General features: G+C 36.4%; 1 protein-coding gene across 5 annotated transcripts; it reads left to right on the top strand.

The window, feature by feature from the left end:
* The first annotated feature begins 2,704 nt into the window (after positions 1-2,704).
* Positions 2,705-53,981, top strand: hfp (Poly(U)-binding-splicing factor hfp). 5 transcript variants are annotated; one of them, XM_083135106.1, is made up of 16 exons: positions 2,821-2,846; positions 14,501-14,570; positions 20,593-20,690; positions 21,299-21,373; positions 22,239-22,402; positions 26,165-26,223; positions 35,798-36,011; positions 37,059-37,186; positions 37,969-38,167; positions 39,263-39,374; positions 39,809-40,069; positions 41,762-41,880; positions 42,739-42,876; positions 44,974-45,059; positions 48,762-48,871; positions 53,088-53,981. In XM_083135106.1, the coding sequence occupies exons 4-16, from the start codon at positions 21,301-21,303 to the stop codon at positions 53,195-53,197; spliced, it is 1,773 nt and encodes a 590-aa protein (XP_082991232.1). In that variant the 5' UTR covers positions 2,821-2,846; positions 14,501-14,570; positions 20,593-20,690; positions 21,299-21,300; the 3' UTR covers positions 53,198-53,981. The 5 variants fall into 5 exon arrangements, with proteins under 5 accessions (XP_082991209.1, XP_082991218.1, XP_082991232.1 ...); XM_083135083.1 differs by lacking the exon at positions 20,593-20,690 and having other exon boundaries at positions 2,705-2,846; XM_083135092.1 differs by lacking the exons at positions 20,593-20,690; positions 26,165-26,223 and adding an exon at positions 25,895-25,941 and having other exon boundaries at positions 2,705-2,846.
* The last annotated feature ends 9,266 nt before the right edge of the window (positions 53,982-63,247 follow it).

Raw genomic sequence — 63,247 nt, 5'->3', positions numbered from 1 at the left:
AAAGAAGAATGAAGTTGTTCAATCTTGCCGAAAACTGAAATTAACATTTTCAGGATAATATGAAATCTGAATTGATGTAGGTTTGAAAAATATCCACTAGCCTTCCCACCGACTTCACTTTTTTCTTCTGACAGATCTTCCAAAAATTTCAAGAGAACGTCATAATTACTTTCCAACGATTGTAGTGATTTTACCCTCACACACCACCTTGTGGGACAGAATGGTCGCAAAGTCAGTCTGGGAATGTTTTTTACAACACCATCTTCGTTGTTTTCTTGTAGCAATTGAAACACTGCTACCCTCTTTGGCGAATGTCTTACAAATGATATTAATTCACGAAGAATCACCAGAAAGTCTCACACATAACTGATACCTTGCATCGCATCTTGCACTACCAAATTCAAATTATGCACCGAACAATGAACAAATATAGCTCTCGGCTCCAACTGAGTAATCCTACTTTGTAATCCTGTTGAATGTCCACTGACATTACTCACGCCATCATAACATTGACCACGACAGTATTTTATGTCGAGAGATAAACGTCTTATGACATCCTGGACGACTTCAAACAATGTGCAAGAACTTGTAGAAGCCCATAAACACTTCTTGAACTTGCAGATTTTCATCGACAAATCTGAAGCATATGAATATTTGTTCCAAATATCTGCAATCAAATCTGCAGCCAAGATTTCAACTCAGGAGCATCTTCTGCTCTAAGCAGCAGCAACTGATGAATATTTGATGCTTCATCAGTGTAACCCCGAATTGCTATTCCTTGCTGACTTAAAAATTGGAGGGACGTTATTATCTTTAAAATCGCCTTCCGTGCATTTTTCATATCTCCTAATTTGTGTTGAGATAAGAGATGACACATTGGTTCCTTGTTTCGTAGTTGCCAGAGCAGTCATGGACGAACGATGAAGTGTACATTTCTCGTGAACCCTGAAACGTTCAATTGCCTTTTGCCACTGGGAAAATCCATTTCGAACAAATGCATTACACGAATCCCTGTCTGCAGAAGTAGCAGTTGCCGACGGAAGCACTATACTGGAATCAAAAGCGTTTTTACACACACTACAGAACACTTTGTCGAATTCTTTGTCGTAATAAATCCAAGGAAATGTATTTTTCCATCCTTCATGGTATGACCTGCCTTTCGATTTCTTGACACTTGTTGCTAATGTACTACAAGAACTGGGATAAGACACATTCTCGGGTGCCTTATTTCTTTTGACTGAACATGCTTATCACTATGTTCAGTGTTAGTAATATCCACCTGTGATGACGACGACAAACGTATGACGAATTTATCTATAGCGACTAGCAAACCTACTGTTCGAATTCGAAAGTATGTAAAGAAGCAATACTCAATATTGTGTTTCAGCTGTCCACACGCGTCCCGTGCCACGTTTGAAAATTGCAAAAATTTTTGCCCGGCGAAGAGCTTTTGCTCCACGCATCCGGTCAGTAGACCCTCTTCTTTACACTAACTATTAACACGGTAACACCCCTTTTTTTCTGAAAATGAGAACTGCCCAGTTTACAATCTAAGCTCCCGCGTTCTTCCAAGCCAATGTCTCTCGGAGAACAAACAAAACGATAACAATCCAGATTACATGAAAACAACTTCACTGAAATCGTAAACCACACCGCTCTTATCTGATTAAAACAAACAAAAGAAGAAAAAATCAACAATTGAGGTAGTCGGTCACAATCGGCTTCCTTGTGTTTCGGTTTATTCTTTATTAGTGCTCAATAGCGGCAAGTAGTTATTTTAAAACAATTGTTGACGAATGGAGTGGGCGTATTGTAGTGCGTCACTTGTAAGGAAACATCAAAGAAAGCCGAAAAGACAGGATTCTATTCACAATACAATATACTTCCATCGTTATTGTGGGGACTCCCTTTGACTTGGCCAGAGACAGGCAAGGAAGGGGGGAATGTGTTGCTTGGTTGCCTTTGCACGAAAACATTTGAAACAATTATGTTTTAGAGGTTAGAAATTTTAACTTCCATCTCAATGTTTTAATTGCTTATTATTTTTTGATAATGGCAAGTGAGAAATATTTATTTTATTTTGTTTTTATCAAACTAAAAATCTTGTGGGTGCGGCGCACCCACAAGATTATTTATGTGGGTGCTCGAGCCCCGGAGCACCCACGTAGTCGGCGCGCAAGTATCAGGTAGAGTATTTAAAAAATATCCAACACAAAAATCCATAAACTTTTAAACGCCAAGTACATAAATCCACGCACAGTCATTTATTTAAGAATATTTCTGAGAGATGAACAGAAAATCGAGGTCGGATTTTTCCAGTAATGTCACCGCCTTTTTGCTATGTGTAGAGGCAGTGCCGGCGATTAGGGGGGGGATCCTTGCAACCCCCGCCAGTTTGGCACACGATCGTTGCCACTGGTTGGGGGAAACTGTACCTTTATCTTAGGGTGGGGTTATCGTACCCCTTGAAGTGCAAATTCATAATAACATTTGTATTAACATAACAGTAATAAATTTATCTTTGCCACTTAAAACTAATAATTAATGTTCAATAATGATAGTGGAAAGCTTTTCCCATACTACCCCCCCCATAACGTTGACGATCCGCTATTATTAGTTCTTCTGATTTTTTAAGCAGATCTCCTGATTTTTCAGGGGACGATCTCCCGATTTTTAAAAATCTGACCTGGCAACGCTGCACGCAGAGCAGCCATATTGTGTTGGAACTTGCAGCGTTGAGATATTTGCTGTGAATTGAATTTTATTACTTAGTTTCAAACATTGCAGTAATCATTGAAATGGCCACTGCAGCAAGCTTTAATATAATGAATGGATCAATAAGTGTGGTAAGTAGACATGCCTGTTATTATGTAGAACGAGTAGGTTCGTGAAAATTGATCCGAATATGGCGAATTCCGTCTAGGTGTACCTGTTAAACTGCTTCTATCTTTAAAAGGAAATGTCCATTTCCTTCTGTAGAACGCCATTTTATAAATAGCTGCCCTGTGCTACTTCAGAGAAGATACATTGCCCAGATATTACTCAACATTCGGTTCCACCTTTACTTGCGACTGATCACGATGAGATTTATTTGTTTTTCGTAATATACCCTAATATGACTTTTGATTGAGAAATTAGGTATACTATTTCCAAAAAATGAGCCTTATAAGCATCATATATGATTCTAGTAGTTCATATAATTACAATTTTTCTAGGAAGTAAAAAGTGCCTGTGGTGCTGGGATTCGCGGTGGGTGGCCAACCATCACTCCGGCAGAACGTCATCAAATGAGGGGAAAGTATGACAAGATATATGACTGGATGCGTGGTGAAATTGCACTGCGTTGAAGATCCAGTAGAATTTGTAATTCACCATGGAATTGTGAAGGAATTGGAATGTACCAAAAAATAAATTATCTTTAATTTTTCTAGGCTTGGGTACCCTTTTCTACACCCTCGATTTTTCGCACATTTCAAATATTCTCGTTACGAAAATTAGTTCTTCATAAGAAACGATGTTTCTAAATAGCGCGGAAAGTAATTTTTTTAGATCTACGTGCTAGGAAACTTACGTTTTTCAATATTTAGATTCCTTATGTAACGTCGAAACGGTTTTGCAGGGATTTGATCATGGCGCATCTTGGATTCATGTCACAGGCGCACGTCTGAAAATTTTCTTTTTTTTCTTATCTTTGACTTGTGCAATGGGATAATTTGCGATTTCAATATATTATTTATGTAATTTATTGCCGGATTGGATATTTGAGACATTGCAATTGTTTTGTGCGACTTTAGACATTGCTAGCCCCACGAACCATTGACGCCAGCCCCACGAACCATTGACGCTAGCCCCACGAAACATTGACGCTAGCCCCACGAAACATTGACGCTAGCCCCACGAAACATTGACGCTAGCCCCACGAAACATTGACGCTAGCCCCACGAAACATTGACGCTAGCCCCACGAACCATTGGCGCTAGCCCCACGAACCATTGCCCTAGCCCCACGAACCATTGGCACGTGGATAGGTTAGTTCAGTTAGGTTGAGATCGATAGTTAAAATTTGGTGTCGTGTTAGTATCACGATCTAGAAATTGGAAATAATTGCGAACCATTTCAAACGACAAAATTTCAACTTTAAACGGCTGTACAGCCGTAAATACTTCTTTCCGCGCTCCAATTTTTTTTATTTACAAATAGGATCAAATAATGTTCATAATGAAAAAAAAAAAATTCAAAATTCGAGGGTGTAGAATAGGGTACCCGACCCTTTTTCTAATTTTAAAAATCAAATTTAACTATGTTTGCCTAACTTAACCTTGCCGTGCATTATTCGTGGTGCTATTTATGAATGGTTCGTGGGGCTATCCGTGCATGGTTTGTGGGGTTTTCGAACCCGAAAAAAAAATATTTTTCTAATTTTAAAAAAAACAATTTTAACTGCTTAACCTAACAGAACCTAACGTAACCTTGCCGTGCATGGTTCGTGGGGTTTTCGAACCCGAAAAAATATTTTTCTAAGCGACAAATTTTAACTACACAATCGTGGTCAAGTGTCCTAAATTATTGACTATGCAAAATATGAATGAATGCCCTGTATTATTAATATGTACCCAACTAAAAGTTACTAAAAAAATCTTCTGAAAGAAAGGACTTTGTTTCCTACCTTCAAAGTTGCCATCTTCCTCACACCACGCAGATTACTAAACAAGTGAACGCTACGTTGAACAAATATGGTTTCCATGCTTGTATACGGAGAACGATTGCGGTAATTGAAAAGCTTGTTTTACAACTTCTACACATCAATTAACAATTTCAACACGTCGCTCCCACATGTTAACCTCAGATACTTCATCGGGACTAGGTATTTTGTGAGTATAAGAACTAGGATAGGAAATTACGGAAGGGTCCGGTATTGTAAATTCTTACCAAGACATTTTCCAGCTGTTCCCAAATAACAGGCATGCTCTCATACTATGTCTTTTTAGAATTTCCACCACTCTGTGCTTTGTGTGTGTACGTGCGCACACTCTTGACTTACTTGACTTAATTCCTTCAGTTCCTATTGGAACATAGGGCATGCACGAAGTGTCTCCATCTCACTCTGTTGCATGCGATCTTCTTCATTTCTTTCCAACTTTCCCCCTGTTTTTTCCTTCTTCTTCAACAGTACGTCTCCATGAACTTTTGGGTCTTCCCCTTTTTCTAGCACCTTGAGGGTTCCAGTAAAGTGCTTGTTTTTCAATTGTGTTGTCTGCTTTCCTTAGTGTGTGTCCTATCCAGTTCCATTTTCTTCTTTTAATTTGGTTTTTAATCTGGTCTTCTGATGCTCTTATCCAAAGTTCTTGATTTGTGATTACTTCTGGCCAATGTACATTTAATATTCTCCTGAGACATCTGTTAATAAAAACTTGTAGTCTATTTGTGATTTCAGTTGTGACTTTCCAGGATTCTGCTCTATACAGCAATACTGATTTAACATTACTTCTAAAAATCTTTAACTTTGTTTCTGTAGTTATAATCCTACTTTTCCATATTTTGTAAAGTTGTACAAAGGCCCCATTTGCTTTCTTGATGCGTTGTTTTACATCATGTTCTGCTCCTCCATTTGTTGCAACTACACTTCCTAAGTAGGTAAAATTATCTACATCTTCTAATATTTCATTTTCTAATTGAATATAATCTTGAATTCTTGCATTTATTCGCATTGTTTTAGTCTTTGATTTATTTAATGTCAGTCCGAATTTTTTAGCTTTTACAACCAGCTCTTCCAATTTAGTTTTTGCATCTCTATAAGATTCTGACAACAGACACACATCATCGGCAAAATCTAAATCTTCTAATCTATCCATAAGGCCCCATTGCATTCCTCTTCTTTTTTCCTTTACGGTTTCCCTCATTACTGTATTGTATCTATTATGAGAAGAAAAAAAAGAGGCGACAGAATACATCCCTGTTTCACTCCAGATTCTGTTTCAAAGGGTTCTGTAACATCTCCTTCATGAATAACTTGACTCTTGTATTGTCGTTATGACTCCTGGATTATCCTTATTATCTTAAGTGGTATTCCAAACTTCTGTAATATTTGCCACATTTTTTCCCTTGTTATAGAATCAAAGGCTTTCTCAAAATCTACAAAGATGGTATACAATCTAGTATTCCATTCTATACATTGCTCAGTGATAATCCTTAATGTACAGATTTGATCTGTGCAGGATCTACTAGAACAAAATCCTGCTTGCTCTCTCCTAATCTTGGCTTCTACTTTATCTTGAATGCGATTTAATATAACCCTAGTTAGTATTTTACTTGGGACCGATAACAGCGTGATTCCTCTCCAGTTATTACAATTTGTCATATCGCTTTTTTTTGGAATTTTTATTATAAGACCCTTTTTCCAATCTTCTGGCATTTTCTCTTTTTCCCAAACTGCCGCGAACACTTCATATAATATTTCTGCCATCAAGTTTACATTTACCTTCAAAATCTCTGGTGGAATTTGGTCTATTCCAGCTGCTTTCCCATTCTTTTGTTGCTTAAGTGCTAGTTTGATTTCCTGAATTGAAGGAGGAAGGTCTGAAATTCTCATCTCTGTAAGCTCTTCATTTTCTTCAGTTTCTTCAGCCTCACTCTCTATTACTCTCGTTCTGTCATTTTCTCTGATGTTCCTATTTAATACCTCTTCAAAGTGCTCTTTCCATCTCTTCATTTGTTCTTGTTTATCCGTTAACAGCCTGCCATTCTTATCCTTGACTGGTATATTTTTCTTAAATTGTCGCTTTGATAGTAAACGTGTTGTTTGATAAAGTTGTTTTAAATCACCCTTACTTGCTGCTTCCTCTGCTACTCTTGCTTGTTGTTCTATCCAATTGCGTTTATCATTTCGAGCACTCTTCTTCACTTTTCTATCAAGACCTTTATATTGTCTTTGTAGCGAACTCTTTTGGGTTCTTGTTTTTGCAGTGTTTAATTCTTCCTTCTTCATTTTTCTAGCTTTAATTTTATCCCATGTGTTCGTTGACATCCAGTCTTTCTGATTACTTTCCCTATATCCTAAAATGTTTTCACTTATTTCTATCAAATTAGTTTTGGTCTTCTTCCATTTTCTCTCTATTGTATCCTCTTCTCTTTCTTCTATATCTTCATCTTGCTCCATTTGTAAACCTTCAAACCTGTTCCTAAGTTCCAATACAAATCTATTTCTTGTATCTTTATCATTTAACTTTTTCAAATCAAATTTCTTTCCCATTTTTGAAAACTTTTTACATGCTGCCATTATACTAAGTTTAAAGACTGCAATTACCAAGTGGTGATCACTACCAATATCGGCTCCTCTTTTATTTCTTACATCTAGAAGGGATCTTCTCCATTTACGGGTAATGCAAACATGGTCAATTTGATTTTCTGTCACATGATCAGGTGATACCCATGTCACTTTATGGATATCTTTGTGGGGAAAAACAGTTCCACCTATGATCAGGTCATTTTCTGCACAAAGGTCAACAAATAACTGGCCATTTTCATTCATTTCCCCCAGTCCATGTCTACCCATAATATGCTCTATTCCTTCATTATCTGATCCAATTTTTGCATTTATATCTCCCATCAAGATGCATATGTCTTTCTTATTATGAACTAGTACTTGGTGCAATTTTGATTAAAATTCCTTTTTTTCTGTTATGTCTGAAACTTCTGTTGGGGCATAGCATTGTACTATTTTAATGCTTCTCACCTTTGCTTTGAACTTCGCATTTATAATTCTTTCAGAAACAGGGTTCCATTCCAATAAGCTTTTCTTTGCTATCTTACTCAAGAGAATACCTACACCATCCCGATGTTGCTCCTCCTCTTCTCTTCCTGAATATAGGAATGTAAATCCGTCTTTAGTTCTCATCTCTCCAAATCCTTTCCATCTTGTCTCACTGATCCCCAATATGTCCAACCTGTAGGCCTGCATTTGGGCTACTGCTTGCTGAAGTCTACCACTCTCTCTTAAAGTTCTCACATTCCAACACCCAATTCTCATTTTCCCTTTCATGCCAAAAGTCGTCATCTTAGAGTCAGTCCGGCTATTCTTCGTGGATGTTTCTTTAATAGTGATCGTGGATGTTTCTTTAATAGTGAAGTTTAAGGTGTGCGGGTTATTAACCCACAGCACCCGATCTTGGTGATAGGGCTGCTACCTAGACCTCCAAGCAGGCCGATTTTCTGTAGGGGTTTTCTCCCTTAACCTTTGAAGATCGCTCTTCACCACAAGGCAGTGGTTTTCTCTTCATTACTCCCAAGAGAATGGGTTGCCTCTTCCGCTGTTTGCGCCGTACCGAAGGATTCCTTCTCCGCCGCATCTGCCGTTGAGCACTTCGCCGTAACCATGGCAAGGGGCCCTTACATGGTACTATCAGCCGGAGCCAGCTGAACCATGGTTTTTTAAAGAGGTGTTACTCCTCTTGGTTCATCCGCCTCCTCCGCCGTTGAGATGATCGTCCATCTTCTTCCGCCTTTGGAGCCGTTGACCGATAGGTTGCTTCTTAGTCTGGCTCCTCTTCACTAGCCTGCCCGGCCTGGGAGACCCTGCCAGTAGCTATGCTACCGCCGGTATAGCCTAGTGAATCATCAGAGCACGCAAGCCCCACCACCAACTACAAGGTCCTGCAACCACTAGGTGGGGTGCGCACACTCTGGTTGATGATAATGAATGACCCATGCCTCATCACCAGTTGAAATTATTCTCCAAAACACTACAAACACCTGTGTAATGTCTCGGAACATCCTAGTTTTCCTTGTGCAGATCAGTTAGCTGTTGGGAATTGTCTTGCACCAACTTTACGGTATGGCAAAATGCATATCCACTTGTTCTTCCCACTTTGAATGTTTTTACCCAACCATGAACTTGTCAGTGATTAATGGTGCTTCCAAATGCAGTCTAAGTTAGAATTTAATTATGAACTTCCACAGGTTTCACTTCCTCTGCCTAAAGAAGATCATTTTAGTTTATTTCTTCGTCTGAGGAAGACCCTGATACAGGGTCGAAACGTTACCTGTTAAGTGTTTTTATCTTAATAAACTGCCTTGGTCAGCAACTTGGTGTTTCTAAAGAAAGAATTGTATGACAACACGTTCTTTGATGATGCAGTTTCACAATGGAGCATCATTGTTTTTTGTCCTTGAGGCAGCCATATTTGTTTTCAAAGATCTGCCATTTGGTGGTGTCGTAAGGGGTTACCGAATCTGAAATATCTCAGCCCCTAATTATCCTATCGATGTGGAACAAAAATCAAAATGATGAGCAAACTGTAAGCTACAAGACTGTGTATTAGCCATTGTTATATATGAATTATGAAAGGGTGAAATTTACGTTTGAAAAAGTAGGTCATTGACGCTAAAAGTCCCGATTTTAGCAGATAATATTTGCAAGAAAGTAAATGGTCAGGATGTTGAGCTTTCCTGGATAAAGAGCTCTGATATAGATGTGCTCATTCACCAAGTTTCAACCCTTAAGACATGCCCCCCCTTTTTTTTTCTAGAAATAATTAAAAAGTTAGAAAAGGAAAAAAGTGCACCTTTCACAGGTAGATATCTCTGGTGGGGGACCTGATAAAAATATACAATCCCTCCCCATAACAGTTCAGTATGAATATATTATGTACCAAAAATTAGGATTTTCAGATTTCATTATAAGTACCGTTAATATTAACACAAAGTTATACCTACAAATAAGCATATGCAGAAGTACGGATAAATGAGAGTTTATTGTATATACATCATACATTAATTGACAGTGGACGAATAACTCACAAAGGGGTTTATCAAAGCATACAAGAGAAAGTTATATGAGGTAAATAGAATAGATATACATGAAAGCAGTAAGCAGGTTGCTCGTTCCAACATGCACAATTGTGTTCAGACATGCATCTCATGGGAATTCACTACTGGTGCCTCATTCAGATGCTTGCAGCTTAAGAGGAAGGTTGTGTTTCTGCAGTTCTGTCAGTGGCGTATGCTCTGGGTCATCTAGGTAATCGCAGATGACCTGGCTGCATTTTTTTTAAAAAAAAAAATATATATATATATACACACATTTCTTCGCAATATTCTTCCAAACCAATTTCGATGCATACATTTCCTTGCTTCCAGCACGCGAATACTTCCAATCGTTTGCCGCCGAATGTCCGGGAACCTTTCTCCAACTGGTGGAATGACTTCAGGGAATCTCACCCTGACGTCATTCCTCCCGCTTTCCTTACAACCCTTGGCGAGGAGGGAGGAGAAAGGAAAGAGGGGGAGGAAACACTGCTTCTCAGGCATGTGATTCCGTGCCCAGGGTAAGCTCCTTCTTGTGAGAGTCCACCGGTCGCACTCTCAACCTTCAGAGCCTTTCCCGTTCCCTCCGCTGAACTAGGGAAATCATACCCGGTAGAGTGCGAAGAACAGGAAAACTGAATAACATGGGCAAACCAATTCTACGCTAATTTTCACTTTACATTTGCTTCTGTCTTGCTGATTTCTGTTACTTGAACATAAATTTATCAAAAGGGAAAATCTTAAATATTGAAGATGAAGCAAACTAAATTAAAATTCAAAGCTCAAGCAATTAAAGCACCTATATGCTACTCGTATATGCTGACTCCCCCCATCCTTGTATTTAAAAAAATAGTGATTGTTTCTCCTCTCTAATCTTTAAAAGCAGCGAGAATACTTCTTTCACGGAACTGAATATTTTTTAAAGGGAAATATATAAAAAATAAATTATATTATATTATATATATATATATATATATATATATATATATATATATATATAAAAAACACAGGAATAGGGTTAGAAATGGTGCCAGAAGGGCGGATAAATACAAATAATGAAGGAGACAGTAAACACTTACCACACGAATAGAAATAATTCAATATTTCGCGATCTGAGTCGCATTTTCAAGAAGGTAGATAAAAGATCGACGACACTTTGAGTAGAGGCACAGAATACTGACCGTAGCGTCTCTACGGTCAGTGTTGCCAGAAACAGTTGAAAGGAAACACGAAATACTATAGCCAGTGTTTACTGTAAGGTGGGTGGGTAGTTTGGGGGAGGAGAGGAAAGAGTTACTGGTTGGCTAGGTTGAGTCCGAGGGGTATAGTGGCGTGCATGTCTGCTATATAGGCCCTTTCCCATCGCCTTCGGAAAGATGTGTCAGAGCGGGGGGGGGGGGGGGGTAAAAGGTGGATGATGGCAACACGGAAGCAGTTATTGAAGGTGGTGTTATGGCTGTTGGTGTGGATGGCAACTGTGATATCTGAGTTTTGGGTGGAGGACCGGTGATTATTTATCCTTAGATTCAAGGGGGTGGAGGTTTCGCCTAGGTAGAAGTTGCCGCAGATTTGACAGATGAGAGTGTAAATTAGGTTGGATGAGTGGCAGGTGCCCTTAGGGTGAAGGGTGAACTCACCTGCGGCTGTAGGGATCAGGAGGGTGGGGGAGGTGATGAGTATATATATATATATATATTAGTCAATTTAAGTTGCTATATTCCGCCTCTTTAGATTAATAGTGATGAAGATGAACGAATTAAACATAAAACGAAAAAAACACATCAGGCACGTAACCAGGTGGAGGACTCGGGAGAGCTGAAACCCCCCTCCCCGAAATCCTACAAATATCTAATTTAAAAAGTATATAGTGGTAATTAATTTTTCTTCACTAGCAGGATTAAACACTGTGCATAATACGTTGTAATAATCTGAGATTCATCTTCAGGACTTCTAACCCCACTGTTTCAACTTTATGTGGCGGCTGCTAATAAGCGATGATCCCCATCCCGAAATAAAGTTCTGGCTCTGACCTGCAATGATTCGAACTTTTAAAAACCTGTCATTTCGAGCTCGGAAAGGGATTTTTTTTTATCATTCATAGGGAATTTCATTCTGAGCCAGGAACACAACAACAGAAGTTTGGCACGTGAAACTGAATGTGTGTAGTCGTTGGCTTCGTGCTGTGCTTCGTGTTTATTATTTATTTAGGTGTTAGTGTTTGTCGTGATAGTGCTGCGTTAAAGGGTAATGGATGTGATACAAGATTTGCTGGTGAAACCTTTTGGAACAAGATCTTTTCAGGAGAAGTTGCAAATTGTTAATACAGGTAGGCCAGTGTCATAGCTTGAACTTATTTCTACACACAAAGACAAAAATCTGGAATATGTGAGGCATTTTCGCAAGCAAATTATGACAAAACACCATGATTGACAGGAAGTATAAGTGTTAATAAGCTTTGCATTTTTGTTGGCCGTGCTTACTTTTCGGGGCTGAAAAGAATGTATGGATGCGTGGCTGATACTGTAATCTTTGCAACGCTTGTGCTAAACATGAAAAATCCAAAAGTCACATAACTTCATTTGTTAAGCTGCAATCTTTCGCACAGACACGTATTGACGTGCAACTGGACAAGCAGCATGCTTTGGATGTGGTACGGCACAAGTAATCGGGTTCCTGGAGTAAGTTGAATTTTGCACTTAAATTAATATTGCGGGTTTTTATTTCACTAGTGCACGTCTTTCATTTTATATTTCACAGGCTGTTCTTTTATAGCTTTATAATACTGTCTTGTTTTATTATTTAAAATGCTACACGTATAGTAAACTGCAATAACGAGAATTAATTGATTGTGATCGTAGCAATAAGACAAACATTCCGACACAATATTCCTAAATCCAATATGGAGTTTGACATAAATTGCACGGAAACTTTTGGAGTCTGAGAATCAAAAGGTCGGAGATTACCCACTCGTTAGAACCAGCATACGCCACTGAGTTCTGTGTATCGTTACATCCAGTTAATGACAAAATGGAATGTGATGTAGGTAAATTAAGTGGTGAAGAATGTCATAAGGATGTGTATGGGCCAGTATCAAGAAGCATTAAGGCACTTGGTGACTTCAATGAAGAAAAGAGGAATCATCTGGTATTGAGAACAAGCAGTGGCATTGGAAACATATGCAACTACCATGAAGTGAAGTTTTCTCGAAAGTATCATCATCTTTTTAGTCAATCGTGTTGCGACTGTCTAAAAATCCATAAAAAATTCATAACTAAAGGACTTTCAGAAACTACGAGTGCACACCTACTAAAGGAAAAGAATTATGTTGTAGATCTGATTCCTGGAAAATCATTATGTGCTACATGCTACACAAGACTATTTGTTGTGAAGGTAATATCAAAAACAATTATGTCACCTCCAAACAGGTGACATAGTGGCGTGTATTTATGATGCAAAGTGGTATATTGGAATTGTTGAAGAAGTCAAAGTAAATTTTTACGAGCCACAAGGACCACGAACTTCATTACAAATTTCAAGAGACAAGACATGGGTGCCTTTCAAGAACATTTTAAGGAAGCTTACACCCATTGAGCTTACAACTGCAACTGGTCGGTGTCACACTATCACTGTTCAGTTGTGTGATGAAATCTCGTTACTTTTTTGTGGAAAACACTGTTTAAGTGGTAATAAGTAACCCAGTGTTGTTCTTGTATGCTTTGATAAACCCCTTTGTGAGTTATTTGTCCACTGTCAATTGATTTATGATGTATATACAGTAAACTCTCATTTATCTGTACTTCTGCATATGCTTATTTGTAGGTATAACTTTGTGTTAATATTAAAGGTACTTATAATGAAATCTGAAAATCCTAATTTTTGGTACATAATATATTCATACTGAACTGTTATGGGGAGGGATTGTATATTTTTATCAGGTCCCCACCAGAGATATCTACCCGTGAAAGCTGCACTTTTTTCACGTTTCTAACTTTTTAATTATTTCTAGAAAAAAAGGGGGGGCATGTCTAAGGGTTGAAACTTGGTGAATGAGCACATCTATATCAGAGCTCTTTATCCAGGAAAGCTCAACTTCCTGACCATTTCCCTTTTTGCAAATATTATCTGCTAAAATCGAGACTTTTAGCGTCAATGACCTACTTTTTCAAATGTAAATTCCACCCTTTCATAATTCATATATAACAATGGCTAATACACAGTCTTGTAGCTTACAGTTTGCTCATCATTTTGATTTTTGTTCCACATCGATAGGATAATTAGGGGCTGAGATATTTCAGATTCGGTAACCCCTTACGACACCACCAAATGGCAGATCTTTGAAAACAAATATGGCTGCCACTCAACCTACAGCCACTAAAATTAAAATAATGACTGTTTTCAACTAACAACATGGTAAAGTAACTGCACAGAAATATTATATTTTTTAAAAATTGTCGAGCAACAAGGATTGGACCACTTGACATGGATTGTCCCTACAGATTTATCTTACCTTACTTGCAGTGAGATATCAAGGATTTATAATTATGAAATGTTGCCACTTCCTCTGACTCATTTTCTTGTTTTTTCTTTTCCATTTATATATTTAGTAGTGGTATTCCAGAACAGACCTCAAAAGTTGTATTTGTATTATAGTTAAGGTAAACAAAATAGTTTGGAAAGTTTAATAAATTATCTTTTTCAGCCTGCACCTCCGCCAATTCCAACAGTGCCTATGATCCCTGAGCCACCTATGAAGCTTATGAAGATTGAAGGTAAGTGATTAGGCATTTCCTTTTCTGGACATTTTTATTGGGTTTGGTGTATGAGTATGAGTAAGTTGCTTCATTTCATGAATGCATTAAAGAATGCCTTTTTGTAGAGTAGATGTCAATGAAAACTGCACCGTTTGTTGCTTTTTTTTTACTCTGCAGCAGTTTTATTGAAAGAAAAAAAAAGAAGGCTTAGTTTTTAAGTTAGGGCCCAAAGGGTATCTTACTAGCAAGATTTTCTTCTCAAATCATGTGTGTCTGTGTATGTATAGGTATCTGAAAATATGGATTACTAATTATGTCTATTTTTTCTCTCTTTCTGAGTTTTACAGGACGATCTCCAGTCAGAATGGGAGAACCGCATGATTGGCATCCAAGGGACGTTTCAGCACCTGTTTCAATTTTGTTTGTATTTTTTTGTTTTGCATTGACCTGGATATGAGAACATTTTTATATTTTTAAAAGAAATCTTAGTTTGTAAGATAAGCTTGTGTCAGTAATTATTTTACAAATAAGTATGGTTTGTGAATCTTTTAAAAATAAGTAATCTGAGCTTAAGAAAATTTTGGATTGTAGTTACATGGCTTTAGAAGAAGGAAACTTTGAACATTGTTACTTTGTGTGGTAATGTGTGTGTGTGTGTGTGTGTATGTGCATGTATGCAAGTGTATAACACGTGAATGTGTGTGTGTGCGCGTGTTGTAGATATCTGCTATGGCATAGATTATGATTCAAAACTTCAGAAATATTCTTGAGATTGACCTGTATATCCATGTCTTATTACACAACCTATAGAAAGAAAGTTGTTTATATATACATATATATAATCATTATCTTCCTTTTTTTTGTCTTTATTCATCAGAAACATGATTGAAGAAGGGTGCAAACTGTCGAACGCGTACCAGACTGAGGATAGTAGAATTATATTCAACACAGGTGTAGTTGAATTGGTAATTTGATCGCTGTTACTATGCAGAAATATATAATGTTCTAGAGAATCTTGTAGTGCATTATCTGTTTTCATCGTACAAGAATGGAAGTGTCATACTCAGATTTTTATAAAAATGAAGGTCAAGTTGTACTGGGATTTTGTGTGTAAACATAGATTTAGAGACTGTTTCAGTACCTTGCCATTAATTTTATTCAGTCATACTGAATTTCTAAAAAATATATATAATTTTTAATTCATAGTACTAAAGTAAGTGTCTTCACAAAATGCACTTGCCCTCATAAGAATTTAAAATTCTTAATCTACATACAGTAGTACAGTATTTATTATTATGTCCTAGAACTTGACCTTAAAGACTTTGAAAATTAATGTAGCATAGCTCATCCTGTTGGAATACTATTGAAGACATGCGTGTCTCTGTCTTGTTATCTTTGCAGATTGACACAGATTAGGAAGGTAGGGTCTGAGTAGAAGCGTGAGGTCTGTGACAAGCAACTGACAAGCTTCCATGAGCTCATTTGTTGTACCATCAACACTCACTTTATGCTTAATTGTTACTTAAAATTTAAAACCCAATTTTTTAGTAGGTAGATTTGAAACAGTGTTACTACTTTTTGCTTATTTCTGTGTGTGTGTTCATAAGTGCAGTTATTTTTATTGCAAAAAGAATTGGTTTGTCAAGTGCTACTGGATAGTTTTAGCTTTAATAGATAGACTAGCTTTAAAGTATTTTTCTGTATAGGTATGACCTAAAGTGAACAAGCAGGATGACTTTAAAGATGTTTAAATGGTCCTATGACACAACACACGATATTAAAAAAAAATACAAGAATTTTGAGCATTCCTCTTGTTTGTTTGATTTGTAGTTTGAAGGCCACTTTATGCACAGATAGGCTAATTGGGACTGGATCTACAGTTTAAAGTGTAATGCAAACCAGTGTGCAATGTGCCTTCACCAGGTATCGAACCAAGGACTCTTTGTTTACAAGGCAACAACATTACCACTACGCCATTGGGGAGGTCTGAACTTTCTGACTTTGGTACTAAATATCAAACAGATGGTCCCCCACTGTGCCCTTGTGGTTTAAGGCATCAAGCTTTAGTCTCAAGTCTCCTTTGGGGGAAGTGTAACAGTTTCTCTCCTGAGATTTTGGCAGGTGTTTGTTATGCTGACCACACCCACGTCACCCAATAACTGATTTGATGTTCGCCCACTTCTGCTGAGGCACGTGGGGAGTGAGGCCGGAAATCAGTACGAAGACCTTGGCTCTCAAGGGCTGTTGCACCTTGTTATTGTTATATTAAACAGACAAGAATAGAACTAGAAAAATAATAATAGTGGATTCAAGATCTATAAGATGAAAATCCCTAAATCAAGTAAGAAAATACTTCTTAAAATTGCATTATTCCTAAAGCATCCTGTCTTAAGAGCCTGCTTGAAAGCAAGTAACTTGTTAAAACAATGTTCATAAGCTTCTCCAGATGTGTGTGTACTTGAAATACTAAATTGCATTTATTATACAATATTTTTTTTTACAGATGCGAGTATGAAACACAACTGTCAAGAATGAAAAAAAACTTGGAAAATTAATATGAATTCTTTGTTCGTGAAATCTCTTGATTTTAATTATTAAATATAAGATTCTTTGTAATTAAGTCTCTGTAGAAAATACACACACACATATATATATATACACACACACAGAAAGCTAAGCAACAAGTGGTAGCCTGTTACTTCATTTTTGAAGGTCTGATTGTTATACTTTTGTGAATATTTGAAATTTCTTTCATATTTCCACAGCGTTCTACAGTATGAGACTTTTTATCTGTTAATTTCATTAATGGCTATTATTCTAACTAGGACAAGCTGACATGAATAAGATTATTAGCATTTTCTTCCTACCCTTGCATAATTTCGTAGGGGAAAGTAGTGCTTGTTGTTTGCACTGTCCAGAAGCCTTGATCCTAATGAGTACTTGATTTCAGTATTGAAAAGTGTGGAATGCCTTAAAAAAGAAAAAAAATCTTTTTCAGCTAAAAAAAACCTACTGAAATGACAATTAATTTTGCTTCTCGTTAGATGCACAGTATGTTTGTAATTGTTTTTAATTGTCAAATGAAGATGTTTAGAAAAATACTTCTTTGAAATAAGAAAGAAAAGCTAATACACTTCACATGTTAGGAGTAGCATTGATATTTTGTCTCTTCAGTTGTAGGAGAAATAAGTGTGCAACATACGACAGTTATGTACAGAAATTTAAGTAATATAATATCTTGGAAGAGAAAAGTACAGCTCTTGTTATTTTCAAGCAAAAAAATTGAACCACTTGATGACAGTGCATGGAGTCTGCTTGTGATCTTGCCATGCCACTAAAGGTTCATGTACAAGTGACTCAGTTTCATCATGATTAATGCGGTAAAGGGGGGTGTAGTATTGCATACGTAGAGTTTGGTATTTCCATGTTGCAAATATGATGTTTCTTTCAGGTAAATTTTGAAGGCCTTCATTAACTGAGGATGCAGCATCTGGGACGGAGATGGTAGCATGTCATTGCTTTATTTATCCCAGGGTGGTGGTAGTTCCATTATCTCCAGTCTGTTGGCACTGGTGCATGTTTCTTGATTTGCATCGTCTTCTGTGCTTTCTGCTGTTTCAGTTTCCATCGTCTGGCATCGTTGCAAGGTTGACGTGGTTTGTGCAATACCGCCAGATGATGGAAACCGAGACAGCTGCCAACGGAAAGCACAGCAGACTATGCAAACCTAGAAACGTGCGCCAGTGCCACTAGATGGCAGAAAATGGAACTACCACCACCTGGTAGTATTTGAGTGCACACCTAATTTTCTCCTATGTTTGAAAGAGTTGATATTTCAAACTGTCATTGTTATTTCCTAACTTGTAAATAATGTGTATTACTTTTTTCCTCATACACTATATTTTGTACATTTTTGATTGATTTTGAATAGTTGAGTTTGTTAAAGGGTGATTGTTGTGTAAAGTGTCCCGTCTTCGATATTAATGTGAATATGACAGTAGAAAACTGCTTACGCCACAAGCCGGCAACATATTTGTTAAATAAACTAAAAAGCACACAAACGGCACGATAAAAAACACTTGAGTTCTTCTGAGGTTTCGATTCCATCTCAGAATCATCAGGGCTGGTCGAGGTGCCTCTGAAGGGATGCGTTTGAAGTTCCGCTGGCCCTGATGACAATTCTGAAATGGAATCGAAAGTTCAGAAGAACTCCTAAAGTGTTTGTGTGTTTTTTAGTGTTTTTATAAGAAATTAATGTGAATGTAGGGTAATTGTTTTAAGAGAGACAAACTAGTTGTTCAAAACTTCACCTTCCTTAATTATTTGCACGATGAAATAGAACAAAAAAAGTGCAAGTTAAATGGCTAATTGGTTTTATGAATATTTTCATTGTAGGCATTATGCAGTTTTTCTTTTTCATACACCTCAAGTTGAAAGGACTAACACAATTTCTCGTGAAAGAGTCAAAACTATACGGATTTACAAAGTTAATGTCTCTTTCATCATCTCTAATTCCCATATATTTTCAGAGCAAGTTTTCACCCAGTACTACTACCGAATTGCTAACAGGAAATTTGTACGTGTTTGGAACTTTTATTTTAGGGGTGTGGGTTTTTCTTTTGAATGAATTTCATTTGTGTTTGTCACCCAGTGATATTGAACCTAATTCAAGTGCAAAAAGTTGTGACCTAACCTTGGCCATTTTTCTTTTGTTTTTCATTCATTTACCGTGATTTTTGTGTGCTTTAATTGCATCATTTGTAGATTGATGATGATGACATATATGCAGGTTTTGAGTGGGAATGATTTGCAACGTAGATGAGTTTGTGAAAAAACTGAGGAGCATTTAAACTTTCAATGAAACTTGAATCAGTTTGGTAATCAGTTAGGTTAAATTATATACATATAGAATGCATGGGCCAGGTTCATGAATGGTACTCAATTCTGCCATATCAATGTGCAAAATTACAATTATTGGGCAGTTCATCATGTCTATGCAGGGAACAAATTTTTACTAAAGTATTGCTTGTTCAGTTACACTTCTTGAGAACGTCAAGGTCATAATTGGACACTAATAATAGTATAGCTGTGCTTGCGACAGTGATTCTGATTTAAGTACATCAAAATGATTGTTTTTGTATGAAGGGAAAATTTCAATCCATTCTATTTCATGTTCTTATTAATGATGCTGTCATATATGCATGTATGGAAGAAAAGTTCGTTTATTCTCTGAATCCTTGCTAATAGTTTTCCATTTTGAGAAAGGGGGAGGGTGTCTGTTTTGGAAATGGAGGGAAGAATAGGCAGTAAACAGTTTTAAATATTACTTTCTAGGTTTTTTTTGAAGAATCTGGATTTACCTCATTCCAGGGAAGTTATCCAACAATCTTTTGAAGAAAATATCCATTTTTCTGAGGATTTACAAATAATGCCTATTGTTTTTCAGTCTCTTCAATATAACTTTTTGAAATACACTATCCTTCAATAATGCCTGGACAGAATACTGCTGTAGAATTTGTTGATTACATACCACTGGTCACTGTTTGAGGAACTATTTAACATATCATCCAGTTATATGTAATGAAGACTACAAATTTTTGCATGAAAGTGGCTGCTGGAAATAATTATGAGCAAGAAAACTTTTTTTTTTTTAATTGAGGAAGAAATGTAGATCCTATGCGAATAGTGAAGTGTAATCTGCAATATTACTGGAATATTTTGTGTGCGCACGCAAACTGTTCGATACTAATAATTTTATTTTTCTTGTAGGTATTTAATGTTGATTAACTTTTTTTTTATTAGGATTCCTAATAATTTATTTTCTTCTGCAGATTTTCAAATGGCACATTTATGTATAAATATTACTAATGTGTAGGTTCAATAGGTTTTGGGATAGATTCATTATGGCGTGTGCTTAGTTTGTAAATTGTGCACAGAGTGAACAATTATGTTCCAGAATGTGGTTAATTCCTGTTTTGAAATACCCATATGATTTTTCTTGTTTTCTTTTTCTCTTTTTTCTGTGTCGTTACATGGGTAGACTTGCGCCTAGCCTAGACTGCTGTTTTCAGGCATCTTGATGCGGAACAGAGAACCAATAGGGGGCAACATGACCCCGATCTCCTGCTACCCATTGCGGTAAACGTCAAATTAACCTCATGCCAACAAAAATATTTAGTACCAACTCTTTCCTCTTGATCGTTATGTCATTTCTCTCATATTTGTCAGGCTGAAAATAAGATTCATGTAAAATTTGAGAAAACATCAGTCCTGCATGTAACTGCTTACAAAGAGAAAAGAGTTGCGTATTTATTACATACATATTTTGTATTAGTCCATGTCTTTTGTGTATTTTTTCATAATTGCATTTTCATAATTTGATAGTTCATTGTGTACATTATTCGTAAAAAATAAACCCATCTTTACGCAGGCTAGCTGTGTCGGTCCACATTCATTACGGGAGGGTCAGTTAGGAAATATTATTACTTGCTTTGTACCATTTTTTTATGTTCATTTCATTGGCAATATATACATAGTCATACAAAGATCTTTTCTTCCCCCCACGCAAAAGCTTCTTTGAAAGGTATTTAGCACAGTAGATTGAGTTCGTTGATTTTACCTTACATGAGTATGGGATGTCATATTAAATTAAAGAACTAGGATTTTTTTTTTGTTAATTCTTGGTGGCCGGCTAGTCTGTGTGCTGTATTCGAGCAATGCTTGATTGTTTTGTTTTACCTTTTTAGAAATGACCATATCTTCTGGGGAGTTTATGCCTGGTCCTATAACAGATTTGGATCAAACAGGCCCTCTTGTAGCAGGTAAGTGTAACGAGGGGGGGCACACATTTATGTTGAAAGAAAAGACCAAGATATTGGTACAAAAAACTGGGCACATTCAGTATCCAAAGTGTGATAAACATCCACGTAGTAGTGAGGGTGTAGTGGTAACATCATCACCTTGTAATCAAGGGGCCCCGGGTTCGTTACCTGGTGGAGGCAAATTGCACAGTGGTTCGGATTCCACTTTAAACTGCAGGCCCAGTCCCGATTAGCCTACTTGTGTATAAATTAGACTTTAAACATCGACGTATTACACCTGGTAACGACAATGTTGCAGGCCTACGAGGCTTTGGTGTCTAGTCCTTTTGGCCAGTACAATCCTCCGTAGGGGTGTGTTTTCATGTCTTTGTCCTTCTGTGTGCTGAGTAACCCTTTACAGCCTCAGCTTTTAATAGGCAACAATATTTTAGTCTTTAGAGACAGTATAGTTTTAGCTTGTGGTAAGTAATGAATGAAGAAATTAGTTGTATAAATTGAATAATGAGGTTTTTAATCTAGAGATATTTTATTTTCTTGTTAGAGGCCTGTCCTCCATTTTGTTTTAGTTACATATCCCCCGTATTGCATAACAGGCAAATATAGTCTATGTGTTGAAGTGTCCACAATATCAAAATCAATGAATCTACCAACCATTTTTGCTTAAATTTTTACAGCAACATTTATCTATTTTCCATGATTTTGCATAGCTTACAGGATAATTCAGGCTTCAGAAAGCATTGTGTAGGTAATTTCTGACTCATATAAGGTTTAGCATTGTTTTAAAGATGCAGAAAAATATATGATTTTTCATAACTTCCTAGCCCTAGTTATTAGTATTCTATTCTCATTTTTCTTTCGTGTGCAGGGCCAGGGGCTAGGAAGGATGTTTCCGTTCCTGGACTGCTAGGACAAGGACTCCCTAAGCTGAATTCCGATCAGCAGGATGCAGTCACAAGAGCGAAAAAGTACGCCATGGAGCAGAGCATCAAGATGGTCCTCATGAAGCAGACCTTGGCACATCAGCAACAGGTGATACTGATAGTTCAGTTTAATATGCTGGGTGTGCAAGTATGAATTGTATGAGCTGCTGGATGTGGTTGTATTTGTTTTTGTGGTTTCAAGAATTTAATAAATTTAAAAGGCTTTGTGCAGCAGACGTAAGCGGCAAAATTAACAGTACTATGGTTTGAAGAAATCATTTGAACCTAATGCTAGAAGCACGTAAATTTGCAGTTCCCAGGTAATAATCTAATTAAGACATTGGATAATTAAGTAATTTCTTTCTAACAGGTTGTGCATGTTAATCTGTTACAGAAAGAAGACAAAAAAAAAGTCATCCATTAAAGACGAACTCCACCACAAAGGCAAATATATTCAGTATTGTAATGTGAAGAAGTTGTATATCTTCTGCATATACTGTACTTACTTGAATAAGCCACGGAATCGGATGTTCAAGTTAGAAAATTGGAAAGAATGTTTAATGTTGCTGAATGTTTCTTTTTCTTTCTTTTGCAGAGGATTTAGTTTATATTTTTCAGATGGTTATTTTTTGTATTTTTCAATTTCATGCAGTTAACCTTTTTCTTTTATTATTTTAAATTTTAAGTTTTCGAAGTGCAAAAATACTTTAATTAGAAAGCTATATAAATTTCATATTTATATTATGTTGGCTTAGTTTACAATTTTATCTACCTGCACTGCCATTGAACAAAAATTTCATGTATGCATAGAGTATGTTGAAACCTAGGATAGCTTAATATTTTCTCCCAGAAATGGGAAATGGAATATTCAAGTAAATATGGTATTTTTTCATGTTCGTTGTTTCTTAAACCACATTTATTCCAGGTTTTTTAATAGGGTTGCTGTACTGATGTATCAAGCATATAATGTGAATTTGATTTTAAATTGCAAATGACAAATTGTGTTGCAAAGAGATTTTTTTAAATATTTTAAAAATTGTTTACATTACAAACATTTCATCACTATCCAAAGGAACGTACAAGTGTCATTATCAGCAAGAATGGATATCAGCATGAAGAAGATTTTATGTATTGGCTCAGTTCCAAGTTTTTTCTCATTTCATAAATAGGTCTGAACCACTGATTGAGGAACATTACATCAATTTAAGAATAATAATACAATAAGTAGTGCAGTAGTACAGTGGAACTATCATATTATCCTACTACACAGAAGAGTCAAATGAAAACCTTAATTTGTTTCTTATCTAGTAGATTTCTGTATGTAGGTATGCAAAAGTTAGCTGCCTTTTAGCACAGACCTATGGTTGATTTACAGTTATTTTAAACTTTTAAGTTAGTGCCTGTATACCTTAAGATGATGTCTTTGGGGTCCATGTGCAGTCACTTATGAGAGACTGTGAAGGCCTTTCCACCCGTCTGCCTGCAAACAGAGGTCATTGTTGAACTTTCTCCTCCATTAATAAACTTGCTGGTGTGGTAAGCATGCACAGATATATTGAATTTTCATTTGCCGAGAAATTTCCAAAAGTTTTATGCTGACAGGACAAGAAACCACTCCTCTTCACTGGAGCAAGTGTGTATAGGAGGCGCCACCTTTAAAATAACAAAAATGACATTTTGAAGCTCACTTGATTAGTGTTGCAGCCTTGAGGTCATTTTGTAAATAACAGTTTATTCCTCGTGTAAATTTCAGCTGTGTACAGTCTGCCCTACAAATTTTATTGGACTTGTAAGGTTTTCATTTAGTTCATATAGTGGAGTTCACTAAGTTCATTACAAAGTTTATGTATGCCACCTCAGTTTTAGCATCAGTAAGGGATATTGAAACTGATGGGCAGAAGGGAAGCAAAGGTTAATGATGCTTCCTTTCCTGCCTGCTGTGTCTGCCAAGATGTAAGAGTTTCACCATGTAGTAAAAAGCAACAACACGTTGTTTTTCTTTGTGTAACTCCTTAAAATTTTACAGATCTGAGTGTTAAGCCAAATGAGTAACACAGATCTGACTCTAGGGCCTCCCCGATGGCACAGTGGTAGCGTTGTTGCCTTGTAATCAAGGGGTCCCAGGTTCGATACCTGCTGGAGGCACATAGTGGTTCGGATCCCACTTTAACTGTAGGTCCAGTCCCGATTAGGCTTACTGTGCACATAGTGGACTTAAAACACTTAATCAATCAACATCCGACTTGAACTGATGCACCAATACGAGTAATATTGTTTCAGCCATATTTTAGTAAAGAAAATCAACTCAAGTCTATTTCTCGTGTTATCTCATTTTCTCTGTTGGTGTCAATTAGTCCACATGTTCCTACAAACACAATGGTAAAAGACCTTACAAAGGTCACAATTCATATTGAGCGATAATATTGACATTTTGATGAAAATGGACAAAGTTGGTAAACTCTTGCCTATGGCAGTGTACCTTTGGATTTTGGAATGCGTATGTATTGTCAGTTTTAGTTCCAAAGGTGATGTTTGAAGTAATGGACAGGAAACAGGTGTAGTACCGCCTTCCTCAATGCTTATCCTCCCTTGGTGTTAATTTTCATTGTGATTGAAGCGGATGCATTGGTGTGCCAAAGGGGGGGAGTAGGTATCAGAACCCTTCCTTTTGATCCAGTATTCTAAAAAATAGAAGAAAGAGAAAGTCGAATGCAGGAAGATATGACAAAATGAGGGCTGACTACTAACAAACGTATATGTACTGCCTTCCCTTTTGAAAATCCTTGTTGCCGATACACATGGTGGTACACATTTTTCAGAACCAAAGGGAGTTATTTCTTTAGAAAACCGTAAATGGCAGCATGTTCTGATCAAGATTTTACGTACTTCGCTCAACATCAGCAGCGACGAGAATATTTGAAATCGACTAGTTGCTTTCCGTAAGTTACCCATATTGAAAAGAATATAGAGTGAAGTCACTTGCAGCAGTGAGAGAGTTAAAAACTGGAGTCATTGTAAACACGGATGAACCAAGTATACATGTGTAGACATACCACATCTCTATCTCCAACCAGTTGATCCAATTCTATAAGATTGGAAAGTGACATAAATTTCCTAATGAGGACAATCACTGTTGTCACTGAAATTGAAAAAAAAAAAAGTCTAAAGGACTATGTTAGCAATAACATTGTTAGCCAACCTCCATGGCAGAGTGGTTGGAACAACGTGCTGCAATACCAGAGGTCCCAGGTTTGAATCCCAATCTGGCATTTGCATCAATTACATTGTACAGTCACTCATCCTCATCATTGCAATTGGCCAAGAGTGGCAGAAAAGTGAAGTAAAAGAAACCAAATCAATCAATAAATGACATCTTGTTGCGCATTTGTAAGCCTTGCAGTGTGATTAGATGATTAGCTCATTGTAGTATTATTTCATTCCAGCGTAGTGCCAAAGTCGTATGTCTGTTATTGTTTTAGCTTTCTAGGTCCCCAAGAGCAAAATGGACTTCAAACGCTGATTGTGAGAAGTTTATCATTGTGTGAGAGAGTAACTTATATATCTTTTAACTAATGTGGGTTTTGTCTTCTTTTTCCCTCAGCAAGCTAAATCCCTCCAGCGGCACCAAGCTTTAGTTCTAATGTGCAGGTTAGTGCAAATTTCTAAATTGGGCCACTGTGCAGGTAGAAAAAAATGAATATGTTTTATGTTTTTGTTCTCAGGTAGCAAGCTTTTTTTTTCCAAGCCAAAAGTGACATTTAATGTGTTATTGTTCATAGATAATATCCCCATTCGTGGGTTTGCACTGGTCGAGAGGTGTAGTTGATATCGCAATGGAGCTCCTCAGGTGATACTTATCTCTTTGTTGCAGCAAATGGCTAGTCAGAGGTCACAAGTGCAGAGGCAACAGGCACTGGCGCTCATGTGCAGGTTAGCAGTGAAATTGCCTCTTAGACAAGTCATGTGTAAGGATTTTTTTTTATTACTGTGGTTCTGCCCTGCTGGATATTGCAACCTATTACCCAGTTGCCTTTGATGGTTTGTTGTTAACATCTGACTTGAGGTAAATAGGTAAAGTTTCCTGTTCATATTGCACCATGCCATGTAGGCACATTAAGGTGATGTGGAGGTAGGGCCCCACATATTCTTGATCTCAGCCATTTTGGGGGTGGTGTGATGGTGGTGGCATGCTCTGGCTGCCTTACCCCCTCTCCCCAGGTACCCATTGATTTGAGGCTGAGTGAGCCCCAGAGCCACTTTTTGTGGGAATTTTCCATGCTTCAGAATGCAAATGCATAAGAGAATAGGTAATGTACAGCATCACAAATAGTAAAGGAATACTGTTTACACATGTACCTTTAATAATAATCTGAATTTTTTAATCCACCTGCGTTCGTCATTAGAAATTGGGAAGTGAATAAGCATTACATGTAGATTAAATTAGATCACCTACCTATATGTAGTACCTATTCCTTTCCCAATCCGATGAATGCAGGTGGTTCGAAAATTGAGTTTACTCTTTAATATACATGTCAGCACATTAGTCTTTTATACTGTGTGTAATATCACACTGTTACTGAATGTTACACATACTTTAATATCCAGTTATGCAGAACAACAGTAGAAGTACTACATTAACAGTGTTTCTTCACTTAGAGTGATAAAATATGCTGAATAGCAGTGGTATTTTTGTATCTTCTATGAAAACAGTTTTCATGAAACCTGCAGTGCATGAATGTGATATCTTTGTTGTTTCATTGCTTCTTTGTTTTCGGCTGTTGGCTAATCGGGCCTGTCACAGCCTACACCTGAGTGGTGGGGCTGCCACCTGTGGGTTCTCAGGTACACCCTTTTTTTCTGTCAGGGTCAAAGAATCTTAATATTTTCATAGTAAATATTCATTCATTGTCCCAGATACCATAACCCACAAGAATGAAGGCAGTCGACCTTTGAAATTAGTCAGTCAGTAGAATAAGAAGAGGACTGTGGAAGTACAAACTTTGTGCAAATGATATTTTTACCACACCACACCACATCATGAATTTTGAATTAGAACAAACTGCAAAACTGTAATAGCATCACCATGTGGTATACATGAGAGTTCCTACAAGGATCCTAATGATTAATGTTTGGGCAGCCTGGGAAAAGTGAAAGGATGTTTAAAGAAACACAAGAAATTACAAAGCTCATGTAATCCAAATTAGATTTATTCTGCAACAATGAAAGTCAGTTTCTGATTTCAGAATATTAGTCATTTTTCTAAAACTTACGCTTTATTTTTTCTGTCTCAACAATGGACTCCCAAAAACTACCTACTTTCAACACATTTTATTCAGTGTTGTGATTTTTGCCTTGTGATAAATTTCCATTTGAGAGAAGCAAAATCTTTGTTTTTAGTTTACCAGGATATTTTTACAAATATTTTTGAGAACTAATATTATGAGAACATTTGTCGTTCTAGTCTTATTTGATAGTACGCAGGTACCCTTCACTTGTACCCACAGCACTGCAGGTTTTATTTGTTTCTTGTATGTTGTACCAAATGCTTTTAAAGTACAGGATAATTCATGAGTGTTTAAGACCAACAGAAAGAAATAGCTTTTGTGTAGTATTGATGGTAGTAGCACTTGTAGTTGTCGTAATGCTAGTAAGAACATTTTATTTATGGAGTAACCAAGTTGAGTAATTTGAACTCCAAAGAGGGAATAAGTAACTTGATTCATAAATGAATTGTTCTTATGTCTTCTATTTTTATACATAAATATATGTTAGCAATTAATAGTGGCAATTTTTGGTATTTTTGAGAAATATATTTGCTGGAATTTTTTATAGGTATCCATAATTTCAGTTTAACTAGTTACATCACTAGATTAGTTACAGTACAGATGCAAATCACTTATCCATTTATTTGCATGCTAAGTAATTAGAAATATGTTTAAAGCTAATTTTTTCCCCATATACCGTGAAATGTGATGAAACTCACAAAATCATGTACTTAATACCATATTTGAAATGCTGATCGTAATTACAGTTGAAATTAGAATTTTAAATCTACTTCCCTAAACCAATTATAGGCCACAGAATACTGAATGATTTAGATATAAACATATTGCTGTGTTAGTGTATATGGTGATGCAAAAGTCTCACAACCTTGTTTGTCTTACCTGTATATAACCAGGAATGTAAAAGCACACAGAGATAAAGAGAGTTAAAAATAGACATTTTTTCCGACTGGGCGGGAACTCAGCAAAACATCAATATTTAAACTGTTTTATCAGTGTGTGCTGAATTTTTTTTTATACAAGGTGCATTCAATAAATAACTGGAAAAGTAGTGTAAAAAAATCTAAAATATGACCGTGATTGTTATATGTTTGTTATTTTGTGAAGGCATCTGTATGCTATTGATAGCTGGGGCTGGCATGCCTGCCTCACACACGGGATGCTGGGAAACAGTTACACAAGATGGCGGCACCCTTACAGGAGTGCTCCAAGCTGGAGCAACGAAGTGTCGTGAAATTTTTGTTGAGTGAAGCCGTGAAACCGATAAATATTCATCGTCGCATGACAGTTCAGTACGGCGACAACTGTATGAGTCTAACACAAGTGTACGAGTGGGATGAGCAGACAACACTGGAATGGCGAAATTCTTCGTCTCCCAGGCCGAAGAAGGGTGCATGCTCGATGGGGTGCCGGAAAGGTCATGCTAACTTTGTTTTGGGACCACAAGGGGCCAATTCTTGAACATTACATGCCCAGAGGTCATAATGTAACCGGTACCACCTACTCAACCTTTTGCGTGAAAAACTGAAACCAGCCATTCTGCAGAGACGATGTGTTTTGGTGTCCACTGGCGTGCTTTTGCTCCATGACAATGTGAGACCACACACTGCCAGTGTCACTTTGTCTACAATCAAGGACCCCACTTTCCATATTCGCCCGATCTTGCACCTTCCAATTTCCACACTTTGTCCCACTGAAAGATGCACTAAGCCGTGCATGAGTGGTTACGCACACGTCCAAAAGATTTTTTTCCCCTGTGGAATCGGCACTATTATCAAGCGCTGGTGTAGGTGCATTGAACTAGGGAAGGACTATGTTGAAACATAGTATTGTAGTTCTTTTGGTGCTTGTAACATATTTCCATTTACAACATATTTCCGGTTATATATTGAATGAGCCTTGTATTTTGGTTACATACAGCGCATGGTGTTTCATATTAATGTAGGTGAACTGTAACTTTGTTCAATAGTGTCACAACACTTTTCTATATCGTTTACCCATTAATTTTATTTCAGAATTTGCCAACTCCGTACAGAAACTTACAAATTAATCGGCTCCAAATGGAATTTTTCCAAAATATTCATATTAACAAACTAAAATATAGTTAAAACCTTGTATGATTTTAATAGAATAATTACATTAAATATGATGGATCAATACTAAATGTCAACCAGTATCAATTATCAAGTTGTTTGTGGCTTACAAATCATTGGTGCTATTTTGATTACAAACTACATTATGTATTAAAACTGAATACTGCATGTGTTTTTAGTGTGGAATGTAATTGTAAACATTAATATGGTAGTATTATTTGAGACTGAATTAACGAACAAATATATGAAGGAAACAAACAAACGAGTTCAGAATCTTGACTTACATATGGCACATAGATCTTGCACACGTACAATAATAAAATCCAGTGTATCCTAAAATAAAACCTTATAAGATTCTTCATAATAGCCCAACCTCTCAACTCAGACAAGTCCCATCAGTTTTGGCAACAAAGCTTAATGAAAATAAACTTCTAACAAAAAACTTGGACTGAAGAAACTGTGGTCTAAATTTGCCCAAAATGGTGATGGTGAGTTGCCAAAATAAAAACAGGAGAAGCAAATATATTTTGCAAGCAACACAAGATTTTGTTTAATTTTATATAATAAGTGATCAGTATAAAATTGACTTATACTGTTAACCAAATTGCTACCAGTCTGATATTAATAACAAATGTTCCATGATAAATCTGATTATTCAGTCACTACCATAATTAATGTGTGTAGCTAAACTATATATTCAGAAAAATAATTTACTAAACCAGGGTACATAAATTAAGATTTGATATACCTAAAAACAATTTTTAAAATAGCAGAATTAATCACAGGATATTAACAGAAATACCAAGATTTGTAAAAATTATCAGCAATTTTCCTGATTCTTTCTGTTGTATTTTATGTCCGGTGAAGGGAGCGTGTGTTGTCCCGAAATGTTACAACAAAAATTGTTTATATGTTTGTGACAGACATAAACTACAGGAGAAACCATTCTACAATGCAAGCAATAGGTACATACAAGAAAATTTTTACTGATACCAATATGTGCCTACTTCTGTGATAAAGTGGTTAGCGCATCATGTTACAGCACCAGGGGTCCTCAATTTCATCACTCATCTTCATGATTAACCAAAAGTGGCAGAAAAGCAAAGTAAAAGAAATCAATCAACCAATATGTCTCTACTGTCTAATACTGATTGAATGCCAGTTAATTTCACCCTTCCCTAATAGAATAAAACCCTGTAATTTTTACATAATTATCATTTTATAAAGGAGAGAAGAATTATTGCTTTGGCATAATTCACTTTTGTAGTTTGTTTTACTGCAGTTTTCAAACAAAAGTAATGTTAACACTTGATGTGTGATAATAAAGATTTATTTATTTAAAAACATATAGTGGGAGCAATATAAAAAAAAAATGCCAACGTTTAGGAAAATATAATGTAGGGTGAAATCACTGGTAGTCAAAGATAATTGTCCTTAGGTGTGTACAATTGTTGATCAGAAATTTGTTCATTTTCTAATGTCTGAAATAGATTAATATGCATCCGTTGCCAAATTCGTACACTTCCAGATTTTCTAGCATAGAGGACATTCTGGTAAAATAGCAGATTTAGAGTTATGAGACTTTTAAATCTCCATGTACGTTTTGGATTGCTCTTGGTTCATTTAGGGTGACCAACTTTTGATGATGGCACTATGTTCTGTAACTTAAACTAACTAACTAACTCTCTAGCCTTCTTAAACCCGAAGGTTCATGGCTGCAGCAACACAGGCCTTCCATCTGTCCCTATCTTGAGCAAGATCTATATACTCTTTTCCATCCCTACCGATTTCCCTTAGGTCCATCTCAACGTTGTCCCTCCATCTTCGTCTTGGTCTTCCTACTGGTCTCTTACCATCAGGTTTCCCAACAAGAATCCTGTAAACTCCTCTTTCCTCTCCCATTCGTGCCACATGGCCTGCCCACCTAAGTCTTCTTGATTTAATTATTTTAATAATATCTGGACATGAATACAAATTATGTAGTTCTAAATTATGTAACCTTCTCCACTCACCTGTCTCCTCATCCCTTTTAAGTCCAAATATTTTCCTAAGGATCCTATTTTCAAATACTCTCAATTTATGTTCCTCTTTCAATGTAAGGGACCAAGTTTCACACCCATATAATACTACAGGCAAAATTACTGTTTTGTATATTTTATCTTTTAGTTTCTTAGATATTAAACGAGAAGACAAAAGTTTATGAAGAGAGAAGTAACATGCATTTCCTGAATTAAGCCTACTTTTTATTTCCTCTTTAATATAATTTTCATTTGTTAATATTACTCCTAAGTATTTGAATTTGGGAACTGTTTCAAACGAGTTGTTATCAATAATTAGATTTTGATTATTACCTAACACTTGGTTTCGGCCTGTAAGCATATATTTAGTTTTCTCTTTGTTAACTTCCAAACCTATCTCTTTAGCAGTTTTGAAAAATATTTTAGCATTTTTCTTAATTGTATTCACATCATCCCCCAGTAAGTCTACATCATCTGCATATGCTAACAACTGAGTCACACCATTTAATTTTAGTCCTTCTTTAGTTTCTTTTACCTTCCTAACAGCATATTCTAAGGCAAAATTAAAGAGCAATGGAGATAATGCATCTCCTTGTTTTAACCCATCATGAATTGTAAATTTGTCAGACATATTAATACCCACACGAATTTTACTTTCTGTTTCACTGGTGCATATTTTTATCATACTAACAAGCTTCTTAGGTATTCCAAACTCTACTAATATATTATATAATTTATCTCTTTTGACCGAATCATATGCTTTTTTGAAATCAATGAATAGCTGATGGACATTTTGATTATATTCCCACTTTTTTTCAAGTGTCTGTCTGATGTGAAAAATTTGATCTGTAGTTGATCTGTTACGTTTAAATCCACATTGATAATCACCTATAATTTCATTAGCATATGGGGTTAGTCTTGTTAAAAGAATGTTAGATAATATTTTATATGTTGTTGAGAGTAGAGAAATTCCACTGTAATTATTGCAGTTCATTTTATCACCATTTTTAAACACAGGAACAATTATGGATTCTTTCCATTGTTGAGGGATTTCTTCTTTATTCCATATTAAACAAATTAATTTATGGATTTGACATATTAATGAATTTCCACCATATTTAATTAACTCAGCTGGTATTAAATCAATGCCAGGTGCTTTGTTATTCTTTAGCCTTTTAATAGCATCTTTAACTTCAGTCAAGTTAGGTTCTGGAACTAAAGGTTCTGCTGTGTGTACTTCATCCACTTCTGATTTATCTCCTACATGGACATTTAAAAGGTCATTAAAGTAGTTCTTCCATCTATTTAGAATATCACTTGGGTCAGCAAGAAAATCACCGTCTTTATCTTTTATCAAGTTTACTTTAGGTTGCCACCCCTTTCTAAACTCATTTACACCTTTATATAAATCTCTGATATTTTTATTTTTGCTGTTTGTTTCAATTTCGTTAATTTTGCTTTTCAAGTAATCTATTTTTTTACTTCTAAACGTGCGGTTAACTTCTCGCTTTATTCTATTATAATTGTTTAGATTTGTATCATCAGAGTTATTTAACCACCTAAGTCTAGCCTGATTTCTTATTTCTATTAGATTATGACATTCATTATCAAACCATGGCTTACTTTTTCTCGGTTTATGGTATCCTATACTTTCTTTAGCAGCTGATTCTATTGCATTACGTATGTGCTCCCAATTTTTATTTACGTCTGTTTCATTTATATTTTCATCATCATTTAAATCCTGCAAGACATCAAATCTATTTGACAGTTTAATTTGGTAATCTTTCTTAATTCTTTCATCAGTAAACTTTCCTGTATCAAATTTTAGAACTTTTAGATTTTGTTGCTTATGATTTATCACTGAGAGTCTTTCTCTTAATTTAGCAATTACTAAATAATGGTCACTGGCACAGTCAGCACCTCTATGTGTACGAACGTCAATTATACTAGTATGCCTTCTTTTATCAATGAGAATATGATCTATCTGATTATGAGTTTTACCATGTAGAGAAGACCAGGTATATTTATGGATATCTTTATGTTTAAAAGTGGTACTTTTCACAATTAAATTCTTTGAGGTTGCAAAAGTAATCAATGTTATACCATTATCATTACTTAATTCATGAAGACTTTCTTTACCAATCGTGGGTTTAAATGTCTCTTCTTTGCTAATCTGTGCATTACAGTCACCTAACAGAATTTTCATATCATACTGAGAAAATTTATCAAAGACCTGTTCTAACTCTGTATAAAAATCATCTTTAGTATTATCATCTTTATCTTCCGTTGGTGCATGTATGTTTATTAAAATAATTTTACACCACCTACCCTGTAAAACTGCATATGATATCCTATCATTAATAAATTCTACTGTTTTAAGAGCCGAGATAATTCTATTATTTATGAAAAAGCCTGTTCCAAAATTATGATTTTCAGTACCACCATAGAAAAAAGTATAATTTTTAGTTTTACAATTCCCTTCTCCTGGCCACCTAACTTCCTGGACAGCTACTACATCTAATTTATACTTAACTATCTCATTAACTGTACACTGAAATGCCCCAGGCCGGTAAAGGCTGTAACATTTCTGTAACTTATTTTTATTAAAAATCAACAGTAGTGCTAGCATTTATTTCTCACATATGTTATTCACTTCCCCTAGTAGGCATTGTATTCCCAGTATATATCATTGATTTGTAGAACAATATTGGCATTTAAAGTATGTTGCAAGACATGTGAAAGTCAGAATGGTTGGTCATCTTAACTTTGGGTATAGTTGATAATTTAAGAATGGTGTCTCGGAGCTGTATTAGATCACTAAAATGTGTTCCACGGTGTACACTTAAGAAATATATTTGATACATTCTTGTTAAAATTTGATACATTCTTGTTAATCTTTGGTGGAACTTTACAGTTCACTAAATCGGATGATACAATCTTCTAAATGAGAAGAGGCTGGATTGATCATTACACTTTTACAATAATTTATAATTTAACATTCACACATGCAAAACTTCGTGCATGTTTTAGGAAACTGCTACAAACTTCCTAATTATTATTGATATTACTACAAAGAAAGAGAACTGTGTAGGTATGTTTCAAATGAAAATACAAAATGATGAAATCAGTTTGTAATGAACAGTGAGCATGGGATTAACAGCCAGAGTTGCACCTGTTCAATGATTACTAGTTAGCTGATAAGATCTGATTGAAAACTTACAGCTTTTAATTCATATAATAAATTAAGAATTATCATCATATGATAAGCCTTGTTGCATATGTTTCAGTTTGGTGGTAATATCTTGATTGTGCTTTGAAAGTTGCCAACTAATAGTGCCATTTAAAAGCTTCTGCTGTGTAACGCACTGTTAAGTGAAAGTCAGTTTTTTAAAAGAAATAGTCATTTTCCAGTCCTTTGTGTTAAACATCTGGTTGTGTTCAGTCAAGTTTGACCTAATTTATTGTCATGTCCTCTTTCTGAGAGAGAAAAAAATGCATTAAAGGAGACTACTTATTAAAATATGCACCAGATATCTTTTAATACAAATTCACCATCAAGTCCCTACCACTTTAATTAAGGTAATATTTTTTTGGCATAAATGCAATTTTATGCTTTTTAATTTTCACCTTTAATGTGTGGGACAAAGTCTATTCATTTGAAGTACTTAGATGCATCAGTATGAAAGTACCATATATTAAATTACTTTAAACAATAGCTGATTTAAATTACTTGAATAAATACTTTGAGCTGGCAAGTGTATTCTTAAATTTGCTGTGAGCTGGCACATAGCCTACTTTCTCCTGTCTGAATCATCTGAATCATAATTCCATCTTATGGATACATCAATAGTATACGTTATGTACTTTTTTGTTCAGTATTACTTAAGTGTACACTCATTGATGTTATTGACAAGTGATTAACAACATATTTTAAAAGCTCAATCTCAGTCTCATCGTAACTTCCGAGTGCATTTAATATAGCTCCGTTGACTTCACGTATTGTAAAATTTGTTTTTTCAAGGAAATTAGGTTCTTTGTATTAAGTAGTGTATAAGAAAATAAAGCGTTGTATTTGAGCTTTGCTGTAGATGCCATTTTCATGTATTTCCAGAGTGTATGTCGGAAGCATAAGCTTTGAGCTGAAAGAAGATACAATCCGCCAGGCATTTCTTCCTTTTGGACCCATCAAGTCAATCAACATGTCATGGGACCCTGTCACACAAAAACACAAAGGCTTTGCATTTGTTGAGTACGATATACCAGAGGCAGCGCAATTGGCTTTGGAGCAGATGAATGGGGTCACTATTGGGGGAAGGAACATAAAGGTAAGAACTATTCAAAAGGTGTTGCTGTTGTACAGTCACGGACACTTCTTGGTTGTAACACTTCCATTAAATCCAATGGAATCATTACAACCCAGAAGTGTTCATGACTGTACATGTAATTCTCTGTGGTGAAATGTAAATATGCACGCAAGAGATTTGTTTCAGTTAGCAAGCGAGTTGATTAGTTCTGGGAACCAAATCTAGTGGGTTTGTTGCTACAAACTTGTAATTGACTTGCTTGAAACTTTTGATAAAGTATTGAAAGATAATTTACTGATTCTGATCCAATATAAAATTGCAAGTTTCCTTTAACACGAATCGTTCATTAAGCTCCTTATTAATGTGTTTTTATAAACATTTTCTTTACAAAACTAGGGTATGTGAATTAGTTTGTATCCATAGAAATAACAAAATGCCATAATTTTGAACTAAATTTCAGGCTATTTATAGATATATGAATCAGTAAAATTATCACTAATTTTACAGATCCCTATGTCAGTTAGTACTGATAGAGTACTGATTGATGTGCTGTGCCTTATTAACACACATTTTTTTTTTTAATCATCAAACCTTTGCAATAGAAAACTTACATATTAACATTTATAAACATTCTGGACAACTTGAAAATATTAATCTTCAGTATGGGGATCAATGAGAATTGATGAGATGATTACACATTGATGTTGACTCAGCCAAAAATAGAAACTTATTGAAAAGTTACAAGAATTGTAGATTATGAGTTTTTATTTGGAATTAGATTTATTTATATGTAATAGATTGTTCCTTAACATGAGCCACGGTGATCAGTTGGTAGCGCATGTAACTGCAATTGGGGTGAGCCTGTTTTTGATTCTCCAGATCAGTTTATCTTGGGTAGAAATTTTCTGATATCCTTATAGAGAGCAGCTCTGGGGCACATCCAACCTTGTCAATAGATACTTTGAAGAACGTATCACATCACCTCCATCATCCCAAAGCTTGAGACTGAAAGTATTAATATTTCTGTGTGTTATACGTAATTTCTAAAATATATGTATTTTTTCCCAGGTTGGTAGACCAAGCAATATGCCTCAGGCACAGTCCGTAATTGATGAAATAACAGAAGAGGCAAAACAGTACAATCGGATATATGTAGCATCCATTCATCCAGACTTAACAGAGGAGGATATTAAAAGGTACAGTATGACTACAATTTATGCCCAATTTTTGTGTGTAGGAGAACAAATTTCAGAGCATGTTATCAGACTAAGTGAAGAACATACATGTGGATAATTCCATGTCAAATTAACAATGTCCTCAACCTTACATTTTTTTATTTATTTGGTGTACTGAAAGGGCCACCTGAGGTAAGAATCCTATGTAAAGTTGCAGATCCATATCTTTTGTATTTTCAAATGTACAGGGGTGCAAAATGTGTGATTTTCACAATTTTTTTTCAACATGTTGTTAATTTTGTGCAATATTTCGGCAATCAGCGCACCTGTAGAAGTGATTCAGATGCCATTAGAAAGGTCTTGAAGAGCTCTTTCACATGGGATATTACATGTCTATGTGAGGAGTAAAATTTTTCAATGGGGTGCAATGAAATTTGGATAGCCATTTTCTCAAAAACAGGTTGTTTAATTTTTTTCAAAATAAAATTTATGCCATACATACACTATTACTGAATAACTATACCAAATTTAAAAATGGTATGCCAATGGTATCTGGATTTATGTTGGGGTAGGGTAGGTAATGCATGATAGGCAAATTCCTACAGTTCAAAAGTAAACCTCTTAACAAAAAATTAAAGGTAAACCCAATATTTTTAGCATTAATGTACTTGAAGCTGATATTTACATGCAGGTCTTAGATATGTATTGCTTTTTACCTGCAGGTTTAGTGTGCAATTAATATAATTTTGTGGTTAATGTATAACTTTTAATAATTCATCCCACTTTTATGTTTCTTTCAACAGTGTCTTTGAAGCATTTGGCCCTATTAAAACGTGCAAATTAACAGCTGGCAGCACCCCAAGCAAACACAAAGGATATGGTTTTATTGAGTATGAGACTTCACAGGCTGCACAAGAGGCAATTTCTTCAATGAATTTGTTTGACTTAGGAGGTCAATACTTGAGGGTTGGAAAGGCCATCACACCTCCAAATGCTCTACAGGTATGTACCTTTATGCAAGGGAAGAAACTGATTTTTTATGTTGAAATTAATATTTATCTCATAAGCCTACCTGCTTTCCTTCTCTCTCTCTCTCTCCCCTGGGTTCGATACCCGGTGGAGACACACAGTGGTTCGGACGGATCCCACTTTAAACTGTAGGTCCAGTCCCGATTAGCCTTACTGTGCTTTAAAATATTCATATTTCTCATGAGATAATCATTTAAACACACAATAGATGTGTTCACAATGTTGTTTCAAAAATAGTCTCACCATCTCTCTTAAGAACTTCAAGTCATCTTACTCCATCTTTGGCAATAACATGACAGCAGTGTCATCCAACAATGATCTAGGCTTTGTTTTCAACCAAAAACTCTCCTTATTCTTCAAGTCATTCATTTCCCCAATAATAGAATACTGCTCTCCAGTCTGGTCCATAGCATATACCACTCAGCTCTCTGGAATCGATTCTGTCCTTCACTTTTCCTAGCTATAGTTTGTTACAGGGTTCCATCATGCAATTTTTCATCTCCGAATCTCTTGTCCTTCCTAAACTTCCTATCAGCGCCATTTGCTGAATGATTTCAATTATATCTTTACAAATTGTCAATGGTAAAATCTGCTGCAATATGTTCCTGGCCTATACGCACAACATTTAATACAAATCTATTTTACGCTGAAAAGCCTAGACTCAAAAAAGATTACTCTTCCACAGACCTCCCACTCAATATACTGACCTCCCATCAAGTGTTGATGTATTTTCCACAGAGTATGCCTTTCGGTATTCTATCAGAACATGTGTTGCTAAATAATATTAAATTGTGCCATCTTGACTTGTTTTTGTAAATCCTTTGTGTTATTTTTATTTTTGTTCCTTTATATTGTTGAGAAACTCTGGAATCCAGAAAAATATCAACATGTGTCAAATGTTCAAATTTCACCTGATACTTTTTTATACCAATACATCAGCTCAGCCCTAATATTTAGACATCCTTTCATTGCATGCTGGTAGTGCGTTGAACTTTACATATGCTAATGTATATTTGTGTGTAAGGTTATATTGTATCTTTTTTTTCTTTTTTTTTTTCTTACTTCTAGGGCCCTAGTACAGCTCAGGGTCAGATGCCAACAGCTGCTGCAGTTGCGGCTGCTGCTGCAACAGCAAAAATTCAAGCAATGGATGCTGTAGCAAGCAATGCTATGGCCTTAGGTAAGTGTTGCTCATGAATTGCAACGGAGTTTATAGTTTGCTAATCTGTATTTTTACACCTAAGTTTTGTATTCATTTTACAACCCTGTTATTGGTTCCACTCGCTTATCCATTCTCTAAATTAGATTAGTTTCTTTTTCCATTTTAGCTGTTTTTGTGGTTACTGTTTGTTTTATCTTTCATAATGTTCAGATTAATATCCAGGTTCTTATCTCTTATCATTTAAGCAGTGGTATTTTTAAAATATTTCTGTCTGGGTTTGGGTTACTGAACATGCTGCATGTTTTTATCAACTAAACTGCATGGCACAACAGTCCCTTGAGGGTAAAGGATTACCAAGTGGCTTTTTGATCTGATGTGATATAATATCTATAGGTGAATTACCTGTATAACTTTCTGCATATTGATGAACAAAGCTAAAATTTATTTTTCAGGTTTAACAAAGTTGGCAACTACAGTGTCGACGCCTACAGTTCCTACCGTGCCAGCGATCCCAACAATCCCTGCGGCCATACCAGCAATACCTGCAATAACTACCATTCCGGCTGTTCCAAGCATCCCCACGATACCCACAATAGCACCTGTAATTCCTACAACTGTGGCAGCAGCAGCAGCTGTTATCCCACCACCTGGAGTGGCCATTCCCCAGTTGGGAGCCACAGCTCTTCCCCCAACGGTTCCTCCTACAATTCCAGGTAAGAATAGCATGTAGTACATTAACTGCTGCTCTTGTATGTGAGGTGAATGTATCTTAATGTATAAATTATAGAAATGGACCAAAATTTTAACTAATAACAATTAAGTACCAATATATAATTTACTTCATAATTTACTATACTTATAAACAGTACATTGGTTATTTTAGAGCAGGTAACGTTTCACAAAATTTTCTTGTCATCTAAATTTTACCCAATGGAGTTGAGGCAAAAAGAAAGTTTTTTTTAGCTGCAATCTAGAGAAGAGGTGCTCTCTTGAAATGTAGTGTTAGAATAAGTACAGTTTAAACAGAGTGTCTACCAGTCAAGAATGTCAAGAAATCAACAGGTAGGTCAAGAAAAAGTCAAGAAATTATGCTTTTGGTCAAAAATTTTTGCTATTAGTGAACGTACATTGTTATATACCTGCATTGGCAAGTGATAAAATTGAATAATTGGAAATCTAAAATTGTATTGAGTTGTTGATTTGTTCACTTTGTTTCTTAAGAATTACATTCTTGTATGAGTGAAGTTTTGTAAAATATATTAGAAAAAGTAATGTGGCCATTCTCCATCCAGGATGAAGTCTGAAGCATTAATTTTTACATGCATCAAAGCAAATCTAAATCTCTTGTTACAGTACAGCTTCAGTTTTTCATCTTAATCGGCCTTGTGGCAGGGGGTTTTTCATTGAATAAAGATATCTATTTTCTTAATTTTGCAACCATACCTAAGTAGGGGGCCAGTAAATAAATGTTAAGGAAAAGGAAAAAGAAGGTCATGAAAAAGTAAATAATTTTGGATCTGTTATTTTGGTAGACACCCTGTTAAAGCACTAGACCTAGATAACTACCAACTAACATTGCATGCTTATCTAGATCTATTACCGCCACCCTCTGTGGCAAAGTGGTTAGCACACTGTGCTACGATGCCAGGGGTTCCAGGTTCAAATCCCAGCCTGGGCATTGGTGTTCTTTGTGAGTGTCCCTTCATCAATTTGATCATATCATCACTCATCCTCATCTTCGCAATTAGCCAAAAGTGGCAGAAATGCGAAGTAAAATAAACCAAATCAATCAATTGAACCATAACTACTAACATTTAGAGAAAGTTAATTGTCTGTGGTTGATAAAGCTCATGATCTCGCTGCTTTTGTGTTTTAATGTCATATTTTTATCATTTGTCACTAGATGTTACAGATCTGGTCTTATAAATCAATCAATGTGCTGTTTATAAATACAGTACACAATACTCTACTCTACATTCCTGGATTTTACATTTTCCCACATTATACAGGGTGGCCAAAAATGCAGAACCACCCCTATAAAACACAAGCAGGCTGACTCTCACCAATCCAATGTCCTGACTTATGATGTAGGTGAGGAAACCATCTAGTCCATGCTATAAAGATGGCCACATGAGTAACTAAAACTGAGACACTGGTTTTGTCCTTTTAATTTTAGGTTATTGTTTTTGTTTTTTTTTATTTTACAATATGCAGTTGATTTTTAAAAGTACTGACAAACTTATTCTAGACTACAAAATCAGCTATATCTTTGCCTCAGTCAGTTAAAAAATTAAACAAACTAATTCAAGGGCCACCTTTGGTATTGGTTTTGCCTCACCACTAATATTGAGTTTAAATATGCATCATATTTCTTTCATATCAACTAAACTGTGAATTAAATGCAGGTCCACCAGGAGTTGTAATACCCCCTCCAGTCGTGCTACCTACTTTGGCCACCCAGCCACTAAATCAAGGAGGAGCAAATCCACAGGATGCAATTAGAAAAGCTCAAGAGCAGGCTCAGGTATGTTATTTTTTATTTGTAAACGTTAGGAAAGTTTACAAAATCAGATACAGTAGAACGATGATTTTATGTTCCTGTATCTTACATTTTCTCGCATTGTACATTCACTTTTGATGATCCCAGCACAACTCGATTTTACATTTTCCCCACATTTTAAGTTCTTTCAACTTGGTCCCCTGGAAAATGAAAAACAGTGCAGTATTGTGTGGGTAATTTTTTAAATTATTATTTACATGAAATTTTACATACATAATGGTAGATATGATTTGATGTTTTGTAAGATTGTACTTATGAATGACTATGTTCAGTCATTATAGGATGGTCTTAAAAATATCAGGAAAAGTAGGGAAATTATAATTAACAATTATAAAATGCCACACTAAACATTAAAATTAGTTTTCTTCAATCCATGTTTATTCTTATCAGAACCTGAGTAACAGAACTCACAAATTACTGCTTAGACGTTAAAGAGCTTTGATAATTAAAACAAGAGAGAAAGGAAACCTTTGTTCTACTTAAAACCTGATTTATATTACTTTCAAAACATTAAGTGAGAAACCGTTGTTGCCTTGTAATCAAGGGGTCCTGGGTTCGATACCCGGTGGAGGCACATGGTTCAGTGGTTCGGATTCCACTTTAAACTGTAGGTCCAGTCCTGATTAGCCTTCCTGTGCATAAAGTGAACTTAAAACAACAAATCAATCATTAAGTGAGAAACGTGTGACAGTTTGTCTCTTCATTGCAATATTAATGGCTTTGAAATTATATTCAGAAGCAACTTTTAGTACATCAACTGAAAGATGAGCTCAAGGTGAGAGACAGTTTCTTGTGTCTTAATTGGAATTATTCATTTTTCAGCAAAAGCAACAAGAGGAGCTGCAAAAGAAATTAATGGAAGATGCAGAGCCACAAACGCTACAACAGCAAGAAAATATGTCTATCAAAGGACAAAGCGCAAGGCATTTAGTCATGCAGAAGTTGATGAGGAAGAATGATGTAAGTTTTCCGTTGCAGAAGTTTATGCCATGTGTCCAGTAATAATAAAAAATATATAGCTATTCCCTGTACATCACTCTTCTATAATGGCATGTAGCAAGTGTGGAGGTAGGGTCTTGCACATTATCGATCTTGACGATAATGGAGGTGATGGGATCAGCACCTTGCTGCTGGTGAACCTCTGAACCACTCTATGCTGTTATATGTGCACTACAGTAATGCATAAATATATATTTTTACAAGGTTTGAACATTAGTTGGAAAGTTTATAATAGACACCAGTAAAAATGACCTTATTTTATAGTTGAGAAAAGTAAATTTAGTGAAACTCCGATTTTACGTTCCCAGATTTGACATGTTCCCTCCCATATTATACATTCAATCTTGATGGCCTGAACATAACAAATTCCTATAAAATTTTCCTCGATATTAGATTTTCACGCATTTAAATTTTTTTCCAGCTTGGTCCCCTGAAAAACATTTTGAGGTTTTACTGTAGACTGTAATTGGAAATGAAAACCATCGTCCATGTTGGAGTGGTTAGCATGATGTGCTGTAAAGTCAGAGTTTCCATCACTTATGTTTGTCCCATAGTCTACTTTATCACATCACGTGATTTACCCAAGAAATAGAAATGCAAAAAATGCAGCACACAATAACAAACTAGAAATAAAGAATTGGAAAGAAAACAATGATTAGAAATTAGAAGATTAAGAAGTTCCCAATAATTGGAGAAATAAGTGAAAGGTTTCATGTGTGTGAGTCGGAAGAAGAATGTTTAGAGTTGAGCCAGTATCAAACTAGTTGTTGAAAGCAAAAACTGCAACATTTTGGTTTCACCTTAATTAGTTTAATCCGATAGATGTAGTTGAACTTCAGCAGTTCTTCACTGAAGGACAGAGTTTGGGTCTAAAAGTTGAGGTTCATGTTAATGCACTCTAGAATCAATGATTCTAATTTCTATGTTTGTCTTCCAATTTTGTAATTTACCTGCTAAGCAGCATCATATACATCATGCCATGTAATGATGTTTGCAACTTTTTGTACATATCTCCAAATTATTTTTTTTAAAACCCTACAGGTATAGGAAAAGTTTTGATGTACTCTTTATATATTGAATAATATATAAATAGAAAGTTATGGTCATTTTGACGGCGGGTGTCGTTTGTTGCCTAATATTGTTCAGTTTGTTTCAGTTCTGCCTTGTTACATCAGACAAGAAAATATCTTGAACTTCTTTCTCATACTAACAGTATTCTCAATTGCATTGTGTGTACTGTAAAGGGCTTATATAAATACATAAATAAAAAGCAAGCTTGATTGAGGGAATTCGTGCTACTTTTCTCTTCATAAACTTTTATCTTCTCGTATAATATCTAAGAAACTAAAAGTTAAAATATACACGACAGTCATTTTTCCCGTAGTATTATTATTATTATTTGGATTCGATACTTGGTCCCTTACATTGAAAGAGGAACATAAATTAAGAGTATTTGAAAGTGAAATCATTAGGAAAATATTTGGGCCTAAAAGGGATGAAGAGACAGGTGAGTGGAGAAGGCTACATAATTTAGAACTTCATAATTTGTATTCATGTCCAGATATTATTAGAATGATTAAATCAAGAAGACTTAGGTGGGCAGACCATGTGGCATGAAGGGGAGAGGAAAGAAGAGTTTACAGTATTCTTGTTGGGAAACCTGATGGTAAGAGATCAGTAGGAAGGCCAAGATGAAGATAAGAGGTATAACGTTGAGATGGACCTAAAGGAAATCGGTAGGGATGGAAAAAAGTGGATAGATCTTGCACAGCATACGGGCAGATGGAATGCCTGTGTTGCTGCAGTCATGAACCTTCGGCTTTAAGAAGGCTAGAGAGTTAGTATTGTAAAGGGACTGAAAAATGAGCCATGGCATCTCAAGTTTATCCTTAGAAAATTATGGAGTGATACTAGAAAAATATGTAACCAGTTCACATAATTTTATGTTTAGTGCTGATAAATTCATCTACCTCCCACCCTCAATATATAACGTTGAATAATTTTTGCAACAGTAAACAATTTTTGTCTGAATGTTAGTAATGAATTATTGTTTTCCAGAGCCGAGTTGTGATCCTCAGGAACATGGTAGAACCAGAAGATGTTGACGAAACTCTGCAAGAAGAAATTCAAGATGAGTGTAGCAAGTAAGTATTTATTAATGCAGTGAAACAGTTTCCTTTCAGCATGCGTGATTTTTCAAATATATTAAAATTTGAACCAATTGGATCAAACTGAAGATAAAGCTCTGTGAACACTAACATGGGTAATGTTGACAAGCATGAAAAAGTTCATTATAATTATGTCCAAAAATGCCATGAGGGCATGGAAGGGCACTCTGGATATAGGAACCCCCACACATTCACAACCTTGGCCACTTGCAAAGGTGGTGTGGTCAATAACACACTTCAGCTGCCTTTATTCCCCCAGTACTACCCATTTTTTAGAGGCTGAGTGAACCCTAGAGCTGCTCCATGCATGGAAAAATTCCCACCTGAAATCATTGAACCTTGAGCTCCTGCATGACAGTCCAATGCCAGACTCGCAGGATCACCGTGGCTCAATCGTGCATACATGAATGTTTTAAAGCTTTCCCAATCTGCACATATTTTTTGCAAAGAGCACCATTAACCCTGAATGAAGCAACTTTTCCCGAATTTAATAACTTGTATTATGGTAAAAAGAGCATGATATGGATGGACCCAGTGCGGAATTTTTGCAGATATTGATGAAGTAATGCATAAAAAAAATATCAGAATTGTGTACTAAATTTTATAGGTAAGGTTTCTCGTGCATGTAGCTCTGTGCCATGAAGGCACATTCAATCTATTTATAGAAATGTCAAATTGCCAATGTTACTGATATGCTGATGATGTGCATACAACCCATGATAATGGTAAGAGTATGCATTAATAATCTGTCTTCTCTCCACAATATATTCAGAGATATAGGTGGCACTAAAAACATGGCCATGAAAATAGGCGACTGGGCAGAATTGCGCTAGTACTTCTTCTTCTTCTTCTTCTTCTTCTTCTTATGGCACTACAGTCCACTGATGAACCTTGGCCTCCTCTGTGATTTGTCTCCATCTATCTCTACCTTTCGCCACAGCTTTCCAATTTCTATACTGGAGTCTCCGAACATCCTCATCCACTCCATCCACCCATCTTAATTTAGGCCTTCCTCGTTTCCTTTGTCCACCTGGGCTATCCAACATCACTCTCTTTGCAGGGTCACTATCACTCATGCGCATCACATGACCTGCCCATCTTAATCTAGCCGCCTTTATTACACCAATAACTGTTGGTTCTTGATATAAGATATTAAATCGCTTTCTCCATTTTCCATTCTCACATACTGGTCCCAATATTCTTCGTAATATCTTTCTTTCAAAGGTCTCTACCAACTCTTCATCTTTCCTTGTACTGGTCCAAGTTTCCGCAGCATAAGTCAATACAGGTCTTATCAGTGTCTTGTAAAGTATTAACTTAGTTGTTCTGGACAATATGGTGCTCTTAAAATGTCTCTGTAGTCCATAATAGGCCCTATTCGCTGCTATAAGTCGTGCCTTTACTTCCTCCTGTGAATCATTTTCATATGTCACAACAGAACCCAGGTAGATAAAGGCATCCACTCTATCAAAGGTATAATTAGCCATTGTTATGGTCGGTGATGGATTATATCTGTGTGCTTTGCCTGCTGCCATGTACTTAGTCTTCCCTTCATTCACCACCAATCCCATCTTTTTTCCTTCCCTTTCTATGGCCAGAAATGCTTCTTCCACTGCATGTAGAGATCTTCCTACTATGTCCACATCATCTGCATATGCAAGTATCTGGATTGACTTATAATATATGGTACCCCTAATTTGCACCCGAGCTTCCCGTATAACCTTCTCTAAGGCAATGCTAAACAACAAACAGGACAGCACATCGCCTTGTCTTAGTCCATTTTCTATTTCAACAGGTTCTGAGAGTTGTCCTCCTACTCTTATCTTACTATTAGAGCCCTCCATAGTTATCCTTACCATTCTTATTAATCCTATTGGAATTCCGAGATCTTTCATTGCCAGATATAGTTGGGTCCTGTTTATACTATCGTATGCAGATTTAAAATCAAGAAATAGGTGGTGCGTTCCTATCCCAAACTCCAGCGTTTTCTCCAGTATTTGCCTTAAGGTGAATATCTGGTTAATTGTAGATTTCCCTGGCCTGAACCCACATTGATATGGTCCAATGCACTTTTCTACATATGGTAGTAGTCTTTTATATATAATTCTTGCAAATACTTTATATGCAACGTTCAACAATGTAATTCCACGATAGTTTGCACACTCCATCATGTCCCCTTTCTTGTGGATAGGTACTATGATACCCGTCCTCCATTCACTTGGCATCTGTCCCTTTTTCCATATTATGTTTATTATTTCCTTCAAGCCTCTAATGACACTCTCGCCTCCATGCTTAAGCAGCTCTGCTTGCAAGTTATCTATACCAGGTGCTTTACTATTTTTTAATATCTTGACTGCCTCCCATACTTCATCTAACTTTGGACTTTCTATGCCCTCTTCTTCTTCTTCATTTAATCCTTCTTCCAGCATACCTGCTACATCTGCACTGCCATTCAATACATCATTAAAATGCCTTCTCCACCTTTCTAAAATTCCATTAGTGTCACTAATTATATCGCCTGTTTCATTTCTACAGACTGTTGTCCTTGGTTTAAAAACATCTTTTGTATTATTTACCAGCTTATACATCTGTCTTACATTCTGATGCTCATGCAGGCTTTCCAACTGCTTCATCTCTTGCTTCATCCATTCCCTTTTTCTTTTCCTATGTACTCTCTTCTCAATCCTTCTTTTCTCTTGATATTCATCCCTAGCTCTCCTTGTTGCACTTCTTTGCTGCATCCTCTTATATACATCATTCTTTTCTTTGGTTACATTTTGACATTCCTCATCGAACCACGTTTCTTTCTTTACTGGCTTTTGTGTTTCAAGTATTTCCTAGTACTACATGTGTGAAAAGCAAACAGATTCCAACACACTGTGTGGCAACGACAACTGCGCTGTGTTGCCTTGTTTGAGCATCAGACCAACCTCTCTCCGGGGTACTTTTGTGTCATCCCTGACCTTTTGAGAAAATACTGTAAGTTTGTATCACATGGATTACAAAGACCAACTCCACGAGATCTTTCATTCTTTTAAACCTCCGAAAACACGGGGCTGTGCTGCTACATGGCAACAGTGCGAACTTCTGCCACCTGCCTAATTTCATGGCTATGTGTTTAGTAGGAAATTCAGGTCAGGATGAGACACATTCCTCACTAATCCAGAAATGTAATGGTGCATTATACACAGTGACCCAAGAGTACAATATGTATTACCATTCATCTACGTGGGAGCACTAAAGAAAAGTAAAAGTAAAGTGCTCCCCTGTGCTTTGCACCATGCCATGAAGGCGTATAGGGGTTGTGGGGTTATGGCCCCACACTCTCTTGATCACGGCTGAGCTGGGGGTGATGTGATGAGCACCACATCCCTGGCCACCTTTACCCCCCAGAGTTTCCTCCAGGTACCCACTTAATACAACGCTGGCTGGGCACCGGAGCCGCTTGAACAGGTTGAGAAAGTTCCGGTTCTCCCCTGCTGGGATCGAACCCGGCTCTCTCGCATGGTAGTCAGACGCCCTAACGATTGAGCTACCGTGGCTTTTTCTAAAACCACATACATTATTTAAAATTTGTTGCATTGCTTTCAGTTTTGGCTTGTTGTCCAGAGTTTGTGTAAGTAACATGCCAAATCGATACAGGCGTTTAGAAATGTAATATGGTTTATTTTGTTTCAGATTTGGATATGTAGAAAGGGTTATCATTTACAATGAAAAGCAGTCAGAAGATGAAGATGATGATGCTGAGATTATAGTAAAAATTTTTGTAGAGTTTTCAAATACCTTGGGTAAGTAAAATTTGTTAAAATAATGTTATGATGGATCTATTGTAAAATTGAATAAAAGTAACAATTTCATTACTTACATCATGTGTTACTGATAACACTGAAGAAAGTTTCAGTTAAAAGTAGCTGTTACATTAATGATTATTTAATGATCATTAGGTTCTCGTGCAATTATCTATGAACTGCACAGTCTTGTTTCATTCTTGTCATTTTTGAACTGATATCGATGAGTGTTCAGGCAATATGAATTATCATTAGTCTGAAAATTCTGTGATGGGCAGAAATCCAGAATTTGTAATAATATTGGTTGATAATCTTATTGTTTGTTTGGATTGCTCTTAATGGAAAATAGGTTTCAGGGTCATGGGGCATTTTGAAGACTGTGATACTTTCACTTAGGAAAAATATTGACTGGTATCGATGATTAAATTCAAACAGAACTTTCCCAACCTATTGAAATGAGCTCACCCCTAATCTACAGTAAGTAGTCTAAACCCACAGGCATAATTCAAGAAGTATGGTAAAATTTAATTTCAATAATTGGAATCCAACAGAGATGGACCTTTTGCAAAATATTTGAAAGGGATTTTCTAAAATAATAAAGAGTAAGTAAGTGTTTACTTTACAGTAATTATAGCAAGAAACAAAACCCAAGCATTAAACAAATGGGAAGAGAGAGACTATAGGTAATTCAGGAATATACTCTTGCATCTGCACATGCAAAAAGCAAAGCATCAGTCAATCAAAACAAAATATTTTGTTTAGATATAATGAACATGTTGCTGATAAAAAGAAAGAAACAACTCCCGGAACATGCTACGGAAAAAGAAACTGGTCATCAACTAATGGAATTTATAAATACAGTTGAACCTGATATTACGGCCGTTAAGAAACCCATGTGCGTCACTAGAAACCCTCAACATATAATATCACCAATCCCATTATTTCCTATCTACACTGTCCCTTCACCCACGATTTCTAGGATGACTTGCCTGGTAACGTCTGTAATGCTGACAGGAGGGTTGCAGTATGTCAAAACTTCTATCGGACAGCATAGATAAAAAAAATATTATCCCCAACACCAATTAATGTACACCCCCAAAATAAGCCCTATCCTAGGTGTGAACTAAATACAAACTCAAGTACAATATATTCTGACTTATGCAATGCACTTATTTATGTTCCTATTTGACCCTACTAAATATCAAGTAGAAGGATATATGATAATATGTTATATTGGTAGTTTAATCGTACAATGGTACACCTCTTGTACCACCCTCATATATGCGATCAAAACACAAAGCCTTTTGGAACCACAACCTACTCATAGCTTTTGCGAGTACACACCCCTTAGACATGCACACCAACGAGTATTCTGATTTTTATATACCAAGCTATGCCACATGTAACTACAAATTGTGCTGTTGACCTTATCTCGGTTGAATGTAGGCCAAAATGTTTTAGTATTGTCTAGAAACAACAGCCGATGAAATTGCGGGTATCATGAACTTAACGTTGCGGTTAGACACGACCAGAACACCCCAGAATTTCTCCTTTCTGGAAGGAAAACATTGATTAATACACAAATTAACATAACTATAGCATGCCCTTTGGATATATATACTCATTCAATTAATGACACATTTATTAAGCTGAAACAAATACAAATCCGTTGCCACCATGCAACTTAAATTTTGCTCATGTTAATGACAATCCCAGAAAGACGTGTAGCTTGTCCTAATACACCAGAACAGCTGTTATTTATGATTGATTGATTTACCACACTATAGGAGCCTAGTGAAGTGACTTACATCACCATTTCCATCTGCTCAAATTTATTTTACAAAAATGCAAGCGTTCTTTTATACCACCGTGTTACTCACACATAAATAGAACATTTATTATAATAACCTGATTAACTCATTCAACCAGGTTTTATAACAATACTTCAAAGTATACTTTAATGCAGTTATTGGTGTGTTTCGAGTCATATGTATGCACCCTGAAATCCTACTGCTGTGAAAAGTTTTGTCAATCCTATGCACTTTGATATAAAGGCATATGACCTTGACCAAATTTTAACATGTGAAAATTGGCCTTCAATACAAAACTGAGAAAAGAAGAACGTCCGTTCATACTTAACCTCAATTCTTAACTTTTCAGGTGGAATCAATTAGTTTCGTGTCCACATTACAGAAAAATCAATTTTTCTTGGCAATGTCATCCGCCGCCATCACGCTCGAACCACGTTAAGCGAATTGAAGATTTTAGCTTTTCCTCCCGGCACACGATACACACGCCAGCATGCTATGAAATTTGACTATCTATGAATTAGATTTACCATTCTAGTACACTACATGAGCTCATGAGAGACGAAATGTGGAAAGCTGGCTTACCTCCAATGCGGGATGGGGGAAATGAGAATCGGTCACTGGCCTACCTCGCTCGTTCCTCCCAACCAAGTCCAGCTGACGCAACTCATGTCCCGCTTCCATCCAGCTGTTCTTCTGGCATTCCTGTACGAGAAGCAGTCAACCAAAACTGTCCATCTGATCTGCAGACCCCTAAATTCAAAGGCTTTTTACCTCCGAATAACCAAGGCGAAGCACCGTCATTGCTGACATTTTTTGGGAACCTCCTTCACTCAACTTTTTTCTCACTTTCACAATGCATTTGTCCAAAGTTAGAATGGCATTTTATCGAATGCTTTAGTGAGCACCATGAACATTTGTGCGTGTATCAAGGATCTCAGTGCCTTCTTATCCAGAATAAATTTCAATTATCACCTTTTGTAATTGCATGTAGTGAAACATACTGTGTATTTTATTGTATAATTTACTCGGGGCAAATTGCTGAACCCGATCAAATCAAGATCTAACCAAAGTGAACACAATGCTTTGTGGATTTATTCTTTTGATAATGAAAGTTCGATAAGCTCAAGATCAAATATATGCTACTGTGAAGTTTATTTAATATAAAATTGATCTCATAATTTTGATACCAGACAGGTAAGACTCAATTCGCAAGCTTTCAGTTAATTACGACGAATGGCCAGTGCCAGCTAGCGAACTTTTCCATCATTAACGTATGCAAAGGCGACTTCATTCAGCAGTTGCGCACCACCTATCGTGAATACTCTTAACTATATGGAAGTATGCCATATGGACGTGAAATTTTTATTTTAATTTACCGACAAACATGTTAAAACAGTAGTATAAATAGGCCTTACGACAATACTTGTCATACTGAGTTAGACGTATGTCAAGGTGAAGAGAAAATAATACATAGAACTGAGAATTACTTACAAATCAGATTTAGAAACCATGTCATGTCATTATTAAAATACTATAATTATATCTGTTTTGAGGAACAAGATATACATAATGCAGGATATTTCTGTCGTAAAGTGGTAAATTAATGAATCTGAAGTTTGATTCTTAAATACATTGAACTTGCAACTTTATTAGTGAATACTTTGGTACTGAAATATTGCAGTAGACACTAGTTTTAATACCTATTTTTTTAAAAAAATTGTCTAAAATTGCATTTCTTTTACTAATAACTGTGCAAAGTGTGGTATAAGCAACCTAAATCTGCAGCTATTTCAGTTGCATTACGTACAAATAAGGTTTAATTAACATGCTTTTAAATTATATTTTGCCAGGACCTACAGGAATTTACGTATAAAACAGAATTATGCAGAACTGAGTTATGTATAAAGCAGTCTCAACTGTAGTACAAAGGATGCATAGAATTGAACATTATTTAAAGAATCTTCCAGTGTTTTACTAATCTTCATTAGAAAAATGCACTAACTTTTATTTTCAAGTTTATACTGTTTGGCAAGACATTTGTAATACTACGATGCAGACGTTACATGCAGAAAGTAAATGAGAAAAATAACCGTTAAGGTGGAAAAAAAAAGTATCTCAACCAATGTGTGACCATCCTAACATCAGATCAATCATTCTTACCATCTCACCTGATAGAGACATGTAAAACGAACAAATATGTGCCACAAGCCATAAGCGTCAGTGGAAACTAAAAGCCAGAAGTAGCAGAAAAATGATTTAAAATAACGACAATACAAATACAAGGTATAAGGCATGCTTTAATTAGAAAAATAATAGTTGACACAAATTTGGGTGTTGTTTTGAGCACTTACTGTGCCATTTCAATTGTACAAAGACCAAGCTCAAGTGTATTTTTGTCTTTTCAGAGGCAGAAAGTGCAAGAGACGCTCTAAATGGAAGATATTTCGGAGGCCGTTTAGTAAGAGCTGAACTATATGACCAGGCTCTGTTTGACCATAGTGACTTTTCGGGTTGAACAGCATCTAGGACAAGTACCAAGATTTTTGCTTTTATTGTTGCTGCCATTTTTCTCCTATGGTAGGAAAGTGCAGTCTGTGAAGTTGTACATTTTTCTCGATAAAATGAAACCGTACAGAACTATAAATGTATCGAGTGAACATGAAATTTGCTATTTTTTTGTTTCTGAACCGAAATAATTTATGTGTAGTTTTCAACACTAATGCAATATGCTTGTTGGAGCAAACAAATTTGCATGTACTATTGAGTATAAATTAACATCTGAAAGTGCTGATGCAGCTGGACTGAATCATGGTTTGTGTATCTTACTCTGCAGTACAATGAGGACATAACATTGATAACAAAAAATGAATTTTTTGCTTAGTTACTATATCCATATTGGATGCCAGTTATTGAATTGCCAGTATGTTTCAACAAATTCATATTAAAAAGCAATGAAATCACACTTGAAATGTGTAACTAAAGCAGTAGAGATCTGATTAAAGCTACCCTTTAAGCAGCTTAGTCAGTGATAAACACTTCAACATTTGTAGCATTTGCATTATTACTATGGAAAAGTACATCCTTATATGTAAATAAAATAAGATATGCATATGTTTGATAGGTGTAGTCACATATCACTGACTTTCTGTAATGCTGGACTGGAAAATATATTTTTCCTTATACATAAACAAATAAAGACAACCGTTACTAAGCTAATTCACAAGTAAAATAACCAATGCGTAATTGTTATCTTCTAAGAGACAAGGCTGTAATTATATGTACAAAAATAAACTGTAATATTTACATCATCTTTGTACTTGCTTTCACAAATTTCTGTTCTTCCGTTTTGGGGGAAAGTGATTTTTTTTTTCCTATCCCTTCACATCCCCTTATGCATGTACAGCATGTATCAAAATGATTGTGATGTTTTTAATGTCGCCTATTGAAACACCAGGTGTGGAAGTTTCTGTGTACTTTAGAGTGCTACAGTGAGGGCTTTTTGCTCGAGCGTCTAACAATTTGCATGGTACGATGCTAGATAGAGTATGGAATTAACAACTTATTTGCTTGAGAGTTAAACATGCGTTAAATGCTCGAAGCCCAGTAGTACACATATAACCGTAATATGTCTGTGGTAGTAGGCCCCCGGCCCCCGTGGTGGAGTGGTTAGCAAATCATGCTACGATGCTAGAGGTCCCGGGTTCGAATCCTGGCTTGGGCATGGATGTTTGTAGTGTCCATTCATCAATTTCATCACTCATCTCCATCTTCGCAAATTAACCAAAAGTGGCACAAAAAGCGAAGTAAAATAAAGCAAATCAAAATGAAATCAAATTAGGATCATGAAGTGGAAGATGCAGTGAAATTGAAACTTAAGTGAACATAGTCATAATCCCCATGTTAAAATGTAGTTGTCCTAGTTGATTATAATCTTAAATATTCTGATTGTAATTCTTTTCAATTGTGAACTCTTAATTTATATACGAATCATGTTCATTCCGTGGTGCAACTTTTTGTATTTTGTCAGTGTTTAGTTTCCACAAATGCACATCTATATCAATGCATATTCATGGAATCAAAATGTTTAGAAAGTTGATAAGTCATTTAAGAATTTGTATTGAATGAAATGGTGAAATGCCAGTTTTTGTAATACCCATGCAATGGCATATTGTGCATACAGTGAACACACAATCAATTTATTTCATCAGATCAATCCGAAAGATGAGAAATGAGTTGATCATCACTGCAAGGCAGTGGCTGTGCCAGATGGCTGGGGCCCATCTTCAAATAAAAATCTACTTTGATATTCAAATTGTTCGAATGTGATCCAAACAAGAATTCATTATCCAATAAAAGGAAGTTAAAAAATTTGTGGTAAAACCAAATTATTCAAATTCAAATGTTGCATTGCTAATGTGTTAAATTTTAGGTTCAGACCTCCAGCATTTGTGGAGCATGCCCTGAATCTTTCAATGTTTCATCATTATTTATATATATATATATATATATTTTTTTTTTGGCATAACATTTGCCTAACACAGTGTGACAGAGGGCCAGTAGGTGAACAAGCCTGATTTTGGTTGGGCCATGGCATTAGCCCAGCCTTCATCCTGCCCTTGCTGGCAACTTGCTCAGGGGGTCGTTCCACGCTATTTCAACGAGGTCATGACACCCACCAACTCAGATTTCAATGAAATTTGGTGTACACCCTTCCTTTATGGTTGAAAGAAACCCCCTAAATTTCTTTCACTCTATCTCAAACAGTTTTCATTTTACAGCACTTTGAAATGTCATCAAATCAGTGTTGTCTGTCACTCTTGAGACCCTTAACAGAAGATACCCTTGCTTACATTTTATTTCTTTTCTCCTTAACCAATCATCAGATCTCTCTGAAATTTTACACCAAGTTCAATGAAATAATGAGGATTTCAGAACAAAATACATCAGCACTCAAAAAATTTTACAAATGCCTATGAAAAGACTAAGAATGGACTTGTAGCCTAATTTTTGTGGTGGGAAAACTAGGTTACGAAAATCTGAATTTTCATCATGTGGGTATGATGGAACCAAAAGCTTTTGATGTTGAAAATCATTCTCTACAAAAAATATATTTTTTTTATTCCTTCTATGAAAATTTTACTTTTTTGGAAATTGCCTAAAATTTCAGGGTCAATCTGTACCAAATGGCCCAGCACTGGTCGCTTGACCATTTTTAAATTATTCATTGGTTTGTCGTCGTAACCCCTGTACAAGGGTAGTTCAAAATAGGCATTATTTTTCTGAAACTAGACTTTGTTTGAAAATGGCGGCAATTTTTGTTTCATGACTTGCAACATTTTTGGCCTATGCAGACAGTTGCGATAATTATGATAACTCAGCTAAGAAAATTTATAGAAATCTGGGGTAAAAAACATTGTTTTCAGTACATTTCGGGCTACATTTTATGTTACGTATCTTTTTTCACCACATCTAATGCAAATGGCTGAAATTTAGGGTCAAAACTGACTGATATTCAATTTTGAAGGGAAATCAATGTATAGGATATATTTTTTTTTTAGTAGGTAAGCAATGAAATATCAGAACTGTGCTATTTTTGTTTAGAGGAAACATACATCCAAGCAAGGGTATCTTGTGTCGAGGGTCTCAAGAGTGACAGACAACACTGATTTGATGACATTTCAAAGTGCTGTAAAATGAAAACAGTTTTCTTTCAACCATAAAGGAAGGGTGTATACCAAATTTCATCGAAATTGGAGATAGTGGGTGATCAAATCTTGCGTTGATTTGATGTGGAATGACCCCAGGATTTGATTTGAGAATAATCATAGGGTGTTACCAAATAACCAGTACACTGAGGCATCAAGAATCACTAAAGGGATATTTGATCCACACATTGGCTAATTGGGACTCTATGTAAAGTTTGAAGTGGGATGCGGATTTGAAGTTAAGTATTCAATAGTATGTAGTGAAAAAAACAAAACAGTGCAAACCAACAGATTCCTTTTGTGTCCATATTTAAAAGGCAAATCTCTCTATTTGCCACTGGATTGCCTTGATTCACTTTTGATTCAGTATTATGTGCTGGCTGTGTGGAGTAATACCAACAAATGAAAATATCAAAGAGGAAATAAAAAGCAGGCTTAATTCAGGAAATGAATGTTACTTTTCTCTTCATAAAATTTTGTCTACTCGTTTAATATCCAAGAGAAACTAAAAGTTAAAATATACAAAACAGTAATTTTGCCTGTAATATTATATGGATGCAAAACTTGGGTCCCTTATTCTACTTTTTGAACTTTTAACCAGTTATTTTTTAAAAAGAGATTTACCTAAGTTTTGGAGGCTGAATCTGCCTCCGTCTTCAGGGTACCATGTAGTCTGTTAGATCATATAAATGGTTGCCTTGGAGGATTATTTTATGTGTATATATATTATGTATATAGAGGTCCTTGTGACCGACAGACTCAGTGGAGCCTAGGCCACCAAGAATAATCCTCCATGGCAACCATTTATATGATCTAACAGACTACATGCTACCCTGAAGACGGAGGCAGATTCAGCCTCCGAAACGTAGGTAAATCTCTTCTAAAAAATAACAGTGGTTAAATGTCCAAAAACTAGAATGAATAAATCACCACTGATTATCTATAAAGAAGAATTGGGTCCCTTACATTGAAAGAAGAACATAAATTGAGAGTATTTGAAAATAAGATCCTTAGGAAAATATTTGGACCTAAAAGGGATGAGGAGACAGGTGAGTGGAGAAGGTTATATAATTTAGAAGTACATAATTTGTATTCATGTCCAGATATTATTAGAATGATTAAATCAAGAAGACTTAGGTGGGCAGGCCATGTGGCATGAAGGGGAGAGGAAAGAAGAGTTTGCAGGATTCTTGTTGGGAAACCTGATGGTAAGAGACCAGTAGGAAGACTAAAAAAGTAGTAAAGTGCTCCCCTGTGCTTTGTACCATGCCATGAAGGTGTATAGGGGGCGTGAGGTTAGGGCCCCACACTTTCTTGATCTCGGCCGAACTGGGGGTGATGTGATTAGCACCATGCCCCTGATCACCTTTACCCCCAGTTTCCTTCAGGTGCCCACTTTATACAACACTGGGTGGGTGCCGGAGCCGCTTGAACAGGTTGCAAAAGTCATGATTCTCCCCTGCCGGGGATGGAACCCGGGTGTCTCCCATGATAGTCAGATGCCCTAATGACTGAGCTACAGGAAGACACAGATGGAGGAATAATGTTGAGATGGACCCTAAAGGAAATTGGTAGGGATGGAAAAGATTATATAGATGTTGCTCAGGATGACAGATGGAAGGCCTGTGTTGCTGTAGCCATATCCTTCGGGTTCAAGAAGGCTAGAAAGTTAGTTAGTGCTGGCCTCCGTGGCAGAGTGGTCAGCGGAACATGCTACGATGCCAGGGGTCCCGGGTTTGAATCCTGGTCTTGGCATGGGTGTTTCTGAGTGTCCCTTAATCATATCATCACTCATCCCTATTCTCGCGATTAGCCAAAAAGTGGCAGAAAAGCAAAGTAAAATAAACTAAATCAATTGATTCAAATTATGTACAGGATCAACAAGTTTAGTAACACACTTATTTTCCACTTTATTTTTTTTTCGAAATCTTCAATAATAAGAATGAAAAATACATTGTAGGAAATTATGGTTTTATTGCAGTCCAATCATGTAGGTATATATTTTGCAAACATGTTGTTTAAAAAACAAACTGCGGGACTACTACGTGAGGTGGGTGTGCTGCCTTTTAGACCGTAAAAAAGGTTCTCTTGATGATGTGGTTTCGGAACATATCTCCTCATTGATTGTACATTTCAGTGGAAGTTTCAGGTGTTAAGCTGATTGATGGTGTGAACATTTTTGAACACTGAATTAGCTAGGTAATACAGGGTGGCGCGGAGCCGACTGACACATTTGAAAGTTGAATATATTACGCATGCGGGATAGTTTGAAGTGGATTGCGGGGGAAATGAGAAGAGGATAGGATGCCATTTCATATGAAGACAGCAACAGTCATAATGGACCGTTGGAGCGTTGAGCATCGCGTTTTCTGTTTCGTAGTTATTACGAAACGAAGTCAGTGGTTAAAGTGCAGCGATTGTTCAGAAAACAATTCATTGTTAGCCGACATGGTAACGTACAGTCTCGGAATACCATATTGGCTTGGGTGAACAAATTCGAAGAAACTGGCAGTGTATTGGATTTGAAACATGGAGCTCCAACAACAGTGCGTACGTCCGAGAACTTGCAGAGAGTGAGGGAAGCAATTGAACGTAGTCCACAATGCTCGGCACGCCAGTAGTCTCTAGGGATTCTTGAAAGACCGTGTGTTCAGAAGGCATATCACAACTCTTCAACAACTGAAAGAAGCCATTGTTGAGGAAGTAACGGCTATTGATGATGAGGTACGGAGATAACTTCCAGAGACGTCTGCAACAATTCATTGATGCCAAAGGAGGCCACCTGTCTGATGTAATTTTCAAAACATGAACTTGTAAGTTGTTAGTAATAAAATTGCATACTTTAAGGTAGCATTACATACGGTTTTCCTTATTCTCCTTCCTTTCTTTCATCATCTATGAGCATATCAAATGTGTCAGTCGGCTACGCGCCACCCTGTACAAGGTGAAAAATTTAAGCATAAGACAAAGTATGGATGACACTGAATAAGTGGTGTAGCAGCTGGCCCCGCAGTACAGGGGGGGAGGCAAGGTGTAGGGAGGGGCCCTGCAGTGTTCTCTGTGATGCTGAAATTTTGATTAATTCCATAAATTCAACAGAAAATGTATATTTAAAAAAATCCATTTACGAAACTGATGTAAGGCAACAATGACACAATTCAAACAAGAAAGTCTTTAAGACTAATACTGACTGTAAGAATCTGATTTTTTTTTTTGTTTGTAAATTTAGAACATGTGTCAACAGAGTTTGCTGTAACGTATGAGTAAAAGGCACCACAAATAACTTCATGTCTATGTTCATTAAATTGTATGATGTGATGAGTGGATTACGGTTAGAATATAATAAAACAATGGATGTAATGATAAGCAGAGTGACCTGGGCAACTTGACATGTGGGTCCCCTCCGAAATGCTAAATGAACTTACTTTCTAGCAGATGGTCATCAATAGGGAAAAACATCATCTCATACCTTCATACATTGTTTCTCGTAGGCGTATAGTGTGTAATTGACATCGTTAGAATTATGATTAATCCAGTAGGAACAGTTACTTGCTTAACTTTTGTCAATTTTATTAGTTTTGCATGTGGTATTTAGAGTGGAGCTTCCCACCAAATATTTCCAAGGCCCCCCCCCCCCCCCAAGCCTTTTCATATTCAAGTAAGAGCTAAAGAAGATTGCCACATAGTCCAAACCTATCATGTGTTACACGTTATTCTCAATTTTTAGATATACTGTGACAATGTAGTTAATGTTTCTTGTAATTGTTAAACACTTCAGAGGGGTCCAAAAACCCAGTAGGAAGTGGGACACAGAGGACAGTTATTATCTTGCCTTGAGGGCCAGTACCCCCTCTTCTGCTGCACAGGGTACAATATTTTGGGAGATTTTGTGAAATTTATTGTGCCAATATTTAAATGTTTGTGTGTGTTGGTTTCCCCGATGGCATAGTGGTAAGTAATGTTATCGTCCTATTATCAAGGGGTCCTGGGTTAGATACCCGGTGGAGGCACAGAGTGGTTCGACTTGACTTACTGACTTATTTCCTGTTACTCCGCTACGGAGCATAGGGCCTCAACGAAGCATCGCCAACGGACTCTGTTTCCAGCCATCTTCCTTATCTCGTTCCAGGTCTTTCCTGCTTCCCATATTTCTTGCTACATTGTCCTTCTCCAACTCATTCTTGGCCTTCCTCTCCTACGTTGTCCTTGTGGATTCCAGCTCAATGCTTGTCTCTCTATTGCCGATGGATCTTTCCTCAATGTGTGGCCAATCCACTTCCACTTTCTTATTTTGATCTGTATTGCCACCGATTCCTCTTGCGTATGTTTCCATAGATCTTCATTTGAGATAATATCTGGCCAATATATTCTCAGAAGTTTCCTTAGGCATCTGTTTATGAATGTCTGTAGGTCTTTAGTAATTTTCTTTGTTACTTTCCAAGTTTCACATCCATAAAGGAGAACTGACTTCACATTAGTTCTAAAAATTCGCAGCTTAGTTCTTATTGAAATTTCTCTGGCTTTCCAAACTTTATATAGCTGAATAAATGCCACATTTGCTTTCCTAATTCTTGATCTAACATCATCTTCTGCTCCCCCTGTATTTGTCACCAAACTCCCCAGATATGTAAACTCCTTAACCTCTTCAATATTTTCCTCATTCAAGTGAAAATTTTCCATCTTTTTTACATTTGTTCTTAATGATTTCATCTTTGTACTATTTATGAAAAATACGTATTGTGGTTGCCTTGTAATCAAGGGGTCCCAGGTTCGATACCCAGTGGAGGCATATAGTGGTTCGGATCCCACTTTAAACTGTAGGGCCAGTGATTTATCCACACCCCCTAACACCCCCCCAACACCCTCCCAAATTTTTGTGAACACCCCCCTACAGGGGGGTGTAAGTATGGATGTTTATATCAACAATAGAATAACAATACTTCAACATTAACAGAAAGAAATCATTTGTAGCTGAAGAAGCGTAGTCCAATGGACCTTTCGATCAACTAAAACCAAAGTGTCCAGGAAGGAGGGTGGAATGTGCAGCATGGTCATTTCCTGGAAACACCAGTTCCTTTGACAAGGGTTCGGTCAGCTCTAGGGAAGGAACACTGCCATCTGGAAAATGTCAAACTGACCTCTCGCCCTCCTTCCAGGGAGCACATTCCGCGCACAGTGTTGACAGTTCAACGTTTGAATAGCTTATATATTTCTTAAATACGTTACAGATTCGTAAATTCAATTATTCAAGCCCTGAGTCAATGAAATTGACATTTTGTTGCATTTTCCTTTCAATTCTTGCATGTGAAAAATGTACGATAAAAGTAACGGAAGAAATTCAAAGATACAGGTTCGACTCCTTGTAGTGAATTCTGTTACTATGGTTAGCAACACTATTTTCTGTAACTTGGCGAGATGAATGATTTTGGAGTGGTAGAGAATAGAACAGTCAAATGCCTTAGGTCAGTCTCAGTGTAGCATCTCCGTTCGTGTGTTGTCGTTCTGTTTAGTGTATAACAATGTCTGACACTTTACTGCAAAACTGTTTGAAGAAGATAGAGAAAATGAAAAACCAGACAGAAAGAAACCGAAAGTGGTGAGTAGAAAATCAGTGACACTATACTCATATGTAGGTATAATTTCTTCCAACCGTTATTCATAAAGTACCAATATAAAATTTACTGACAGAGTATTCGATATAAAATGGTAAGTATTTCATGAAGAACCTAAGTGATTCATTCACGTCTATAGTTGATGACCATTTTTGTGGCTCCAAGAGTTCTTTACCTTTCCAAAATAAATTATATACTATTAGAAAGAGAGTTTTTAAAAGCGGAGGGTCCACGTGTGGTGCTTGCCTGGCCTCTAAGTACAAATGGGGTGCCGAACATGCAAAACAGATAAAAATTGAAAAGCGTTAACGGTGTGGTGCCCTGTGAAATTACTGGCACCCTATTAAATGAAAGTTAATGTCAGTTTGCAAAGATATAGCTTTAGTAAAAATTGTCTTTCTCTTTGTATCTAGTCGGTTGCCTGACATAATGACATGTTTAATTTTATTCAAGAAGTGTAAGCAGGCCCGTAGCTAGAGGGGGCCAGGGGGCAACTGCCCCCCCTGAGAGCCTGCTTTGTTCCCCCCCCCCCTGTGAAAAATACAGAACACTTGGAATTCTCACTAATCTTTAGAATTACTCTAGCAACATAACAAAGACAATTATTGATTTTGTGATTTATGAAGGTGTGTTGGATTCAGTATAATGTTGTATCAGGATTGGGGGGGGAATTTCCCTTTTTGGTAATAGTGATTCATGTGGTAGAGAGAGGGAGTGGATATTTGATTTTTGTTACTTAGCGTTGCTTTCCTGCCACTTATAGCTAATCGCAACAATGAATGATGACGTGAAATTGATGAAGAGACACTCATAATCAGTGCCGCAACCACAGGGCGGCAGGGGGCAGTGTCCCCCCCCCCCAACCATCCCGACCTTGGGCGAAAGTCCATTCTAGGGGAAGCAAGCATTGAAGTAAATAAACAAGACTAGAAGAATCTAAGAATAGTAGGACAATTGGATACTCATGATGGAATTAGTTTTTATGAGTTCCTTGTATTTTTCTTCGAGACGGCCAAGGACACTTGCAAGGGGCAATTGCCCCCTCTCGATTTCAAATTTTATACAAATAAAAATACATTTCGTTAAATTTTCTTGCTCGCTTCGCTCGCAATTTCTTCTCTTCTTATAGTCCAAGTTGAGAGCCATAACTATGGGGCGGTGGGAGTCGGCCCTGGGAGCCAAATGATCTATATGAAAAAAAAAATGTTAAAGAGAATGCCATGGCGCCCCTTAAAATTATTTGCGCCC

Source organism: Lepisma saccharinum, chromosome 1 (genome assembly GCF_977018435.1).
Source record: "Lepisma saccharinum chromosome 1, izLepSacc3.1, whole genome shotgun sequence".
Lineage (NCBI taxonomy): Eukaryota > Metazoa > Arthropoda > Insecta > Zygentoma > Lepismatidae > Lepisma > Lepisma saccharinum.
The sequence above is the reverse complement of the archived record's forward strand: the minus strand, read 5'-3'. Positions and strand labels throughout refer to the sequence as shown.

Excerpts from the sequence above, each read along its gene's own strand:
- hfp (XM_083135083.1), top strand. The coding sequence starts at position 2,799 with ATGGCCACTGCAGCAAGCTTTAATATAATGAATGGATCAATAAGTGTG. Across the intron at positions 41,881-42,738 it reads AAGCTCAAGAGCAGGCTCAG|CAAAAGCAACAAGAGGAGCT; the intron begins GTATGTTATTTT and ends TTCATTTTTCAG. Across the intron at positions 48,872-53,087 it reads AGAGTTTTCAAATACCTTGG|AGGCAGAAAGTGCAAGAGAC; the intron begins GTAAGTAAAATT and ends TTGTCTTTTCAG.